General features: G+C 44.2%; 1 protein-coding gene across 1 annotated transcript; it reads right to left on the bottom strand.

Annotated features, from left to right (window-relative positions):
* Nucleotides 1-34,715: 34,715 nt before the first annotated feature.
* Utp6 (UTP6 small subunit processome component) lies at nt 34,716-64,293 on the bottom strand. The gene is made up of 19 exons (XM_052757846.1): nt 64,096-64,293; nt 62,859-62,943; nt 60,809-60,850; nt 60,353-60,445; nt 59,138-59,185; nt 58,346-58,409; nt 56,564-56,682; nt 53,935-54,012; nt 51,983-52,064; nt 51,181-51,262; nt 48,727-48,911; nt 46,271-46,350; nt 45,840-45,917; nt 42,524-42,703; nt 41,211-41,291; nt 40,941-41,050; nt 39,652-39,718; nt 37,585-37,657; nt 34,716-35,967 (listed from the first exon to the last, which is right to left on the bottom strand). Exons 1-19 carry the CDS (start codon nt 64,185-64,187, stop codon nt 35,813-35,815), a joined length of 1,794 nt encoding a protein of 597 aa, XP_052613806.1. The 5' UTR covers nt 64,188-64,293; the 3' UTR covers nt 34,716-35,812.
* Nucleotides 64,294-72,089: the final 7,796 nt, after the last annotated feature.

Genomic DNA, 72,089 nt, shown 5'->3' with positions numbered 1-72,089 from the left:
CCACAAAGGACTGGAAGGTTCATTCTTGAGTCAATGAGCCAATGGTCACCTATGAGCCAATCCTTCTGGCCCAGAGGAAAGAGGAGTCTAAAGACCCTGGCTAGGTCACTGCCAAGGAAGAGAAAAGGGCCCATTACCACAAGAAGAAACACTGAGCAGATGGACATGTCTACTCTAACAGGTAACCCTTGTCCTGATGCAACCCAGGACACAAGTCCCTTCCCCAGCATGATTTGCCCCCATGACTTCCACCTCCCAATGATGGATCCTGACTCTGGTGCTGCCCTGCCCCTCCCCAGCCCCAGAGAACCTATTCCAAGCCATAATCCAGTAGAGAAGCTCTAGAGCCCTTGGAAGGATGGTAATGTTTTTCTTCTATCATGATTCATGCAAACTTGGCTGAGGGCTTACGCAAAGATAAGAACGTGCTCAGAGCACAATGCTTGAGTCCTTCCAGAATGAAGCCGGGTCTCCATTTGACAGAACAGATTTAGTTTGCACAGCAAAAGGGAAACATCTCCTAGCTTTAAAGGTTAGGTTAACATGGGATTAGAACACAAATCTACAGGTGCTCCATCCTGGGAGACTTGAAAAATACAGTAAGCCACTCTTGGCAACAGAAAGTGAATTAGACACATTGTTGGTGGGGTTGTAAACCAGAATAAGCCTCTCCGAGAACAATTTACCATTGTATTTTTCAAATATGAAAAACAAAACAAAACAAAAATAACCCTGAGCCAGATAGTGCATACCTGTAATCCTGGAACTCAGGAATCTGAAGCAGGAAGATAGCAAGTTCAAGGCCAGCCTGGGCAACAGAATGAGACCCTGTTGAAAAAAAGGAGGGAGGGAGGGAGGGAGAGAGAGAAGGAAGGAAGGAATAGAGGGATGGAGGGAGGGAGGGAAGGAAGGAAAGAAGAAAACAAACTACTATTTTTTTATCCACAGATTTCATGACCAAGAATATTTTGTAAGCCAATAAAAAAATGGAAGACTCATGCAAAAATACGTTTACTATATTATTGATTATAGTGAAAATATATTAAAAACACAATAAGATGGCTAAATACATTGTGGTAAATGCAGTACACGGAATTTTTTAGTGATTAAAAATGATATTGGCTGGAGAGATGGTTCAGCGGGTAAAGGCACTTGCTGCCAAATCTGACAACTTGAATTCGATTGCCCAGACCCATCTGGAAGAAGGAAAGAATCAATTCCCACATGTTGTCTTTTAGCCTCCATACTTCATCCTGATAAGTAAATGAATATCATTTTTAAATGAGGTGGCATGGTGTCACACACCTTTAATCTCTGTTCTAAGAAGGTATAGTCAGGCACAATTCTATGAGTTTAAGTCCAGCCTGGTCTACATAGCTAGCTCCAGGCCAGGCAGGGCTACATAGTGAGACCCTATTTAAAAAATAAAAAATGGAGTTCCAGGACAGCCAGGACTGTTACACAGAGAAACCTCAAAAAATAATAATAATAAAAATAAATTGAAATGTTTGAAAGGCTACAAATAGGTTTTATGTGTATGCTTATAACTGTATGAACATCTACAGTATAGTGTTAAATGAAAAATGATAAATTTTAAACCATTTATTGCATCAGCTTTTTGTCTCTGTAACAAACTACTTGAGAGAATCAACTTAAAGGAGAAAATACTTACGTGGGTGGGTTCAGGGTTCCAGAAGTTTCCTTTCACGGTCACTTTGACCCACCATTGTGGTCTTGTGCTGAGGCAGAACATCATGACAGGGAACATATGACAAAGTTTCTTCCCTGGGGCAACCAGAAAGGGAGGGGAGAAGAAAGAAATGTGTGACAAGATCCATGTGGTGCGCACCTTTAGTCCCAGAGCTTGGAGGCACAAGCAGCCAGATCTTTGTGAGTTCAAGGCTGATCTGGTTTTCCCAGCAAGTTCCAGGCCAACCAGGACCACAAGTACAGAGTAAGACTCTGTCTTGAAAACAAACAAAGAAAAACACTTTCAAGGCATATCCTCACAGATAGACTATCTCTCACACCTTGCTCCTAGGAGTCCATTCAGTTATGAATGCCTCGGTGGGTTAAGCCCTGATGGGATGAACTCCCACAGTCCAGTCACTTTTCAAAGCCTTCTCTCTGAACTTTGCTGCACTACTACCTAAGCCCCTGACAATGAGGACATCTCAGATCCAAACTACGACATTTACAGAGTATTGTCACAATTATATGAAAGGAACTGTTTATATGAGAACAGGAGGGGGCGCTAGAGAGATGGCTCAGCAGTTAAGAGCACTTGTTGCTCTTCCAGAGGACCGGGGGTTCAATTCCCAGCATCCATGAGAGCTCACCATTGTCTGTAACTCCAGTTCCAAGGGATATGATGCCCTCTTCTGCAGGCACCAGGCACACACATGGTGCACAGACATACATGCAGGCAAAACATGAATACACATAAAATAAAAATAAATTTAAAGGTGTATGTGTCTGTTTTTTTTTAAATTAAACTTTTAGTTGGATGTAATGATACAAATTTAAAATCCTAGCATTTGAGAGGTGGAGACAGGGGGATGAAGAGTTCAAGACCAGTTGGCTATGTGAGGCACTGTCTCAGAAAACAAAAAACAACAACAAGCAAAAAACCTTTTAGCAAGGTATGGTAGTGCAGGCCTGTAATCCTATCCCTCAGGAAGCTGAATCAGGAGGGTTAGCATTGAGGAGAGCCCATGTTACATGACCTGTACCAGGTATCCTAGTTTCCTCTCTGCTGCTGTGAGAAAACACGGTGACCCAAAGCAACTTAAGGGAAGAAAGGATCTATTTGGCTTATACTTCCAGGTCAAAGTTCATCTTTCAGGGAAGTCAAAGCAAGAACCCAAGAAAAGACCTTGAAGCAGAAACCATGGAGCAATTCTGCCTGATGGCATGCTCCCACAGTCATACTTAGCTATACATATACACACAGCCCAGGACTACTGCCCGGGGAATGGTGCTACCCACAGTGGGCTGTGCCCTTCTACATCAATTAACAATGAAAAGACTATGCACAGACATGCCCACAGACCAATCTGACAAAGACAATTACTCAGTGGAGACTTTTTTCAGGTGATTCTAGGCTGTGTCAAGTTGGCAGTTTGTTGGAACTAGGGACACCAGGCTAGCCAAAACTATATGGCAAGACCTTGTCTCAAAAATATAAAATAGACTGTTAAAAATTATGTTAAGAAGCTGATAACGTGCTGGGCAGTGGTGGCACACACCTTGTTCCCAGCACTTGGGAGGCAGAGGCAGGTAGATTTCTGAGTCTGAGTCTACAGAGTGAGTTCCAGGACAGCCAGAGCTGTTACACAGGAAAACCCCTCTCTCAAAAAAAAAAAAACAAAACAAAATTATAATAAACTAAACTATAAGTGTTTGGGGCATAGCACAGAGGTAGGGTATAGTTCATAGCCCTGTATCCATCCCCAGTAATAGTAATTGTTGTTGTTGATAACTTATAACAGCCATCTTTATAGTCCAATTGCAAAGGGTAGAGATAGAGGAACACACAGTCAACATCAAGGTCTCACATTTTTTGGCTCCATGACTCTGCATGAACCAAGTCTGCTGTGGTTTCCTAATTCCTTTTTGCTTTTCTGCCTCAGCAACCGCCTCAGATGAGGATGACACTTAGCTCAAAAATCATCCCAAAGGAAACTGCATCACTAGCACCCAGTCCAGCTACAGCTGATGACAAGACTCGCCTGTCAACTGATACCCCCTTTTAGCAAGCAATTTCCCCAAATGAATCTGAAGCTATAAAAGGTGTTTGCACCCTCTGACTTCTTGAATCCTCGGAGGGCGGGAGCAATGTGAAATACGGGAGAAACATGCACAAAGGTCTTAATTAGGGGTGGAATGTAGCCATTAAAAAGTTATGATTACTAATAGCGTGTAACAGCATGGGGAAATGCTTCTGGCACGGTGCTGAGGAAAGAGAGGGAACACAAAGCCACAGGGATCCTGTAATTATGCCCGCCTGAGAAAATACACAGGAAAAGCCCTGGAAGGACCACTCAGGGGCTGGCCATGCTCCTGTTCAAGGAGTGGAATAGTGAGAGAGGTTTTTTTTCTTTTTCTCTGTCGCAAAGTGTATTCTAATGTGTTCATTTTTAAAATAATAAATTTAAAGCTAGAGAGATGGCTCACTGATTAAAAAGCATTTGTTGCTCTTGCAGAGGACCCAAGTTCTGTTCCCAGCACCCACAATGAGCGGCTCACAACCATCTGTAACTCCAGCCTCTGACCCCCGCAGGGCACCTGCACTCATGTGAACAAATCTACACACACACACACACACACACACACACACACACACACACACACACACACACACACACACTGAAAAATAAAAGTAAAACCAGGCATAGTGGCACTTGCCTTCATACCCAGCACAGGAGAGCCAGAGGCAAACTGATCTCTGTGAGTCTGGGGCCAGCTTGGTCTACATAGCAAGTTCCAAACCAGTCAAAATCACAGAGTATGACTCTTTCTAAAAAATAATAATCACCAGGTGGTGGTGGCACACGCCTTTAGTCCCAACACTTGGGAGGCAGAGGCAGGTGGATCTCTAAGTTTGAGGCCAGCCTGGTCTACAAAGCAAGTTCCAGGAGAGCCAGGGCTACACAAAGAAATCCTGTCTCAAAAAACCAATAATAATAATAATAATAAATCTTTTAAAATAATAACAGGAGCTGAAGAGATAGCTCAGAGATTAAGAGCACTGAGTTCAATTCTCAGCATCCACTTGTAACTTCAGTTCCAATGGATCTGACGCCCTCTTCTGGATTCCAGTGGGACCAGGCATGCACATGGCACACAGACATATATACAGGCAAAAACCCACACCCAAACATACAATAAAAATTTGTAATTAAAAAGTTAATAATGATAATAATATATTCATAAGTCTTTGAAAATAGGAAGTCTATCCATGGAGAATGATCCTATTTCCTTTTGGAAAAAATAAAGCCTTTGCATATGTCATTATTATCTATTGAGAAGCCATTTTACACTCTATATTTTATATTCTATATTTTAATTCAATGAACCGAATGAATCAGAAACCCTTATGACCATTTTGCAAGTAGGTGAAAGTGAGGTCCAGAGAAGTTTAAATGACATGCTGTGAGGTGACAGCATCAGGATCGAGACCCAGCTCTTTCCACAGCATCTCCATAACTATCCAAATCAATTCTGTGTCTCGTGTATGCCAGAAAGAATGCTAGCATTTTATATGCGCGTTCTCATGTAATAACACTGGCCCATTTAAATTGTGCCCTCACTGTTCAAATTAAGGTATCAGCAGTTAAAGGGTGCTGAGTCACCAGGACTAGATATACCAAAGTTGGAAAGTGGCTAAGTGGACAGTCTAAGCCAGGTCCATCTGTGTCCGTAGCCATAACCCTGCATGATCACCATGATAAGAAAAGCCCAGAAACTTGGAGATTGATACACAAGGTACAACCCCTGGTGCAGCCATCACCTAGAGGGGAGTGTCTTACAGGAAGGACACATGAGGAGGTGGGTTCCCAGGCTGCCCTGAGCTGGTCTGACTGGCTCTGTTGTCATTTCTGACCTGAGGCCTCAGGCTGGATAAGGTGGGGCTGAACACAGACGTTCATGTGGCCTGGGGCCAGCACAGATGTCATGCCCTCTTGCCAGCCCTGACAGTATGGTGTTAACCTGCCAAAATGTTTTTTTTTTTTTTTTTTTTTTTTTTTTTTTTTTTTTTTTTTTTTTTTTTTTTTTTTTGGTTTTTCGAGACAGGGTTTCTCTGTGTAGCTTTGCGCCTTTCCTGGAACTCACTTGGTAGTCCAGGCTGGCCTCGAACTCACAGAGATCCGCCTGGCTCTGCCTCCCGAGTGCTGGGATTAAAGGCGTGCGCCACCGCCGCCCGGCCACCAAAATGTTTTAAGAAACATTATTACAGCTTTCCTAAGGATCCTCAGAGTAGGAGGGGGAGCACACCATCTCTGCTGTGGTGGAAAATTTCCCCATCACCTGGTTTGGCATGAGAAAAACTATCTAACCTCTTGGACTGCCTCAAAGCCACACAGAAACTGGGTCCCAGAATCCAGAGCCAAGACTGGAGCTTAGTACCAGGACCCAGAACAAACAATACAAGCAAGGACTCAAACTCTCCCAGAAACAAGTCCAGGTCAACCTCGGGGTGACCAGAAAACAAGCAAGGCCTAAGGACAGCCAGAGGGTCCGAGATGTAGGACACAGACTAGGGAGCTCTGGGGACAGGGATTGGGAAGTCGCCTACACTGTTGGTTGTGGTTGAAGATGGACCCGTGCCTGTAGGAAAGTCAGTCACTGTCAGTCATGCCCTCATATGCAGCAGATCTGCTCTGCATAACACAGTAGACAAACTTCCACACAGGGGCCCAGGCTAGTCATAAAAATTAAAAATGCAGGCCAAGAGAGACAGCTCAGTGGTTAAGAGCACATACTGTTCCTGCAAAGGACCTGAGTTTGATTCCCAGCACCCACATCAGGTAGCTCACAACTGCCTGTAACTCCAGCTCTGGGTGGTCTGATATCCCTCTGACATGCCCCAATAAGTAATAATTAAAATTTTAAAACTAAAATACTAAATTTTTTTTAATTAAAAGTGCAAGTATCCTAAACAGTCATGAACATGAGAATGGGTTGTTTTTTTTTTAAATACTGTATTGGATTTGGAGGCTACTCCCTTGCAAGACACCTGATATGGGTATAGGAAACTGAACTCAGGTTCTCTGTAAGAGATCTTAACCACCCGTAACCCGGGCTTCAGGGAATCCAACATCTTCTTCTTGTCTCTGCAGACACCTGTATTCGTATATATATATACCCACACACAGATACACAAAAATACACATCATTTAAAATTCTTGAATCTTTCTTAATAGTAGATTCATACAACGGAATATTATGCAACACTACAAATCAGCTATAATTACAAGAATGGCTCTCATAAATATAATATTGAGTGGAAAGAGGAAATCACACTATAAGATTGACAATGTAACTGTATTTAATAAAAATTAAAAAACAAAACCCTCCGGACTAGGTAACTCTGACGTATTGGATCTGTGTCTGTGTAGGGAAACTGTAGAAGAGTGGATGGTACAGGGATCAGGATGGTAATCACCTGCAAGGGGTGAGGGGACAGGTGAAATGAGGGAGCAATTGGGGTTTCTAGTATCAGAAACATTAAGCTAGGTGCTGGGTATCCTGGACAATTTTTAGTATTTTTTAAGCTGATTCTGCACATTATATACACTTGCATGAATATGTGAAATCTTTCATATTAAAAAAAAATCCCTGTCAGGGGGCTGTTGCTTGTGACATGGAGGTGGCCCAGTACCTGGTAGCCTGCAGTGAATGGCCCAAGAAGAGACCACAACACAAGCTCTGTTGATCCAGTTAAAACAAGTGTGGAAGGCTGAGCATAGCTCAGTTGGTAGAACATTTGTTTGCCCAGCATGCAGGAAGACCCAGGTTTGCTTCTTAGCACCACATAAACCAGGTATCCCAGTGCATGCTTATAATCATAGCAGTTAGGAGGTGGAGGCAGGAAGATCAGGAGTTCAAAGCTGTCCTCAGGAATGTAAGGAGTTCAAAGCCAGGCTGGCCTCCATAAGACCTTGCCTTTAAAGAAGAGAGAGTGTGGTGGAGAAGATACAGACCTGAAGACATAAAGGCAAAGTTCAAATCCTATCTGCCAGAGCCAGTGGTGGCTGCATGACATGGCAAGTGGGTCAGCTGCTTGGGGTGACAGGACACCGGATGAGACAACTGGGTCAAGGTTTCAGAGGACTTTAGTCCATCCAGTGGGAAAAGCCAGCCCAATAACGGGCACCTTACAGTGTGTCTGATCAGCATTGACCAAGACTGTCAAGGGCAGCAACAAGAAAACCCCAAACCACCACCACCACAACAACAAATCACAAAGGGGAAATTTCCCAATGACTTCACATGTGGGAGGCACCTAGAACTGTCAGTTCCTGGAGTCAGACTGAGTCTCACTTATCAGGGGGTTGGGGGGTCAGGGAAATGAGTTTGTGATTAATGGGTACCAGAGTTTTAACTTGGGATGATGAAAAAGTTCTGGAGCTGCCTGGTGGCCATGGGCATACAACAATGTGAATGTAGTGAACGCCCCTGAACCGCACTTCCTAGGATGAAGAGTTCAAGCCCAACCTAGGTTGTGTATGTGTGTGTGTGTGTGTGTGTGTGTGTGTGTGTGTGTGTGTGTGTGTGTGTGTATGGAGAGGCAGCTCGTCGGTTAAGAGCACTGGCTGCTCTTCCAGAGGACCCTGGTTTGGTTTCCAGCACCCACATGGCAGCTCACAGTCATCTGTAACTCCAGTTCCTAAGGATCTGACAACCTCTTCTGGCTTCCACGGGCACTGCAAACACATGGTGCACAGACATACATGCAGACAATACATACACATAATTTTTTTTTTCATTTTAAAAGTCTATAAAACTGCCCAAGCCACCCAAAGAAGCCTAAAGAAATATAACAGTAATTGTAATAACAGGTCCTGCATGGGCTTTGGGGGCAGGAAAAGGTGAGCAGGGCTGCAGCTCAGTGGCAGAGCACTTGCCTAGCACACACAAGGCTCTGGGTTCAGACCTCCGCACTAAAGAGTGAAAAACAAAAGGGCACTGGGAACTCTAGCTTCATTCTTCTGCTGTGACAAACACCATAACCAAAGCAACTTAGGGGAGAAAGGACTCATCTGGGATACACTTCCAGGTCACGGTTCATCATTGAGAGAAATCAGAGCAGGGCCTCCCACAGGAGCCAGAAGCAGAAGCCATGGAGGAAATGTTGCTGGCAGGCTCGCTCACAGACTCAGGCTTAGCTAGTTTTCATCCTCTTCGTCCCCCTTCTCCTCCTGTTCTTCTTTGTTGTTTTGCGTTTTTTTGTTTCGGTTTTGGGTTTTTTTGTTTGTTTGTTTGTTTTGTTTTTTTGAGATAGAGTTTCTCTTTGTAGCCCTGACCATTCTGGAACTCCCTACGTAGACCAGGCTAGCCTCAAACTAACAGAGATGCTCCTACCTCTGCCTCCCGACTGCTAGAATTAAAGGTGTGCACCACACACCTAGCTAGCGAGCTCTCTTATATAGCCCTGGACCACTGCCTAGGGATTAATACTGCCCATACAGGGTTAGCTGTAGTAATAGTTTATGTATGCTCTAACAAACAAAGCTTGCCTGAAGATCAGAGGGCAAAGCCAGCGACTAGCTAGCCATGGAGGCCAGGCAGTGGTGGCACACACCTTTAATCCCAGCACTTGGGATCTCTTGCTTTTGCTCCCAGTACTTGGGAGGCACACACGCCTTTAATCCCAGCACTAGGGAGGAGGAAACAGGAAGTGATAAGGCTGGGCGGAGAAAGGAATATAAAGCGGGAAGAGAAGGGAGCTGAGGAGTTGGTGAGGTAAGAGGTGGCTGTGGCTTGATCCTTTGTCCCTCTGATCTTTCAGCATTTACCCTGATATCTGACTCCAGGTTTTTATTAATAAGACTCATTAAGATTCGTGCTACACTGAGTCCTCCTACATCAATTAACAATCAAGGCAATCTCCAACAGACATGTCAACAGGCCAATGGGACCTAGGCAATCCTTCAGTCAAATATTTCCTCTCAGATAAATCTAGGTTGTGTCAAGTTGACCATTAAAGCTGACTAGGACACTGAATAAAACATAAGGAAATCTAAACAAGCCATAGACTTTCACAAACCATGAAGTATCTGGACTGGCCCACCATACTCATTCATTGTAATAAATGAATATAGACATTCATTACAATAAATGTAGCAGATGAATGTAGGGCATGAATGACAAGAGAGACTCACTGGGTGCAGGGTATATGGAAATTCTGTGGCAGTTTCTCAGACTTTTCTAGGTTTTTCTTCTTTAGCCAGTGTATAAACATACATAACACTCAAGATTGAACCATTTTTAAGTGTAGAGGTCAATGATATTGAGTACATTCACACTAGCTACTCCATTTTCCTGAAAAATCTAAACTATGTTAAAATTACATACTTATATATTCCAAATGAAAGATAAATGGTATGGAAGGAAAGGAGGGAACGGGAGAGAGGAGGCAGGAGGAAAATGGAAAATAGGGCAATATTGGACAAAACACTGGCCAAGCCCTGAGCCTCTGCCTGGAGGACCTTCCTTCTGGATCCTAAGTACCAGACACACACACACACACACACACACACACACACACACACACACACACACACACTTTCCCCAGGGTGGATCTCACCCACAGACTTACCAGGTGTCCTAGTTACTATTCCATTGCTTTGAAGAAACACCATGATCAAGGCAACTTATAAAAGAAAGCATTTAATTGTGGGCTTGCTTAACACTTTCAGAGGGTGAATCCATGACCATCATGGCAGAAAGCAGGCAGGCAGGCAGGCATGGCACTGGAGCAGTAGCTTGGAGCTTATATCCTGATCCATAGGTTGGAGACAGAAAGAGGATGAGACTGAGCCTGGCAGGGGATTTTGAGACCCTAAAACCCATGTCCAGTGACCTCCAACAAGGCCACACCTCCTAATCCTTCCCCCAAATAGTTCTACCAACTAGGGACCAAGCATTCAAATATATAAGCCTATGGGGGCCATTCTCATTCAAATAATCTAAAATTCTTTTCCCAGTCTAGGCTGTTGTTCAGTGAGCATGCATGAGGCCCTGGCTTCAATCATCAGTGCCACATAAACCAAGCATGATAACACAAACACACCTGTCATCTCAACACCTGGGAAGTAGAAGGAGGAGTTCAAAGTCATCCTCAGCTATATAATGAGTCCTAGACCAACTTGAGCTATAGGACGGGGTGGGAGAAGAATAAGGAGGGGGTAGAAGAAGAAGGGAGGAGGAGAAGGAGAAAAGGTCTCTCATCTCCACATACAGATTCATAAACACTGTGTCTCACATTCTGCATAATGTCCCTTTCTTCTCCCTTCCCCCAGATCTTTGAGGAACTAATCAATTGCCCCTTTGAAATTTTTTGTTTAAATTTCTTTTTCTTTTGAGAGAGAGGTGTTTGTTACAGTGTACATGGAGATCAGAGAAAAACTTCCCAAATTGGTTCTCTCCTTCCATCAAGTAGGTCCAAGGACCAAACTCAACTTGTTAGGTTTGGTAGCAAGCACCATTACCCCCTGAGCCATCTTGCTGGCCCTAATCAACTACCTTTCATTTTAAATTTCTTTTAATTTGTTTTGTTTTATGTGTATGGTTGTTTTGCCTGCATGTATGTCTGTGCACCACATGTATTCCTGGTGCCCTTGGAGGCCAGAAGAGGGTGTTGGATCCCTCGGAACTAGGATTGCAGATGGCTGGGCACCATCATGTGGGTGCTGGGAATGGGACTCTGGCCCTCTAGAAGAACAGCCAGTGCTCTTAATCATGGAGCCATCTCTTCCAAACCATTTTAAATTTCTTACCTTTGACTTTCAACATCTGCCATGACCTCTGAACCAGACCCGTGGCATAGCAGATGGCAGCTCACTGAGGGAATACAGAAAGGCTGCCTCAGCTGGAATTTTTGCCTCATCAAGTCATGACTTCTACTAATGCAGAGACTGGGAAACCTCAGCCTGAAATCACAGAATCTTTGAGGTCACCCTAGACCCTGACCCTCAACTTGCCACCAACAATATGTCAAGGCTCTAGGGCTCAGGGCGTTTGTGTCAGACCGCAGCTCGCTGAAGGCAGGACTGGGTTGAGGACAGAGTGTCCTGGGTCCTGGTCCTCTCCATGTGGCATGTTGCTTTCCTACAAAGACAGGCAACAGAGTGATACTCTGGGAATAACTGGACGGGACGCTAGGACCCACTTTCTACAGAAACACTGGGTGAGATGTCTGAGTCCCTTACAACGACAAGAGAGATGGCCGAGGACTCAAACAGGTCACACAAGAGTGAAGCCAGAGCCTGGAGAAGATGCAGGAGCCAGATTGTTCCCAAGGCAATATGCCAACCCAGGTGACCTGAAGCTTTGCAACTGGAGGCCTCAGGGAGTGTGTGGAAGTGAAAACAGACCCCAACCTGGCCAAGACAGAGAGTCCATCAGATCTCCTACATAGCTGGGCTATTTTCTCAGTGGTGAGCTAAAAAAAAAAAAAAAAAAAAAACCTGTCCCCAAAAGAGCAAGGAAAATGGCCCAAGTCCAACTTCAAAAGTGGAGGAAAGAAAAACGTTTTTACCCTTATGTAGACCACAAGCTATCCATTATGTTTAATTTCATACATAAGTAGGCCAAAACCCTCAAGCCACTCAAATAAGGCTTTCAAGGAGAGGGAGTTAACTCTAAGAATATCTAAGACTGAATGAGGTCAGTGCTCCCAAAGAGCAACAGCAGAGGCTGACCTCTGACCTCGGTGAGTGTGCACATTCACGATACACATGCACACATACACCCCCACGTACACACACATATACACATATATACATGTTTTAAAAGACTGTCTAAGGCTTGGAATGCAATGAAATGGTACAACAGCAGAGCACTTGCCTAGCATGCACGAGGTCCGGTGCACACATCACACATCACACATCACACACACACACACACACACACACACACACACACACACACACACACACACACGAGGGAAGAGTATTGCAGGCAGCAGAAGGGTCCGAACCCAGGGTCATGCTGGCTAATACCAGGAACACAAGAAGGCCTCTGAATGTGGTAGAACAAAGCCAAAGAGAAAGTCAGTAGGGTCATATACAAGTCACAGCAGGCCAGGTTATGAGGCCTGGTGTGTGCTTGTAAAACCTGGACTTTCTCCATATGTCCCCGTCACTTTCTTCATGACAAAACACCATGATCAAGACAGCTTGTAGAAGAAAGAGTTTATTTTTGGCTTATGGCTCCAGAGGGCTAAGAGTCCATGGTGGCAGAGGGGAGGGATGGTATGGTAATCACGGTGGCAGAGGGAAGGCATGGCAATCACAGTGGCAGAGAGGAGGCATAGTAATCACGGTGGCAGAGGGAAGGCATGGCAATCACGGTGGCAGAGGGGGAACATGGCAATCACGGTAGCAGAGGGAAGGCATGGCAATCATGGTGGCAGAGGGGGAACATGGCAATCACGGTAGCAGAGGGAAGGCATGGCAATCATGGTGGCAGAGGGAAGGCATGGCAATCATGGTGGCAGAGGGAAGGCATGGCAATCATGGTGGCAGAGGGGGGTATGGTAATTATGGTGGCAGAGGGGGGGTATGGTAATCATGGTGGCAGAGGGGGGTATGGTAATCATGGTGGCAGAGGGGGGTATGGTAACCATGGTGCCAGAGGGGAGGCACGGCACAGCAATCATGGTGGCAGAGGGGATGCATGGCAATCATGGTGGCAGGAGCCTGAATCTCAGAGCTCATATCTAGAACCACAAGAAGCAGAGAAAGCAAACTGGAAATAGGTGAAGTCTTTATTCTGAAAGCCTGCTCCCAGTGACACACTTCTTCCAGCAAGGCTAAATAACCTAAACTTCCCCAGACAGCGCCACCAACTAAGGACCATGTATTCAAATGAGGGAGATTCGTGACGGCATTTCTCATCAAACCGCCACATTCTAGAATGGAAGTGTTTCAGTGGAGAAATAAGATGATCTGTCTTATAAAGGAAACAAGTCACCTTGGCTTCTGCTCTCAGAATATGTGAGTGGAAAGAGACCAGATAGAGCACTGTTCCACAGAGCCAGGTAAAAAACGATGGCAGCTCCAGCAAGGGCAGAAGGAGGAAGAATGAATCATATTTTGGGTGTGTTGGCATACACAGAGAATCCATTCCCAATGTTGGCTGAACGTGAGAAACTACCATGATGCCAGGGTTTTTAGCCTAAGAGACTGGCAGGAAAGAGATGCCATTGACTGAAATGGGGAACGGGCTTAGAAGAAGGGCACTGAGGTTTTGAAACTCAATGGGTCTGAGACATCTATGAGTCAGAAGGTTGTATCAAGTTCACAGATGTATGGAATCCAGCGGAACATTCCAACTGCAGACCCAAGCTTGGGATAGAGTCACATAGAGATAATGTATGATCCACACTGTCAGATGAGATCATAAGAGTGAGTGTGAAGAGAGCAGAGAACCAAGTCCTGAGCATGGAGACACATCCAACCGCCAGAGGTCAGAGGGAAGAGATAGGTGTGGTGGCTGGGAAGGAGCGGCCTGCAGGGGTGAAAGAAGGCCTGAGAACATGAGGCCCTGCAAGCCCAGCCAAGGAGATGTGTGGAGGAGGGTGTCCAAGTCTTTAACTGCTGGGGCTGGTCAGTGGGACAGGACTGAGCACCAGCCACTGATGAGAATAGCCTCATGTGGTGAATGAGGCTGGGACTTGTTTATATAGAGAAAACCACCATGGGCCAGGCGGTGGTGGCACACACTTTTAATCCCAGCACTCTGGTGGCAGAGACAGGCAAATCTCTGTGAGTTCGAGCCCAGCCTGGTCTATAGAGTGAGTTCCAAGACAGTCAGTGCTACACAGAGAAACCCTGTCTCAGAGGGAAAAAAATTAAAGGAGCCAAGGGTTAACACACACACACACACACACACACACACACACACACACACACACACACACACACCAGAGAGAGAGAGAGAGAGAGAGAGAGAGAGAGAGAAATCCCCACCTACCGAGAAGCTAAGATCAAAACTAGCCTGAAATACTGTATGTTGGCAAAGACATGGAGCAAAGTAAACTTTCACACACTCCCTGTGGGAGTGGGGATTGGTGCAACCTTTAGGAAAACCCTTTGACATTGAAACTAAAGGTGAATGTGCATAATCTGTGACCCATGACTCCATCCCTGAGTATGTGTCCCACAGCAAGCTGCCCATGTGTCACCAGAAGACATGAACTAGAGCTTTTGCAGGGTCAGCATGGCAGCCCCACACTGGAGATAACCCACCAGCACAGAGAATACAGTCGCATAGTGACGTAGAACCCAGCAAGGAAAGCGAGCAAACCACTGCTACATGCAACCACATAGATGAACCACCTGTCTATTACTGAGAGATTATAAAGTCATGAGCTGCAGACTCGATGGGAGAGCACTTGCCCAGCATGCACTGGGTCTTAGGTTCAATGCACAATATCACACACCAAATTTGTTTTAAAATAAGTCAGGCAGCTGGGTGGTGGTGGCAACACACACCTTTAATCCCAGCACTCAGGAGGCAGAGGCAGGTGGATCTCTGAGTTTGAGGACAGCCTGGTCTACATAGTGAGTTCCAGGACAGCCAGAGCTACACAGAGAAACCCTATCTCAAAAAAGCATAATAATAATAATTATTATTTTTTTTATATTAATAAGCCAGGCAGTGGTGGCACACACCTTTAATCCCAGCACTCAGGAGACAGAGGCAGGTGGATCTCTGAGTTCAAGGCCAGCCTGGTCTACAGAGCAAGTTCCAGGACAGCCAGAGCTACACAGAGAAACTCTGTCTCCAAGAACCAAAACCAAGACCAATAAACAAATAACAGTTAAAAAGAAATGGACTGCATAACCCATTTAAAGTTCAAACTCAGCCAGGCGGCCGGGCGATGGTGGTGCACGCCTTTAATCCCAGCACTCGAGAGGCAGAGGCAGGAGGATCTCTGTGAGTTCGAGGCCAGCCTGGGCTACAGAGTGAGTTCCAGGAAAGTCGCAAAGCTATACAGAGAAACCCTGTCTTGAAAAACCAAAAAAAAAAAAAAAAAAAAAAGTTCAATCTCATATAAAACTGTTACACATATCAACACCACCTCGTATAAACTGGGTATTGTGACACACGCCTATAATACTTATACCCAGGAGGCTGAAGCAGAAGGATTCAGAATTTGAGGCCAGTCTGGGCTACACATTGAGACTCTATCTCAAAAAACAAACAAGCAAAATGTACACTAAGATTCATAGCAGTGAAAAAAGAGGCCATGAATTTGAAAAAGAACAAGGAGAGGTACATGGGAGGTTTTGGAGGAAGGAAGGGAAAGGGGAAATGATGTAATTATATTATAATCTCAAAAATAATAAAGATTCATAGCAATGCTAGTCCCAATAGCCAAAAGGAGAAAGCACCCAAGTGTCCGTGAATGGATGAGAAAATGCTGTCCAGCCACACAATGGAACACTATTCAGCCATAACAAGGGATGCAGTGCTGAGACATTCTACAGCATGGATGGACCTCGAGAATACTAAGCTGAAAGAGGTCAGACACAAAAGGACACAAAAGGCCCTGCATTAAATAGAACTCCATTTATATGAAGCATTCAGAGTAGACAAGTCCACAGAGCTAAAGAGCAAATTCGTGGCTGCTACGGGCCGAGGTAAACGGAGCTGAAGAGCGAGTGCACGTTAATGGGCAGGCTTTTCCTTCTGAAGCGACGCCAGCAAGCTGAGGTTGGGGTGGTGGATGCTGGTTTGCCCAACTCTGTGAGTGTGCCGAGCGTCAGAGCTCCACATTTGAAAATGGCTGAGATGGTAAATAGTTTATGCTACATGTATTTTATAAGACGATGAAATGGATCTATGGCCTAATAAATCAGAACCACAGTTGCCTGGGGCAGAGAGAAGGGTGCAGAGTCCTGGGGTGGCAGCCATATTCTTTTTATAAAATCTTAGTGGTTGTGATGTGGACAGGTTCACTTTATGAAGTCACCGAGAAGACAAGACAAAAAGAGTAGCCGACTCTTGTTTTGACTTGTTTTCAGACAGTCTCCTCAGTTAGACTTGAACTCATGGCAATCCACCTGCCTCAGCTTCCCGAATGTTGGGATTATAGTTGTGAGGTACCACACCTAGCTGAGCACAGGCAATTCTTTTCTTTTAAAGACTTTCAGGTTTTTCTTTATGTGTCTGTGTCTCCCTGTATGTACGCCACATGTGTGGAGAAGCCTGCAGGAGCCAGAAGAGGGTGTCAGATCCCCTGAAGCTGGAGTTACAGGCAGCTGTGAGTTGCCCAGTATGGGAGCTGGGAATTGAACAAGGCCGCTCTGAAAGAGGAGCACACATTCTTAACCACCGAGCCTTCTCTCCAGCCTCCTGAGTACAATTTTTAAGGAGTTTTGCTTTTGCTGGGAAAGTGGGCAGTAGCTACAAAGACCATGGAATTGAGGGAAAGCTGTTTAAGATGGGAAATAAAATAGTATTTTTTAATTATTTATTTATGGTGCCATGGTCAGAGGACAACTTGTAAGAAATGGTTCTCAAGCCAGGCAGGGTGGTGTTCACCTTCAAACTCAGGACTTGGGAGGCAGAAGGCAGGCGGATCTCTGAGTTTAAGGCCAGCCTGGTCTACAAAGTGAGTTCCAGAGCAGCCAGGACTATACAGAGAAACCCTGTCTTGGAAAACCAAAATAATATTAATAATAATAATATTAATAATAATAATACTATAAAGAAATGATTCTTTCCTTCCACCATGTGGGTCCTGGGGCTCAAACTCAGGTCATCGAGCTTGACTATACAGGCTTGAATCTGATGTGTCATCTCACTGACCCTCTAACAGTATTTTTTTTTTTTTTTTTGGTTTTTTCTTTTTTTTTTTTTTTTTTTTTTTTTTTTTTTTTTTTTGGTTTTTCGAGACAGGGTTTCTCTGTGTAGCTTTGCGCCTTTCCTGGGACTCACTTGGTAGCCCAGGCTGGCCTCGAACTCACAGAGATCCGCCTGGCTCTGCCTCCCGAGTGCTGGGATTAAAGGCGTGCGCCACCACCGCCCGGCGCTCTAACAGTATTTTTATACACCTAAGAATGATGCACTAGAGGAGGGGCGAAGCGGGGAACAGAGGCACACAGCAGTCCTTCAACAACGGAGAAGAGCAGCCTCTACCACGGAAGGCCGAGTCTCACAGGCGCCTGTTTTGGGGAGTAGGGAGAGCAGTGGTTAGTCTTCAGAAGTGTATGTGGGCCTTATTACCAGGTTTCTTGTCCCCAAGTTTACTGATGCATGTCTTAGACTCCAAGAAAAGGGAAGTTTGTTGAGGGTCAAACATCTGGAGTGAAACCATGTCTCTAGCTCCAGCTGGACCACACCGAACCGCCCGTGAGCTCAAGGCCATCGCTCTACCCTCGAAAATTGTGCTTTCTCTCACTTGCCCTCAAACAACTCCTCGGACTTTTAGAAGTAGTTTTCTGAGTTCATAAGGATTCTGGGATCCAGTGGTCTGCTCTGTGGCTTTGTCAACACTCCCAATCTTATGAAGGACTTTGATTGCATGCAGTACTCAGTCTCCATCTTTCTAGGCTGGAGGATTCTCACTGAAGAGGCTGTCTCCATGGTAAAAGCCCTTCATTACTCTGGTATCTGGCCCTCTTCCAGTTCTATTACATCTTTCTTGGAATCCAAAGGCCGTAACAAAAGACTCCACACTCGCTTCCATTTTGAAAAGCCCTTTGCAAGGACAAGAGTCCATTTACATTCAAGATGATGGTCAGCCAAGCTCTGGTGTGCCCAAGGGCACACGAAGTGTCCTCAGTAGAAACTGACTGAGAATCCCAATTGTCATCACCTCTCTACCATACCTGCCTGTGTGCAGGCCTCCAGATGGGCACAGGGTGTCAGTCGAGACACATTTAGCAGTGAGGGATAAGGGGACTGTGTCCGATTGGCTTAGAGCCACCAGGAAGATGTCCAGAAGACTGGTTGATCAATGGGGGCTCAATGACGTCATCACAGTAGCACTTCTGTCTTGCCATGTGCAGGAGCTGTAGTGGAATGGATGGTGGTCCCCTAAAATTATGCCTACTGCCTAAACCCCAAAACCTGTGTGACTTTATTTTGAAAAAGGGTCTTTTCATATGTAATTAAGGATTTTGAGAGCATCCTGGATTACTCTAGTAGGCCCTAAATCCAACAGCAAGCATCCTTATAAGCAAAGCCAGACACAGGGGAAGTCCTACGATCTCACTGAGCAGCTGCAAGCAGAGGAAGGCTGGTGGTCCTCAGAAGCCCAGGCACACAGGGCCCAAACTCCCTCGAACCTTCTGGAGGGAAGGTTCCCTACGGGGCCTTCCAGAACTGAGTGTCTTAAGAGCAATTAGCTTTTTGGTAACATGGTTGGGCAAGCCTAGGCAAAGAATAGAAAGACCCAAAAACGTGGTTCTGAGAGTTAACTCAGTGCCAGAACCCTGTGCACTGCCCCTACGTCCAGGAGTGCACGTGGCTTTCCCCAAATGCTCGGGAGCTTTATGGAAAAGGTAAAGTCACCAAAGAAGGGAATGTGAGGGAGGTACCCAGAGTGTCTGTTCCAGGTGCCGCGTGCAAGAAAGATACCATTCGTGGGTATCTGCTGAGAGGAAAGAGAACATGAGGGGAAGAAAGGTAGGAGGAGGCCCAGAGGCATGACCTTCACAGGCTCCAAGTACAGGACTGCACAGTCCTGGGAAGCCACTGTACTCTGAGAGCACGCTTGTGAAGTGCCACCTTCCTGAAACAGGGGCTGTGCTTACAGTTCACCTGGTACCCCCAGCCTGACTTCTCACACAGGCAGCTTGCCCCCATTCCTGCTGTTCCTACCTTCTAGAGACAGTTCCAGCCTGCCGGCACACCTCCTGCTTCTATTACCTTCGTTGAGGTCACTGTCTCTCTAACTGGACAGTGGCCCCCAGCCTCAGCTTTCTCCCACTACTCTCCAGTAGGAACTAGAAGAATCTTCCAAAAGCGAGAATCCACCCGTACCACACTCCTGCTAAAGTCCTTCAAGCTTTCGGCATGACTTCAAGACCCCTTGCTACCTGGCTTCACCCCTCACTATGTACCCCAGTCCTCTCCAATTCACAAGCCCTCTCGCATTTAGGGGACTTCACACACATAGTTGGCCTAGACGATGCCTTGCCAACCACCATTTGCCTGACTAAGTCCTCAAGGACTTAGCTTAGAGGCTGTCTCAGTCCTTGGATGGGCTCCTTGACTTGCATCCCCCTCCTGGCTCCACCCCTCCCCACATACTCGGGTCCACTCCACTGTGTCCACTCCAACAGTTCCTCTATGGCTCTGCTATGTGTATCATCACCCTATCTGAATTCCTTTAAAACTGGAATGTGGCCCCTCACATTCATCCTGAGTCTACAGTGCACAGCAGGTGGTCAAGGATAACTGATGAACTTAGGAGATGGAAACAGAAGAATAAAGAACTCAAGATCAGCAGCAGCTAAAAGCAAGCTCAAGGCCAGTCCAGGCTACTGAGATCCTCTTTCAAAGAGCAACAACCAAACTTAATTAATATCAAACCTACACCAGATTCCCTTGTTTTAACTGAAATAAAATTCACCGTAGATTTTTTTTTTTTGACAAATCTAAATGTTTCCCACTTTAGAAAAATAAACACACAAGCCCCAAATTCGGAATCAGACATGAGTCGTCCCCTGTGTTCGTGACCTTGGCCAGCTGTTTTACTACCCAAGCCTCAGTTTCTCTTTCTATAAAGTGGGAATTGCCTACTTCCAGCCAGGCAATGGTGGTGCACGCCTTTAATCCCAGCACTCGGGAGGCAGAGGCACGTGGATCTCTGTGAGTTCGAAGACAGCCTGGTCTACAGAGCAAGTTCTAGGACAGCCATAAAGAAGCCCTGTCTTGAAAAACAAACCAAAACAAAAACACTACTTCCTGGACTGTAGCTCAGTTGGAAGAGGGCTTGTTTGGCATGCATGAAGCCTTGGGGTCCATCCCCATAAACAGTCTGTCATAGTTAGGTTTCTAGTGATGCTGAAGATTGACCAGAGTTTGTTAACAAGAAAGATGCCAGTTAGTAAGACGCTGGGGACTGCAGAGTCAACGTGCCTTTACTGCCACCTGCTGGACAAGCAGAATAAAGCCACAGGTAGTGATTGGGAAAGATTCAAGGGCCTGCCTGCAGTTGCCAAACATATGGCTCTCACTTTTACCTGCCACGTTTGTGCAACAGCTAATGAGAAGTTGTCAGAGTAGATTGCTTTGGAAATCAAGACTACCTCATCAGGAAAGAAAGGAACACGTCGCAACATTCAGAGAATGGGAAAGTGCATCCTTGGACAGCTTCTCTCAGATATGAAGGGAAGGCGGAGGGGGATACCTCCTTTAGAACCTATGGCCCCCATCAAGTACAAATCCTGTCCTCCTGTCCAATATATAAAGGAGGGTCTAGTCTGTCCAGAACCAGCCCAATAGGAACTGCTGGAAGCTGGAGGCCATTCTTTCCAAAGGGCTTGGCTTTGCAGCCAGACTTGCTAAGTCAACAGAGAGCCAGCCAGCCCTTGCCTTTCCGTTACACCCTGCAACCTGGTGGTTCTTCTTGGCTCGTCACACTTGCACACATTAGTGCACACTGACCACACACACCTCCAAATCCATCACTCTGTAATTTAGATGGGGCATCTGCTCTAGAACAGGGAGGCGGAATCCAGATGGACTATGACCAGGATCATTTTTTTTCTTCCTTTCTTCCTATTCCAACCATCCTGTATTAGCTGGAGCTAAGAATGCAAATTCTGGAAACCCAAGGGCAGTGCAGGACCAAGATATTGACTTAGCCAACGAACTTGCTTCTGTCTCCCAGGGAGGCAGGCTCAGATTTCTTCCTGCAGGCTGAGTCCAGCCAGTTACTTCTGAGAAGGGAAAAAGTTCTCGGGAAAGGCTCTGGCTGGCCCAGGCATACAGGCAGCTTGGGAAAACACCACCCTACAGAGCCTGCCAGGGGTTCCTGGGACTAGACCGCCATTCTAAAGTGGCACCAAACTAAGTTAGGAATGGGAGGAAGGAAGACACTCCCCGGATTTCTCAACACCGAGAAAGCCATAACTCAGAAGCAAGAATGTATTAAAGTATGAAAATGAGCCATCAGGATAGCTCACAGGGAGAGGCACTTGCACATAGGCCTGATGACCCTGATTAATCCCTGGATCCCATAAGGTGACAGGATAATGTGCTCCTGAGAATTGTCCTCTGACCTCCATACACGTGCCACTGACAGGCAGACAGACACACAGACACACAGATTAAAGATGGTGTTTGAAAGAAATGCCAAAATAAAACATTCTCAGGGCTAGACTGATGGCTCAGCAATTAAAGGCACGAGCTGTTCTTGCAAAGGACCCAGGTTCAGTTCTCAGCACACACACAGTGGCTCACAACCATCTGTAACTCCAGTTCCAAGGGATCAGACACCTTCTAGCCTCACAGGCACCAAGCACATATGTGGTTCACATGCATATGCACAGGCAAAACACTCACACACATTTTAAAAATATTAAAAATTAAAAAGAAAAACAATCAAAGTTTCTCATGCAGGTGTGGTGGCAGTCCCTGAGTCCCAGACAGACTCTACTCTGTCCAAAACAGAAATTTTTCTCATTTGTCCCTAATGGCCCTCTGCTCCTCAGTGGCTGGTCAGCTTTCGTCCTTCTCTATCCCTTCATCATCCCAGCCCAGCCCGGTTCACACTTGTGACAGAAGGTAGGCAGCAGTCACCATTGCCCTAGTCAGTGGTAAAGGCGCAGCTGGGGTGATCACAGGAACTCCCCTGCCCCACCCCACAACACGATTGCACAACAGCACTCATTCACACACCAGAAATGCCTTTTAGTCCCCTCCCCCTTGGCCTGTCCTTCTAAGACAGCTCCCTCCTCCTTAAGAGCTCCTGCTCAGGTTGAGCACCTGGTTCTCCCCCTCTGCTGCCACAGCCTGCCCTTGTGACCAGATCCACACCCACAACTCTCCACTCTCAGGAAACAAGCTCAACCTCAGAAAATGCTGAGACATCTACTAAAAATTCAGAAATCTCCGTTTCCACCTCCAGCACCTGCTCCCTCTCTCCTCCCTCCACCCCTCTCGGGTTCAGACACTTAGAATCACTGCCTGTTGACTGTTTAGCCTAGACAACAACAGCCAGAGAAGCGGGGATTGCCAACTTCCAGTATTTGAAAGAATATTAGGAGGACAGTCTGAGCTGGGCCACTACACCTCAACACAAAGAAGACTTTTCTAACTCACAGCACCAGCCGGCCATGATGGCTCCCTCCATGTCAGTAAAAGATCTAAGAGTGAAGCTGGCAGAGGAGATGCGCAGACAGCCTAGACCACACTGAGCAATATGCATACTCAAACTATAGAAAAAGAGAGACAGAGACAGAGACAGAAAGTTCTCTCTTGTCCACATTTCTCCCCGGGCATTTAGAAAACAATTTAAATATTCAATTAACTGCTATGATACTCAGGTTTCAGATCTGAAACCTTTTCTGAAGCTGGTAAGAAAAAAGCCCTTGGTTGTCAAGGAGGCCCAGGTGGCTTATTCTGATGGACCACAGACCTGCCAAAATGAGTCCCGCCCAAAGCCCCTCTGCAGGCTTCAGAATGCTGGGGGCCAAGAGGCCATAGGTTGTGTGTGTATGGATCTCCGTTAGAAGCTTACCACATGATCCTGGAGAAGTCTTGAACTCTCGGCTTTAAAGTGAGGTAAATTAGCCCCTGCCCACTATGTGTGCTAAATAAGCTTTTTCCCCTTACTAAAAGCAAGCTGGGTATGGTGATGCATGCCTTTAATCCCAGCACTTGGGAGGTAGAACCAGATGGATCTCTGTGAGTTCGAGGCCAGTCTAGTCTACAGAGCAAGATCAAGGACAGGCACCAAAACTACAAAGAGAAACCCTGTCACGAAAAAGCAAAAAAAAAAAAAAAAAAAAAATAGTGGCTAGTGGCTTCATGTAATTATAAGGATTAAAAGACTAAGTAGAAAATAGAATTTCATGCCACTTAAGGATTATATAATTGTTGCCTTAATTAATTTGCCATTTAGTTTCTCAGCCAACAGAAAGTCCTTGAAAACTAAGTAAATGTTCCATTTTCTCATTAGTAGAAATAGCTAGCAATCACCCACAAACTCACCAATGTCTGTTGGCTTCCAATCCCTGCTCAACAGTGCTAAATATACAGAAACAAAACTGGTTATTTTTCTTCCCCAGAGTAGTCTTGGTTCTCCAGTACTTCGGTCCTTAAAGTGTAAATCACGTTGGGTGCCTTTAATACCAGCACTCAGGAAGCAGACATAGGTGGATCTTCGTGAGTTCAAGGCCAGCCTTGTCTACATAGTGAGTTCAAGGCCAGCCAGAACTATATAGTAAGACCCCATTAAAAAAAATTAAAAAGTCCCAGTAGTAAAGCCTATAGGTACTCAGGTCCATGAATTCTCTGATCACAAAACAGACCCAAGAAAGCACCTAGCATTTTGAGCAGCAGGCAAGGGCCTCACTACCCAGGAGGCCAAGCACCCCTAAGTGACAAAGGCACTCCACAAACCAGTAGAAAGGCGACAAGAGAAGCAGCCTGCTTTAGCCCAGTTCCCAAGAAGTACCCCTTACTCTTCCCCTACGTAAAAACCTAGAGGCTGGTTGACCTCTGGTTCCTCCATAGCCTTTACTAGCCCAAATCCTAGGCACAGAGGATCCTGGCAGTATGGCTAAGAGCAGAAATACATGAAATCAATGGACCCTTTGGACCAGGCCGCCTGCAGAAGCCTGTGATGCTGGAGGCTTTTGCCATCCAGGCCTAGAAAGGAGCCGAGAAACTTTTGCTTCTGGAGCTGGTCCAAGCCTAGGTCATTGGAATAGCTGCAACCTTCAAGCAGCCCAAGATGGATGTCCCAATGATAGAAGGAAAGGAAGACTTAACCACCACAGACCCGTATCTCAGTTCCTGTGATGTTAATGTGCACACACCCACTAACTTCTAGCAGGCCTTCTATCCCAGGGACTCCCAGTACAGGATTTCTTGCACCCTACTTTTTTACCTTGGATGTATATAAATGTATTTACATATTCTCGTGTATGTACAGATATCTATCATGTATAGGTGGGTACCCACAGAGGCCAGAAGAGGGTGTCATCAGATTGCCCTAGAAGCAATTACAGGAGGTTGTAACTGTAGACAATGGAAACCAAACAGAAGAGGAGCCACTGCTCTCAACTTCCGAGCCATCTCTCCAGCCCATAGATCGGTCTATTTTAGAAAACCCTTGGGAGGCAGAGGCAGACGGTTCTCTGAGTTCGAGGCCAGCCTGGTCTACAGAGTTACAGGACAGCCAGGGCTATGCAGAGAAACCCAGTCTCAAAAAACAAAACAACAAGATGAAGAAAGAAAAAGCAACCCCCTTAAGCTGTGCTAGAACCAGAGCCATCACTGAGTTGGGGGCACCGTTACGTGTGGGTCCCTGCAGGCTTTACTGTAGGCAGAGAAAATGATTGAGGGAAAGGAAGAATGAAACTCAGATCAGTCTGACGTTGGTAACTGGTGCCAGGCCAAGACTTCTTGGAGTCTGACGTTAGCTCGTATATTTTTGCCATATTTAAACATAGCATAATTTTGGGGGGAAAAGTCTTTAGATAACCATTATCTCAGTCTTGTGAGTACAACAAAGGTTAAGACATGTTTGCATTGAAGCTCTTTATGAAGTACATACAGCTTCGCCCATAAGGTGGGTTCTTGTTGACTTAGAAGCCATGTTCAAGATAAGGGTCTAAGGAGAATGACTGAGGTAAACATAATGCCTGGTACTAAAATAGCATAGAAGTCACTTAGGCTGTTGTAAAGTATAAATGACATCTCTCACAAGGGTGAGTTTTATGACCTAGAAGGTTTTAGGGGGAAAGGGCCTTGGATAAGTAAAACATAAATCCTGAGAGATATGGGTAGAGCCTGGCTCATCAGACAGCAGAGGATCACCCAGTTGTAAACTACACCCATTCCCAGCATTCCAGAAGGAACAGGTTAAACATCTCTTTCCTTTGAAGGATGCCTGCGTGTTTAACTCTCCTGCTTCTCCTGTGCTTGTCTGTGTGCACAGCACTGTTTGCCCTCTACAGTTACTGTAAAGCTTGCCTGTGTGTGGAAGGAACCCTTTCATGCTGCGCTAAAGGTAAACACAGCAGTGGTCAGCAAAGGCTCCTGTCACCAGGCCTGCCAACAACTTCTGTCCCCATGATCCACGTGGTGGCAGGAGAATCAACCCCCACTGTTTGTCCTCACACCTCCACACACATACATGTACAAACAAGTAAAATGTAAAAAGTTACCAGTCAGTTCTGGAGAGAAGGTTCAGTGCTTAAGAATACACACTGCTCTTGCAAAGAACCTCGGTTCTAGGGATCAAACTCAGGTCATTAGGCTTGGTAGCAAGCACCTTTACCACTAAGCCATCTCACCAGCCCACTTCTTGTCCCCTGGGACCTCTTGGACCAATGCTCCTGGAGTAACACTTGTATTTTAGGCCACTAGACAAACACTGGTCCTACATACATTTTTTTCACTTTAGTTTAACTCCAACTTAGTTGAAAATGGATGCTAATTTTGTTATTCTTGTTGTTGTGAGTTGTTCTTTATGGCATTGGAGACTGAAACCAAGGCCTCAAGCATGCTGGGAAAGTGTTCTATCACTGACCCCGAGGCTTAAAGAAAATGCTAACTAGAGTTAGACCATAATGTGAAGTCAGTGCAGGATTACTCACGTTTCCTTGTCCAGAGCAAGGCCTGATCTGAAACATTTTTGGCGTGGGAGAGAAAGGGAGGATTCGAATTTTCCTATAGTGAAAGAATTTTCCATCCAAGTGCATCTTTATGAATCATGTATCTTACCAAAGAAAGGTGGCAAAGAGCTGACTCTTAAGCAGAGCAAGGTGGCGTGTGCCTGTAATCTCAGGGAAGAGGAGGCAGGAGAGTCAGGAGTTTAAGGCCATCCTCCACTACAAAGGGAATTTGAGGTCAATCTGGGTTGCATGAAACTATGTTTAAAAGAGGAAAAGAGAGAAGAAATTGGCTTTTTCCTTCTCCTTACTAGGTGAATGTTTATTTTCTTGAACACTCTGAACACTTACTGGCTTTCGTTTTAGATTTTGTTCTTTGCAGAAGGCACTACTTTCTCAGAGCAATCTTGTCAAACTTAACGAGATTGAAATCATCTAGGAAACAAACTATGGAACTGTCTATGAGGTCATTCCAAGTGTTCAATGGAGGAAGAAAGGTGGGACCACCCTCTGAGCTAGGGGCCCAGGCAAGATGGCTCAGTTGGCCAAGGTGTTTGTTGCCAAGCCTGACACTGGAGTTCAATCGCTGAGACCCACCTGGTAGGAGAGAACTGACTTCTCTGAGTTGTCCTCTGACCGCCACACATGCATGATAGCATGAGTGTGCACACACTCACAAAAAATTTAAGGAGAAAGCAAGTGTATACACCAGTATTCATCACTCGCTGCCTCCTCACTATAGGTACAATGTGACTGGCTGCCTCCCATTTCTTCCTCCATGCCTTTCCCATCTAGATGAGCTGTCCACAAAAAGCCTGTGCCAAAATAGTCTGCCACCTTTAAGCTGTCTTTTGTCATGTGTGTTGACAAAGCAAGGAGAAAAATAACTAGTACACTCAAAGTCTAAAATTTCCAGAAAAGGTCGGGCAGTGGTGGCACATGCCTTTAATCCCAGCACTTGGGAGGCAGAGGAAGATGGATCTCAGTGAGTTCAAGGCCAACTTGGTCCACAAAGCGAGTTCCAGGGCAACCAGGTCTGTTACACAGAGAAACCTGTCTCAAAAAAAAAAAGCCAAAACTATGTATGATATATTGATATTGATATGTCTTTTTTTAATGATTTATTTATTTATTTGCATTGGTACATCTGTTTAAGAGTGTTGAATTCCCTGGAAATGGAATTAGACAATTGTAAGCTACCATGTGGGTGCTGGGAATTGAACCCGAGTTCTCTGGAAGAGCATCCAGTGCTCTCAACTGCTGAGACATCTCTCCAGCCCTGATATTGATGTCTTATACATAATCAATAATCCCAGCCTGAGGCAAGAGGATTACTAGATCCAGAGGCCATCCTGGACTATATAGCAAGACCCTGTCTGTAAATAAATGATAAGCACATACACATATAAAGAAAAAACGCAGAAACAGAGGCAAAACACCAGTCGACTAGTCTCTTCCTTGAGTAGACAGCATGTTCTGTCAGCTCCCAGGTACCCAATTCCCCATCAATCTCCACAGTGAAGCCTTCCTTTTCTAAATGAGGGCCTCTCCCATGAGTAAGTGTGATTAGGGATGTTTTGGACCCCGCTGGCTAAGAAACTATCGAAGGAAGGTCTTAAAACTGATAAACCGCAGGTCTGCTCAGGCCCTTATTAAACTCTGGGCTGACTTCCCAAGAGCGCAGCCAAACAGCCTCCAGCACACTGGGTTATCCGAGCACTTACAAAAAGGTTTGCTGGATGCGTTCAGAAATACGGTTGGTCGTTTCTCTTTCAACAAGACATTTTGTCTCAAACAAGGCCATTAATTGTCAAGTCGTGGAGTCCACAAGGGGAGCCTCATACAGGTGACAATTCAGGGCCATTTACATGCCACTAAGCCAAAGGGTCTCTAGCAGGTGGTACAAGCTTGAATTTTGTTCTTCAGCTCTTCTCGTCGACCTCAAAGAGAATGTTAAAAGTGGATGCCGATGAAAGGGGAGTTAGGAGGTCAGAGGTGCAGGAAGAAGAGTAGGACATGTCCAGTCATAACAGGTAGCCCCAACCATTCTCCTGCCTTCTGGGAAGCTGGAATGCACACTGTTTAAAAGGCCTCACAATACTGGAAGAAAGCCTGGAGAAAGACAATGGATTTCCAAGCAGAGTCTTTAGTGGTGCCAGGGACCAGGGTGGGAAAGGAATCAGCCTAAAAAGGCATGGTGGTAAGGCTGTAGTAATCACACCAGCTCTAAGCAGCAAGACAGTCAAAACACAGAGTCTGGAGGCAGACTGGCTAGGTTCAAATCTGCTCTGCCAATTACTAAACATGGAACTGAGCTGTGACTTACTTAGCATTACAGGACCCAGCGCCTCCACTCCCAAATGCATACCCCAAAGGAACTAAAGACAGCATCAGACAAAACAAGGATGCTTGTAGCAGCCCAGTCACCAGCAGGAAGACACATTCCAGATGTCTGTCCATCGATGGATGAAGATCAACAAAATGTGGTACATCCAGTGATGGAAGTATTCACCCGCAGAAAGGAATGAAGTGCTGACATCTCCTGCAACATGAATGAACCTCAAAAATATGCTGAGCTGAAAGAAGCCAGGCACGAGAGACCATTTATCACATGATTCCATTTATAGTCAACTCACATTTTCCTACCCAGAATAGGTAAATGGATAGACAGAAAGCAGATGAATGACAGCAGGCTCAGGAGGGGTAAATGGAGGAACTACTGACATACAGAACTTGCTTCTGGAGCAATGAAATGTTCTGGAACCAGATGGTCATGATGGTTATAGAGTATTTCCCCCAAGACAGATGCCTCTGGAGTATACACCCCAAATAGTTAAGTAACAGATTGACATTACTCATCTTTTGCAACCATCGGAAAACTGTCTTTAGCTTACTCTGTGCCTCAGTTTCTTCATCTGTAAAATGGACATAGGTTGTTGTGAGAGTGTGTTTTAAGAAAAAAAGGGGGGGGGGGAAGTCCCCTAGCAATGAGTACCCGGCAAGAGTAAACCATATGCTTCAGAAGTTTCAACCAACGCCACTCATGAGAGCTTTCCTTAAGGTTAGAAACACTTTCAAGTCTGTCTGATGAACAGTTTGCCATGTGTGCCCACCAAGCGCATGAATGTGGCCAGGACTTCTCACTTTATTTAATTATAACTAACAAACTTACACAGGATTGGTGGCTACTGACTACTGAATTGGACAGTACAGTTTTAGGTCCTCCCACTCCACCCTCAGAACCCTAAGAGGTAGTTATTACCAGCCCCATATTAGAGATCAATGTGAAATGTCCCTCACAGGCTCATGTGTGAACACTTGGTCCCCAGGGGGCGGCACTATTTGGGAAGCTGGGGAGCCTTCAGATCGGAGGCACAGATGGAAGTGGGTCAGTGGAGTAGCACCCACAGGGCAATGCACAACTGCCCGTAGCTCCCCAGTTCCTGGAGAGCTGATGCCCTTGTGGTCTGTGGGCACCAGGCACGCACATGGTTCACATGCATACACATATGCAGGCACTCACAGGTACATATCAAAGTTTGAAACTTTCAACAGCATTCCACTACAAGATCAGCCCTATCACTTATACATATACACATCCATCTACCTGCTAAACGTATTTGTCTGCCTCTGCCTGCTCTGGGACCCAAACTCCAAGGCCATTTGCCCTGCGATTTCTCGTCTCCACTTTCAGGAGACCACCACCCTTTCACCACAGAAAAGAGCACATGCTGTCCTGCTCTGCCCTGACAAAATAGTCTCACCCAACTCTGCAACCCAGTCACTCCCTTTCCAAATCTCTTCATATTCTCTAGTAAGTGCCATCTTGGATCACCAGCCCAATTACTATGCATATGGACTGTGCCAGGCAAGGTGCTGGGTGCCAGATACAGCCTTAAGCATAGTTCTACTGCCAAGGAGCTCACTGCTAAAGCAGGGGCCGACACTGAACAAGGGCAGGTGAAGACTGTAATAACGGTCTTGGGAAAACCAGAGGCTGACTAGCACAACAGGAAAATAGGTTTCTGGAAACCCTGAATTAAAAGGGGCCTTTGGGTTCCTTTAAAATATAAAAGTTGGGCTGGAGAGATGGCTCAGTGGTTAAGAGCACTGACTGTTCTTCCAGAGGTCCTGAGTTCAATTCCCAGCAACCACATGGTGGCTCACAACCATCTGTAATGAGATCTGGTGCCCTCTTCTGGCCTGTAGGGACACATGCAGGCAGAATACTGTATACATAATAAATAAATAAATCTTTTTAAAAAAATAAAATAAAATATAAAAGTACACACATATGCGACCTGGTGTTCAGGGTGAGCGGGGCATCCCACCAACACATAGGCATCTTTAGGTGAGTCCCCTCTTCTGTTGCCCTTACCTGGCCCTCATCCAGGCTCCCCAGCTGCTGTCCTCAGCTCTGCCATCAGCTTCAACTCTCATTTACCAAGACACAGAGGAACCTCCAGCCTTGCTTGCCTTCCAAGTGCCCATCTACACCCATGGGCTTCCTGCCCTGAAGCCTCTTAGCAGGCTATTACCGGCCTCAGCTTGCCAGCCCACAGGCTTCCCCTGATCCATTGCACCTGGCCACACCTTCCCACTCCCCCACCCCCCACCCCATCCCATCCCACCTCCCCACCCCCCGGGCTGCAGGTGCTGGCAGAGCTCACTTCTGAGCTGGGGGAAGTATCCTGCAAGCTCCACAGCTGCTAGCCTGAGGCAGTCATGTGGTCGCCAGCACCTGACCACAGCTGCCTGAGATTCCAGGTGTGCTAAGGTTCCACACCCGGGAAGCTGCTTAGCCACAAGATTCCCAGGATCTGGCTGCCAGCTAAAGAATCTATTGCAAAGGTCTGTCCTCAGCAGTGTCTACTCTGGGTCAAGGGGAAAAGATTCCGGTCAGGAAGAAGCCTGGGCAGGGCAGCACTGACAGACCTCATGTGCTGACAGGACAAGTACTCCCCACTGTCCAGTGCTGGTTCAAACTTCTGGGGTATTGATGCTGGCAGCAACTACCTGTGTAGGGCTTAAGGCTGGATGACTAGCTGGGTCTGAAATGGCAAGTATCATCCCTACCCAATAAGTGCTGTGTTTCAGCTTCACCATCTGAATTCCCATCACGAAAATGGCCCGAGTATGCCTGATGGTATAAAAATGCCTCTGAATTTCCAACCACTTTTCACCCTATCATTTCACGGGTTTTTCTTTAATTCTAGGATGCAATTCAACTATAACTTATTCACAAATGGATGAGAACTCAGCAACCAGGTCCCCCACCCTGAGTTAAGGATGGTCTTTAGGGTTAATCCATTCAACACCAAAAGAGTTGGTCAAAAACTCCTACATTGTGTGGACCCTAAACATTCTGTCCTGTGACAGACTCTGACCAGAGCCTGCTCACTCTCCTTGTTGCCTCACAGCAAACAAGGTGGCACCTAGGACAGGCAGGACTTGGAGGGGAAAAGTCCAACTGCAGACAGCCTTCACTGATGCACTCCCTTCTGAAGACTCAGGAAGTCCCACCCCCAATATTATATAAGCAATCAAATAGTGCCGGGAGAGAGACTTCAGGAGTTGCCTGAGAGATGAGGAGAAACAGAGCTTTTATGGACTTCTCAGTGGTGCCTTTCAACCAACTGTGCTCCTGTAAGTAACCCTCATAAACTCACTGGTTCCCTAGGCTACACTTGGTATGGTCTACTGGAAGTGCTGATGTGTGGTGAATAGACAGTTGTTCACATGTCCCCAGGAAAAACCAGACAACTGTCCACTTCACCACTACCACCCCAGCCACCCCACCCTACTCCACCCCACCTTGCCCCTGCCCCTGGCACTACCTAAACTCTAGCTTTGCTCACCAAGGAACCTTCTCAGTCTTTTGGGACCTAAGTGAGTCTTTTCAACTTTATCTACCCCAGAGAATGTGTTTATAAACAACACAAGGCATTAAGGGAAGAAAACAGGGTAAAGCTGACACATAATAGTCAATGTTAGGGGGTTGGAGAAATGGCTCAGTGGTTAAGAGCACTGGCTGGTCTTCTAGAGGTCCTGAGTTCAATTCCCAGCAACTACATGGTGGCTCACAACCATCTATAATGGGATCTCTCTTCTGGTGTGCCTGAAGACAGGTAACTCATATACATAAAATAAATATTTAAAAAAATATTCAATGTCTGTTCTCCCCCCATATACTTTCCTATAAAGAAGGGAATGTGGCCAATTAATGTGTGTTCTGTTGTGCTGATCCACAACTCAGTTTCCTCAAATCTGACTGCCTCTGTCACTGTGCTCCCTATCAGAATCTCATGCAAGAGTGGAAATAAAAGGTCTATTATTGGTACTGAGTAATATGGTAACCATGGGCTATTTAAGCACTTAAGATGTAACAAGTGTGGCCCCTCATAGCTGCACAGACCTTTGATCACTTGGCGAGACAGAGGCAGGCAGATTTCTGTGAGTTTGAGGCCAGCTTGCTCCGGATGAGTTCCAGGCCAGCCAGGATTACAGTGAGACCCTGTATCAAAAAAAAAAAAAAAAAAAAAAAGTCAGGCGTTGGTGGCCCATGCCTTTAATCCCAGCACTCTCAAGACAGAAGCAGAAGGAGCTCTGTGATTTCAAGGCCAGCTTGGTCTACAGAGAGAGTTCCAGGACAGCCAAGGCTACACAGAAAAACCCTATCTCTGCTGTGGGATGTTCTGTATGGCAAATGTGCTGCTCTGATTGGTCAATAAATAAAACACTGATTGGCCATTGGCTAGGCAGGAAGTATAGGCGGGACAAGGAGGAGAATAAAGCTGGCAAGTGGAAGGCTGAGTCAGAGAGACACTGCCAGCCGCCATGATGACAAACAGCATGTGAAGATGCTGGTAAGCCATGAGCCATGTGGCAAGGTATAGATTAATGGAAATGGATTAATTTAAGCTGTAAGAACAGTTAGCAAGAAGCCTGCCACGGCCATACAGTTTGTAACCAATATAAGTCTCTGTGTTTACTTGGTCGGGTCTGAGTGGCTATGGGACTGGCAGGTGAGAGAGATTTGTCCTGACTGTGGGCCAGGCAGGAAAACTCTAGCTACATATCTCGAAGAAAAAAAAAAAAAAAAGAAAGAAAAGTAAACAGTGTGAATAAGAACTGGACTGCTTAATTTTAGATATAAACATAACTGTCGCTGAACTAGCGAGATGCATTTTCATGATATGCATAATCGGACTAGGTGACCCACCCAAAGGTACCCTTGCCCCTAAAATAGCCTACGATCATCCTCTTTGCTCTCTATCCTACAAGCAACATGTACCTCTTCCTAAAACACCACATAAATAGACTTAGAAAACTGAGCTTCGTGGGTCTAATTCCCAACACCTCACAACCACAGGTAATTCCAACACTTTCTTCTAGCCTCTAAGGACACCAGACAAGCAAATGGCACACAGACATACATGCAGGCAAAACGGCCGTACATGTAAAATTAAATTTTTAAAAAGCAAATGTCAACAAACAAAGGCTCAAAATAAAAATGTACTAAATACTCTAACCTACATAAGAATTCAATATATACTAAGGGTCATAGAATGAACCAAACAGAGAACCATCTGACTAGCTACTTAGTGCTACTTGAGTTGTCTTTGGCAAGAGACTTTAATACTGAGGGTGGAGAGTGTCGGAGTGTTTACCTAGCATGTGTGAGGCCCTAGGTCTGATATCAGTACTGGGGGGTAGGGGGGTGGGAAATCACACAAAAATTCTTCTGGGTATCAAAAACACCAAACAAAGGGAAGAGGAAGCATAAACTTATTTGTAAGACATGAAAGACAAACAAAAGACTAACACTCTCAATGCATTTTTAAAACACAAATTAGTAAGAAAAAGTAGTTTAAACAATGATTTATCTTCATCTACTACATGGAGAATTATAAACTGATGAAAATGAAATATGTAATACCTAGTGCAGACAAAGGTGTTGTCTCTTTCACATGCTGCTGGAAAGAGCAAACTAGCAAAACATCAGTATTCTCTGTCTTTCACCTAGATCCAGCAATTTCACTGTCAAATAAGTCCCCTAAGGAAGCACCCATGGATGTGACCAAAGATTGACAAGAATCCTCACCAACAGCATTTATAATTAAAACAAATAATAAATGACAAGGTCTAACCACAGGGGATTAATAAAGGAAGACAATGGAATGCTATGAATTCCTTAGGTGTTTTTTAAGTTCATTTAATAACATGAGGAATAACGTAACCTTAATGAAGGCTTAATATTAAGTAACTTGTTCTGAATACTTTCTCAGTGATATCAAAATGTTATGTTAAAGCCAGATCTAGTGATTCAGGCCTGTAATCTCAGCTACTTGAGAGGCTGAGGCAGAAGGATTGAATGTTCAAGGCCTGCTTAGACTTGAGTACTTTCAAGGCCAGCAAGAACTTAGTGAGACCAGCTCAAAACAGAAAGTAAGAGGGCTGAGGAGCTGTCTCCATGGTAAAGCACATGTGTCAAATGCATACAGATTTAGTTTCTACCCTTGGTATTAAAGAAGAGTGAAAGGATTGCTTCCAAACAATTTCTTCCCTCCTCCCCTCCACCCCTCCATCCCTCCCACTGAGGCACTTCCCCACTCCCTGGCCTGTCCTTTTGCTGCTGGGCCTCCTCTATACAAACACTTCTTGGCCTGTCAATCCTTGGAGTAAATAACTTTCTTCGTTACCTTAACCTTCTTAAAGGACAACTCCCCCCCATACCCAGCACCTCCTTCTCTGTTCCTCATCCAAGTCTCCCTTCGTTCCTGCATGTGAAGGAAGGCCTGATTTCTTGAATGATCTAGAAGTACAAATCCAACTTTGATACAGGGAATCAAGTCACTTAGGTTCAACCTCATTTGGATTACAGATGGCTTGCTTCTCCTCAGCACCGCCCTCGTCCTTCCTGTCTCCACAGGCATCATACAGGCTTTCACAACAAGGTGAAAACACACAAAACTATCCTTTCTCGTGCGTGTGCACTGGCTCCATCAGACCTAGTCTGGATTAGAGCTGTGTGTGCTTGTCCTGGAACAAGAAATGAAACTCAAGCGTACGATTTCCGTGTATTTTAGATTTAACAGGCAGCGGCAGTTCTCTTTTCTGGAACCAAAGATTAATGGTTCTTTAATTAAAATTAAAGTATGTTACAAAATCAATCGGCTACCCTGTCTGCCACTTCTCAACAGTTCATACAGTGACTCCTACTACAAACCGTCCTAGAGGCTTGCAATACAATTTCACCAAATTGGTAGTACTCTTTGCTAGTGGCCAGCCTGATGCATGGCATGTTTAGCTACAAACAGCTCTGCTGACTGTCCCTGCAGCATTTTCATGGCTCGCCAATAGATCTGCCCACAGTTCTCAGGTCTGCCGAAGGGGTGGCTCAATTCTTCTTTGATGTAATCCATCCAAAGATCTTGAAAAGGAAACAAAAAAATTACTGTAAACCTAATTAGAAAGCTGGGAAGGCTCTATTAGGCAAATTCAATTATTTAATACCAAGCCAATTAACAAGTTCTAAGAAACTGCCACATACACAATTAATGTAAGTAACAATTTAGAATATATGAATAAAATGAGGTACCATGTAATACTGATACATATAAGCATTGTGTAAGGTTTAAATAAAGTTAAGCCTGTCTATTGCCTCAAACGTTCATCATTTCTTTACAGTGAAAACTTTTAAACTCCTTTCTACTTTGTTGTTTTGGTTTTTCGAGACAGGGTTTCTCTGTGTAGTCCTGGTTATCCTGGACCTCACTCTGTAGACCAGGCTGGCCTGGACCTCACTCTGTAGACCAGGCTGGCCTAGAACTCAGACATCCTCCTGCCTCTCTCTCTTGAGTGCTGGCCTACTTTTTTTGATTTTTCAAGATCGGAGTCCTTGCTGTCCTGGAACTTGCTCTGTGGACCTGCCACTGCCTTCAGAGTGCTGGGATTGAAGGCGAACAGACACCGTCATCCAGGTTCCTTTCTACGCTTTAAAGGGCACGGTACACTGTTGTTATCTAGTCAGCGCCCCCCTGTGCCACAGCAGACTAGCCCCAGTATAACTGACTAAGCACTCACAGACCCTCCTTTCCACTGTGATAACTAGCCGTGACTACTGGCCTACACTAACATTTATACATACTTGTTTTGATTTCATCTGATTTAGTTTGATTTTTTGAGACAGGGTCTCATTCTGTAGTACAGGCTAGCCTGGAACTCACTACATAGCCTAGACTGGCCTCAAACTCCTGGCAATATTCCTGTCTCCACCTCTACAGCAGAGGATTATAGTTATGAACCATTACATCCCAGCACACATAATTTTTAAAGAGTTGTTTATTTTATATTGTGTGTGTGCATGCACACCTTCATGGCATGGCATACATGTGGAGATCAGAAGACAACTTGTGGAAGTCAGTCCTTTTTATCTACCGTGTGGGTTCAAGAGCTCCAACTCACGTCTTTATGCTTGGAAACAAGTGCCTTTAGCCATTGAGCCAGCTCACCAGCCCACATAAATTTCTTTTTATGAGACCCAAACCAAGGCTGGGCATGGTGGAGTATGTCTTTAATCCCAGCACTCAGGAGTCAGAGGCAGGCGAATCCCTGTTTGAGGCCAGCCTGGTCTACAGAGGGAGTTCCAGGACAGCCAGAGTTACACAGAGAAACCCTGTCTGGAAAAAACAAAAATAGAGAGAGACCAAAACCAAGCAAATCTTTGTCTGATCCAGAGTCCTTAAGAGAACTAGTGGATATGAGAACTGGCAAACTTCAAACATAAGTAAAATCCTATGCTACAGAGGTGGAGACAGGGGTATTGGCAGAAGTTTGAGGTCAGTCTAGGCTATGTAGTGGGTTCCAAGGTAGCCTAGACTACAGAGCAAGACCTTGTCTCAAAAACCACAAGAGAAGAAGGCAGGAAAAGCACTGTAGAACTGTTCTAAGAAGGGCCTGAGGTGCAAACCACAAACACTATTCTACCCACCTACCAGTCCAGAGACTGCACGAGCATCGCTCACACACACAACTGAAGCTTACTTACCAGAATCCGTAGACCCAAACTCTCTCAATGCCCTCTCGTAATATTCCCTCAGGTTTGCCATCTTGCAGGGTTCCTATAAAAACAACCAGGAGATCTGGCTTCATTGTCTAACCATAAATCCATCTCGACTGTATTTTAAGCAACTTCTGTTAGGTATCTAAAGGGGAAAGACCAAACCAGCCTAGTTCTCAGCTTATCCCAAAAGAGGAAGAACAAGACTTCAGAGACTGCTCAGCAGCCAAGGGCACCTGCCACCAAGCGTGACAGCCTGAGTTCAATCCCCAGCACCCACAAGGCAGAAGCCGAGAATCAACTCCCAAAGTTGTCCTCTGACTGTCACACTCACACTGTGGCACACAAAAAATAAGTATGACCAAGAAAAAAAAACACATTTACCAGAATGAAGTGAATGTCAACCAGGAAAGCACTTTGCCCTGCTGACGTAGGAAAAAGTCTAATTATATTCAGGGTGGAACCTGTGAGGTGTCACAGGAATAACACTTGAAACCCTTGAGGGGCCGAGTGGGATTTAAATGAAAAAATAGACAGTTCTATAACCTATGCTAGGATTTCCTCCTTTTGAGAATCTGTGCTCTGACACAGAGTTACGACCACTTTAACACCTTCCTTTCTCTTTTTTGAGACAAGATTTCATTATGTAGCCCAGGTTGGTACAGAGTTGATAGCAATCCTCTGAGTGCTGGGATTAAAGGCATGAGCTACCATACCTTGCTCTAAAACTCGTATACCACAATAACACATAAATATTAGTACATGATCTTCAAGTTCCTTAAGCCCTCTGGCTTTAAGTACTCCTTCACCTGGCAAGCACCTCAGCACCATTACAGGTAACAAAGTGTGGGCTGTCAGAACACAGTCCAGGAATGGAGTCAGGTGAGGAGAATTCTGAGTGCTTGTGAGAACACTCCAAGAAAACAAGACAGAGTCTTGTGACCTCAGTGTCTTCAAAAGCACAAAACTGTTCTTGGAATGTGTTTTCATGCTTTTCCCAGGTGCAGCAGGTAGGAACTGCTTGCTGCTGTTATTATTCAATTATCCTTTATGTGCCTCTATGGAAAGCATATTTTTTGCCATGTTGGCTTGTCCTTGAGACTGTATACAGTCTGAACTCATGAGAACTTTACTCATATGATCTGTCTTAACCTGAGTATAAATTGTCCGAGGCTCCAAGTAAGGTTGGCTACTGCATGAGACTTTAGTCCACCTCTCCCACATTCTCCCAGGTCCTCCCACCTCTAGAATGGTGACAGGCTATAACCTAACAGAATAGTGGGCACTACTTTTGTAGCTCTGGCTGTCCTTGAACTCTATGTAACTAAGGATGGCCTGGAACTCCTGATCCACCTGTCTCCACCTCCTAAGTGCTGAGACAGCAGGTGTTCACCACCACACCCAGTTTATGTGGCACTGGGAATCAAAGCCAGATCTCTGTGTATGCTAGTAAAGCACCCTACTACAGCACCTCTAGGCTCCAGCTCCACCTCTGCTATTAAATGTATTCCTTTGAATGCATTTTCACAGTAGATTAATATCATCTAAAGCTTTTTTTTTTTTTTTTTTTTAATTTTCCTTTTTTAGTTTTTCAAGACAGGGTATCTCTGTGTAGCCCTGGCTGTCCTGGAACTCACTCTATAGACCAGGCTGGCCTCACACTCAGAGATCCTGAGTGCTGGGATTAAAGACACACCACCCTGAGCCATGTATTATTTAACTGAGACTCTCCTACCTTTTCACTCTCCTCATAAGTTACAGTTAAAATCATCAGAAACAATAATTACGTGCTCATTCTACAGCCCAAGCCAAGAGGAGAACAGTGCACTGCGGAGGCCAGCAGCCGCGTCACCCAGCCTAGCAGGGAAGCTTCCTGTTCTCCAGAAGTACACCCTCTCTCGGCTTAATTACCATTCTTACCAGCTCTATGGAAAGAGGCTGAACCAAGGGACCAGGAGTTTGCACTCCACTCGAACTAAAGTTTAAATGAAAGATGCTGCCCTGAGTAATAACCACAGAGCCTTGTTTCCAGCAGGAAGGGCTCAGAATACTCACCTGCTCCTTTTCAAACTGTATCATTTTCCTGAAAAAATCAACTGAAAATGGACGGCTTTCCTGTAAACTAAAAAGAAGTGGGTGAATGTTAGTTCCCACAATGTCAGAAGCCTTTTATAAAAACTATATATTTTATATTTTATTTTATATTTATAAACTATATATATTATATTCTATAAACATGAATAACCAGGCTTTGCTTCCACAACAGGAAGTTTAACAGAGACTCTGCAGCAATCTCAGGCAAAACTGGGTTTGATGGAGTCACTCCCATGCCTCAACTTGGAGTGACTGACCCTTCACCACCCTTACACAATTTCCCATACACACATTTGTTGTTGCTCATTTGTTTGTTTTAATAACATGTTTCTCTATGCTGCCCTGTTTGGTTTCCATGTGCTAGGCTCAAATGATCTCCTGACTTAGTCTCCTGGGTTTACAGGCATGTTGTACACATGAGGCTCCACACATCTATTTTAAATAACTGCTGCTATGGAGATGCTTTCCTAAAGAAGAAGGAGACAGTTTAATGCTTAGCAACGGTATTGAAAACTGGGATTATAGTGCAGCATCAACTATATAAGAAACAAGTTGCCAGGTGATGGTGGCGCACGCCTGTAATCCCAGCATTGGGAGGCAGAGGCAGGTGGATCTCTGTGAGTTCGAGGCCAGCCTGGTCTACAGAGCTAGTCCAGGACAGGCTCCAAAGCTACAGAGAAACCCTGTCTCAAAAAACTGAGGGGGAAAAAAAAAAAAGAAAAGAAACAAGTACTAAAATAATGCAGTAGTCTAGAGATACAGCTCAGTGTACAGCCCTTGTCTAGGTGCAAGGCCCTGAGCTCAATCCCTACTGCCTTAAAAAGAAATGATTCGTGCCAGGCGGTGGTGGCACACACCTTTAATCCCAGAACTCAGAGACAAAGGCAAGCGGACCTCTGTGAGTTCGAAGTCAGCCTAGGCGACAGAGTGAATTCCAGGAAAGGCGCAAAGCTACACATAGAAACTCGGTTTCGAAAAACTAAAAAAGACAAAAAAAAAAAAAAAAAAAGAAATGATTTGCTAACAGAGCTGCTTGTACTAGTGACACAATTACAGTCATCAATGAGCTAACTGTCATTTCCCCTGTGTGTATGAATTGCTTTAACTGTGCAAAACAAGAAAGAGGAAGTTAAGTTTTGACAGTCCCTCTGATTACCACTCCAGATACTACTTTTAATCCACACAGGCTTAGTATGAAGGGCTGAGTGTGGGCAGGAAGACTAGAAACCACTGTGAGCACCTGGGAGTACCTTTTGAACACTGCTCTGGTCTTTTTGTAGCCACCGCTTCGATAAGCCCAATCCAGGTATTTCTCCTTCAGAGTTACTGAATTGGCACCTGTGACAGCTAAAATAGCTTTCTACAGTTAAAAGAAAAGAAACAAAGACAAGCTGTGTAAAGGAACTTAGTGACATCAAAACATGTTACCAAGACCCACCCCAAACCACTAAGTAAGTGGAGACTTGAGATATGAAACACCCACTCCCTGCACCACGAGGACCAGAAGAGGGAGCCTGTACCTTAAAGATTGCTTCAGTGTCCTCCTGGCTGTTAGCACTTTCACTCCACTCTGCCCAAGAAATCCACAAGGGCAGGCAAACCTGCTCACAAAAACAAACAGACAGCTGTTAGATCTCAGTTTCTCAGCACTGTGCTCTGAAAACTCATCACTATGAAGACGGTCACTGCAGCCCCCAGCCAAGTCACCCAGAGCAACACTTCGATAATTTAGTCCAATTCTGAGAGGATCCTGACCATAGCCATCGTTAGCAGTCATCGTTCAGTTAAACAAGTGAAGAAAAGCTACATCCAGTCAGCCCCACAGCAACCCAGGTCACTAGTCTGTGGTCTGGGAGCTACTTCACAAGAACTGATCTGGGGTGGCCTGCCTGATCTTCACTGTGAAGAGAGGGGCAGACAGCAGCCCTCTGCAGTACATTTTCCCAGTCACTAAAGAAAAGATTTACTCAGGCAGTGGTGGCGCACGCTTTTAATCCCAGCACTTGGGAGGCAGATCTCTGGAGTTTAAGGTCGGCCTGGTCTACAGAGCTAGCTCTACAACAGCCAAGGATACGTAAAGACATTCTGTCCTGAGGAGCCAAAAAAAAAAAGAAGAAAAAGAAAGATTTTCTACAAAGTAAGTTTAAAACATTAATGTTTAGATTTTTGTGATTTCGAGTTTATGATCAGATGTGAGAATATTCTATTAGTATTTCTCATTTGTAAGACATTTAAACAGAATGAGAAATCTTACATTAATAAACTTACAAATACAGAGTAGACATAGAAGTAATTTCTCCTCAATCCTCAAACTATTACCATTTAACAACAATTATTCCAGGGTCTGCTCTCTTTAGACAATATATTATAAATGAGCTTTCACTGAAACCTTAGAAGGTTTCCAGAGAGGGCTGGAGATCCAGCTCAGCTTAGGCCCACGAAGCCCTGGCTTCAGTCCCCAGCACTAGATAAAGCAGACATGGGGAAGCATGCCTGTAAGTCCCAGCACTCAGGAGGCAGAAGCAGAAGAGTCAAAGATCAAGGTTCTCCTTAGGCCAGCCTGGGCTACATGAGACCCCGTCTTTTAAGCAAAAAACAAAACAAACAAACCAACCAGTTTTCCAAAAAGAGTAAAATAAGGACTGAGAGTTGGCTCTGTGGTCAAGAACACTTGTGGTTACTAAGGACCCAACACTAACACCAACATGGAGGTGCAACACCTCCTTGGGCACCAGTCACACACACGAGACACAGACATACATGCAGGCAAAACACTCATACACATAAAATAATAAATAAAGAGAACGAAATATGAAAGACAGACTTCACGGACCTGGGGTTTGAGGTGTGCAAAGGCTTCTTCAAACTGCATCGCTACATCGGGGCTCTTTGACCCAATGAGCACCTGCAGCTTCATCTGCCACATTGTTGCAGAGTCCTTGAACAATTCCGTCCCATCTTCTGCCACCTGCAAAGCCTCTTTAAAGAGGTCCTGGCGCAGCAACAAGTCAATCTAACAAAGACAAAGTACACTGTAAAGCCCCACTGGAAAGCAAAATGATATATATGAATAGAGGCATATAAAGACTATTTATAACAATAATCTCAACAGTCTTCCCACTACACCTTTTACCATAGCTGCTAGAGGCACAAAGGGCAACTAGAATTCCTCCTCCTCCCTCTGCTCCTACCCATAGGACTATCAGAAAATCAGAGAGGAGGGCTGAGGAGAGAGATGGCTCAGCAGGGAATGTTCTTTCTCTCTTGGGATCCCACACTGAAAGGAAGAATCACCTCCCAAAAACACTCTCCTCATACATGTATCATGACACATATGTACACAGAGTAATGATATTCCTTTCATCAGAAAAGGGATGAAAAGCAGAGAGTCTAAGTAATTTAAGCTAGAACCCATACCCACTAACTAGAGCATAATAAAGGTAAAAATAGTATCTATAGATTCAAAAGGAAATGTATTCATTCAATGTACTTAACTGGTATAACTTTCTCAAAACGTAATTTGACACTATATAACAAGAATCATGGGGAGGGGGGAGCTGGACAGGTTAAGGTTCAGGGATTAAGAGCAGTAGCTGTTCTTCCAGAAGACCTGGGTTCAATTCCCAGTACCCACATTCGGCTCACAACAGTATATAGCCCAGTCTCAGGGGATCCAACACCCTCTTCTGGCTTCCTAAGGCACCAGGTACACATGTGATGTAAAGATGTACATGCAGGCAAAACACTCACACACATAAAAATAGTCTTTAAAACAAATATACAAAACAAAGAATCATGGAAGTGTTGTCTTAGATTTTACTTTAAAAAATAATGACCCCCCCCCAAAAAAAAGAAAGAAAATCTTATCTGTTCAAAATACTTGTATCCGCCGGGCGGTGGTGGCGCACGCTTTTAATCCCAGCACTCGGGAGGCAGAGCCAGGCGGATCTCTGTGAGTTCGAGGCCAGCCTGGGCTACCAAGTGAGTCCCAGGAAAGGCACAAAGCTACACAGAGAAACCCTGTCTCGAAAAACCAAAAAAAAAAAAATACTTGTATCCATACTAGTTTATTACAGGGGGAAAAAACTAGTATCAGTCTAATTTTACAATCTTGTGAAAAAAAAACAATGAATAGCAGTTTGTAACTAGTTTCTTCAGCAAGTACATTTACTATGCATCGTTAAAGGCCAAATTCAATACTGAGCAAATCAGACATTCCTCCCTGCCCACAGAGCTTCCAAGCTCACGAGCTCTGTGGCACACAGAAAAGGAACCACCTGCTACAGGAGTGCAGGGCAGAAGGACCAGCACTGTGTATGGCAGGGAGACTTCAGGAAAGGAAGCAGTCAAGCTCAGACTTAAGGAGAAACAGGAAGACAGGGAAACACAGAACCGGAAAAGTCAAGGCTCTCCAACCAGTTTGCACAGAGACGGCTTAGCATGAGAAGAAATTCATGTTTGGCATGACTGGAGGGTGGGATGCCAAAGAGAAGACTAAAGTAGATGTTTCTGGACATATAAGCAAAAATCAAAGTAAGAAGTTAGAATAAATTTTTTAAAAAAAGTTTGAATAACTTTACCCAAAAGACTATGAGATAATACAGAATAATCTTGTGATTTTTACATTTATTTGTGTGTTTAAGTTACACATGTGAGTTTGTATGAGTGTACACATGTGCATTTTGATATAGGTGTGTGTGTGTGCACGCACATAGAAGCCAGAGGTTGATTTGGGTGCTTTCTACAATTATTCTCTCTTTTTTTTGCATGTATCTATGTGTGTGATGTGTATATATGTATGTGCTCACATGTATGTGGGTACATATATACATGCTGGCGCACATGCATAGTGTACTTGTGCATATGGAGGTCCAAGGCTGATATTAGCTTCAACCATATCTCTCCACCTCATTCACTAAGGCAGGGTCTCACCTCACAGCTCTAAACCCAGAGCTCACCTCACAGCTAATCTAACTAGCCAGGTTCCTCTGGGCATCCTGTCTTCCCCTAAGCACACTAGAATTCCAGGCATGTACGTAGGTGCTGGGGATCCAAACCCTGGTTCCGACACTTGTACAGCAAGCACGTACCGGCCGAGCCATCTCCTGGCCCTCACCTCATGTTCTGAGACAGTGCTTCTCGCTGAACTGTGGCCCCTCTAAGCAGCTGCACTGGAGAGATGAGCTCCAGGGAGCCTGCCTGTCTCCGCCTCCCCAGCACTGGGGCCACAGCACCAACACTGCAGAGGTGAGCGGAGGAGGAGGGAGAGCAGAGGGAGGGGAGAAGGGGAGGGGAGGGGAGGGGAAGGGCCTGAGGAGGAGAAGGTGGGAGGAAGGACGATGGAAGGGAGGGACCCAGGAAGGACAGGGAGCAGAGGGAAGGAGAAGAGAGAGGTAGAGGAAGGGAGAGAAGCTGAATGGAAAGGACAGAAGAGAGAAGGGCTGGACGGAAGGCCCTGCAGTTAAGAGCAACAGTTTTTCTTCCAGAGGATCCGGGTTCAATTCTCAGCACCCACGTGTCGTAAACAACCATCTATAACTCCAGTTCCATGAGATCCAAAACCCTCTTCCAGCCTGCACATACATGTTATACATACATATGTGCAGGCAAAACACTCAAACACATAAAATAAAAAAGAAATCCTTCGCCGGTTAGTGGTGGTGCACTCAAGAGGCAGAGACAGGCAGATCTCTGAGTTCAGCCTGGTCTCCAGAGAGAGTTCCAGGACAGCCAGGACTGCTACACAGAGAAACCCTGTCTCAAAAAACAAAACAAAAAAATCCTAGCCGGGCGGTGGTGGCGCACGCCTTTAATCCCAGCACTCGGGAGGCAGAGCCAGGCGGATCTCTGTGAGTTCGAGGCCAGCCTGGTCTCCAAAGCGAGTTCCAGGAAAGGCGCAAAGCTACACAGAGAAACCCTGTCTCGAAAAACCAAAAAAAAAAAAAAAAAAAAAAAAAAAAAAAAAAAATCCTTTAAAAATGTGGGGACGGGGATGTGTAAGAGAAGAGAGGAGACATGTAAGGGAGGAAAGGAGAAAGGGGAGGGGATGCCGAGCAGGCTCTCTCTGACTTTCCTGTTCTGGTGTCCTCGATGTTAAATCAGAATGAAGCATAGGTAACGGGCAATGAATGTGCTTCCTATGGCCTTACCCACTGCTTGTAGTGGACTTCAGAAAGGAGCTTCAGTTCATGGGCCTTCCTGAATGCAAACATGGTTCTTTCCAGCCTCTGAAATCAGAAACATCTGGGGTCATTAAACAGAATCCAGCAGGGGTCTCTGGCCACTGATCTGGGCAAAGAGCTCTTGCACGTTTCTAAGAATTCAGAGATGGGGCTCAGTTCCGAATGGGTGTCACTCATGATGAGATGAGCTATGCCTCTGCACTTGGCACAGCCCAATCAGCAGAAAGCCCTCCTATCATATACCCAGAATGGGGCAAAGCAGACAGGTCGCCCACAGTGAAAAATCGAGTGGCTAAGTTTGAAATTCTGGAAGCTGGCCCAGACCCCAAAAGAACTCTGCCCCTGTCTAGTGGACACTTTCTAACCAACCACTGTAGTTATACAATGGAAATCCTTACCTGCCCTCTGAGGGGTACACTACTGGTCTTCTTAGAAAACCTTTCCAAGCAAAAGTTGATGTAACACTTCCACATAGCCTCTGGAAAAGTCAGATGACATCAATGAGCTCACCATCCTCTTAGTCCAAACATCTTCCTTTCAAAGGGAAACTGCTCTAGAAGAATGTTTAAGTCAACAGCTGAAAATGCCCCAGTGGTTCAGAGTACTTGCTGCTCTTCCAGAGGACCTGAGTTAGGATCCTAACATCCAAACTGGGTGGCTCACAACCACCTGTAACTCCAGCTCCAAGGGATCAGACCACCTCTTTTGGCTTCTGTGGACACCAGCACACGTGACATTATTCATTCACAGGGACCAAAATACATACGCATAAAATGAAAATAATAAAAATAAATTGTTTTTAAAAACAAAGTTTAGCCGGGCGGTGGTGGCGCACGCCTTTAATCCCAGCACTCGGGAGGCAGAGCCAGGCGGATCTCTGTGAGTTCGAGGCCAGCCTGGGCTACCAAGTGAGTTCTAGGAAAGGCGCAAAGCTACACAGAGAAACCCTGTCTCGAAAAACCAAAAAAAAAAAAAAAAAAAAAAAAAAAAAAAAACAAAGTTTAGCCGGGAGTTGGTGGTACATGCCTTTAATCCCAGCACTCGGGTGCACGCCTTTAATCCCAGCACTCGGGAGGCAGAGCCAGTAGGATCTCTGTGAGTTCGAGGCCAGCCTGGTCTACAAAGCAAGTTCCAGGAAAGGCGCAAAGCTACACAGAGAAACCCTGTCTCGAAAAACAAAAAACAAAAAACAAAACAACAAACAAAAAAGTTTAAGCCAGGCTTAGTGGCTCATTCCTTTAATCCCAGCACTCAGGAGGCAGAAGGCAGATGGATCTGTGAGTTCCAGGCCAGCCTGGTTTACAGAGCGAGTTCCAGGACAGTCAAGGATACACAAAGAAACCCTGTCTTGAAAAACAAAAAACAAAAAACAAAAACAAAAAGCAAAAGAAAAGTTTACATTAACCTAGCTAAAACAACAATGCTACTCCCATTATAGAGAATCAAACATCAGATATTGGGGAAAATCAACTGAGCAAGGACATAAACTCAAAATCCTTGACTAGGCTGGCTATCTCCACTGCCTTTATTTCCAATATTACCAAACAAGAATGTAATCTCTAAGGAAAGATACAAGATGAAGCCACATGTAGTGATTCACACCTTTAATCCCAGCAGACAGATCTCTGTGAGTTTGAGGCTGGCCTACCTGAGAAGTCCTGGGCCAGCCAGGGCTACATAGTGAGACCCTGTCTCCCCAACTAAAACACACACACACACACACACACACACACACACACACACACACACACACACACACAAAGAAAAAGAAAAAAAGAAAAAGAAAAAAGATACAGGATAATACTTAAACAATTATAATCTCTTGGGGTTCAGGGGTTGGCTTACTTGTTTTTGAGACAGGGTCTCATGCAGCCTAGAGTGGCCTCAAACTCACTATATAGCTAAGGATAACCTTGACCTTCAGATCTTCCCATCGTCACCTCCAAGGTGCATTATAAGTATGCGCCAGCATTTGCAGTTTGTTACAGTGCTGGAGATCAAACCCAGGGCTTCATGTGCTCTGTGACAGCACTTTCCAAATGAGCTACACCTCCATCCCTTGAGTATGGATGCCAAACAGATGAGCCTAAATACCTCTATTGCTGAAGAAGTCATAAAAACTCTAGCACACACCTATAATCCCAGCACACAGGAGGCAGAGGCAGGTGGGTCGGGAGTTCAAGGCCAGCCCGGGTTACATGAACTCTCATCATGAAAAACTCTAGTTTTTCATCATCACAGAGGGAGCAACCAGAAAGAGGCATATAGGGTTAATAATATAGCTCAGGTGATTGAATGTTTGTCTAGCATATGTGAGGCACCACACATACTGGTCCTGAAGTTCAAGGTCATCATGGCTTATATGATAGATTGAGGATAGCCTGGAATACATGAGATCTTGTCTCAAAAAAGAAAAGGGGGTATAAAGAGGCTAGCAAAACAGTTCAACAGATAAAGGCTCTTGACGCCAAGCCTGATGACCTCAGCCCACTTCCTAGGTAGTACCCACGTATCAGGAGAGAACCCACTCTAGTAAGTTGTCCTCTGACTACCAAATGTATGCTGTGGCATGCACTCACACACATATACACACACAATAAATAATACATGTAATTACCTTTTTAATTTAAGGGAAGAAAAAGAAAGCCAGGCACACTGTAAACTCCTCTACTGAGATTTTCTTCCTTTTTTTCTCTTCTAGTGGGGACAGAACTTGGGGCACATGCTTGCTGGGTAAGTACTCCACCACTGAGCTATATGCCTCAATAGGGAGACTTCCCATCCCAATTTAAGTGTTGACAATGAGAATGTCAGTTTCCCATTCACGGACTCTTACACCACAAGACAGACTCACCCGTAGGCAGGGTCTTCACAGCCTCTTCGTACACTGCACAGCACCGTTCCTCCCTTCGGCCCACTTCCACTGCTTTGGCTTGTTTCGATACAGGCTGCTCTTCACCTGGTTGAGACTGGATCTCTAATTCTCGCCGTGCCACATAATCCCAAGTGAATGGGTCATCGGTGTGCAGAGCTTGAAGGCTGAAAATGACAGCTCACTGGCACCTGTCCCATGATAAGAAACTAATTCCAGAATAACAAAGTTCTGATGGTCTACTATAAAGGACATGGGATACCCTTTTACAGCTGCACCACCACAACAGTAATTTCCTGATAGGCTTTCCAGAATAGCATAACATATAGACTTATCAATGGAACAGAGTTGTTATATATCAATTAGATTTCAGAATGTTTCAGGCATCATTTACAAATGTTAACTTTGAGCTGGACATGGTGGCACAAGCCTGTAATCCCAGCATTCAGAAGCCTGAGGCACAGTGATTCCCACAAATTCAAGGCCAGCCTGGGCTACATAGTGAGTTCCAGACCCTGCTTTAAATAAATAAATAAAAATAAATAGGAACATAACCCCAACAAATATTAACTTTAAAATTATAATAGCAGCCGGGCGGTGGTGGCGCACGCCTTTAATCCCAGCACTCGGGAGGCAGAGCCAGGTGGATCTCTGTGAGTTCGAGGCCAGCCTGGTCTCCAAAGCGAGTTCCAGGAAAGGCGCAAAGCTACACAGAGAAACCCTGTCTCAAAAAACCAAAAAAAAAAGCCGGGCGGTGGTGGCGCACGCCTTTAATCCCAGCACTCGGGAGGCAGAGCCAGGCGGATCTCTGTGAGTTCGAGGCCAGCCTGGTCTCCAAAGCGAGTTCCAGGAAAGGCACAAAGCTACCTACACAGAGAAACCCTGTCTCGAAAAACCAAAAAAAAAAAAAAAAAAAAAAAAAAAAAAACCAAAAAAAAAAAATTATAATAGCTTGGGGGCTGAAGAGATGGCTCAGTGGTTAAGAGCACCAGCTGCTCTTCTAGAGGTCCTGAGTTCAATTCCCAGCATGTATGTAGCAGCTCACAAGCATCTATAATTGTAGTCCTCATGAATTAATATGCCCTCTTCTGGTGTATAGACGAACACGCAGACAAAACACCCATACACATAAATTAATAAATCTTTAAAAAAAATTATAACAGCTCAAGTTGTGCAGTGGTGGTGCACACCTTTAATTCAAGCACCTGGAAGGCAGAGGTAAGTGGATCTCTGTGAGTTTCAGGCCAGCCTGGTCTATAAAGCTAGTTCCAGAATAGCCAGGAGTACAAAAAGAAACCTATCTCAAAATGAAAAAAAAAAAAAAAATCACGATAGCTCTCCAAATCAGATCAGTAGTTACCTTCGACCATAGAAGCTTAAAGAGCCTGGGCTCTTGAATTCTTCAAACAGAGGCAGAGAAAAAGCACAATCTAATCCTCTACCAAAACCCTGAAGACATCCAAAGAACAAACTGATGCATGTTCTACCTTATCTCCCATGACCCCAGAAATGGAACCTAAGAACGGAAGTACCTAATGTAATCACTATCAATGGTTTGAATGTGAAACACTCCTCCCAAAGGCCCATAGATTTGAACACGTGGCCTCTACTTTGAAGCACTGTTTAGGGAAGTTATGGAATCTTAAGAAAGTATAGCTTGTGGGAGAAAGGATATCACTGAAGGCAGGATATGTGGGTTTATAGCCATACTCCACATCCACTCACTCCACTTCCTGTGTGCAGGTAAAGATGTGATCCAGCCAGCTTCCTGCTCATATCAGCATGCCATGTATTGCCCACCATTATAGACTCTAGCCCTCTGCAACCATAAGCTAAAATAAACTCTTTCTTTTGTAAGTTGTTCTTGGTCATGGCATTTCATCACAGCACAAAAATTAACTAATACACACAAAATAATTTTTGTTTGTTTGTTTTTCGAGACAGGGTTTTTCTGTGTAGTTTTGGTGCCTGTCCTGGATCTCACTCTGTAGACCAGGCTGGCCTAGAACTAACAGAGATCTGCCTGGCTCTGCCTCCCGAGTGCTGGGCAAATAATTCTTAAATAGCAGAACCAGACACTACAGCTTAAATTATCAACATCACTAAGCTATAATGAGTTATGAATACAATTCTGATTTTGCAGAAAAGAAGAATGTGTATTGACATAAGCTTTTAGGATATGGTTTTTGTTATTTTGTTTTGTTTTTCGAGACAGGGTTTCTCTGTGTAGTTTTGGTGCCTGTCCTGGATCTCGATCTGTAGACCAGGCTGGCCTCAAATTCAGAGATCTACCTGCCTCTGCCTCCCAAGTGTTGGGACTAAAGGTGTGCACCACCACCGACAGGTATATATTCTTCTTCACTCCTCCCCAGACTCAAGTCTTTATTTATCACAAGACAGAAATAGACATGTTCACCTTACCACTGTTTTACTTACTCATCATAAATTTCTTTTTGCAGATCCTTGGCAAAATCAAATAGTTGTGCAATTGAAAGAAGTGATACATGAAATTCTGCACCTAAAATTTTAAAAAATCAAGGGAAGTTTGCTGGTATTTAAATTGTAAAGACAGACTTTACTCAAAAAGTACTGTTTTCTTTATGTGTTAGAGTTAGTCTTTGGAAGTTGTTGTCTTTTGCTCTGAACAGGGTTTCACTATATAGCCATGACTGGCCTCTACTCCTCCCTGAGTCCTAACGGTAGGGATGAAACCTAGGGTCTTCTGCATGCTAAGCAAGCACTCTATCACTGAGCTATAAGCCCCACCACAGACTGGCCTCCAACTCATGATCCTCCTGTCTCAGCAGGTGTTAGGTAGCACCATCTCAAGCTTTTTTTTTTTCCTGGTGCTGGGTTGAACCATGACCTCATGCATGATGTACCACTGAGCTATGCCCATAGTTAGCCTTCTTGTGGTGACTTTATTTTAAATGGAACAGAGAGGAAATATCATCCTATATCCCTACCACATAAACAAAGACATTATTAATGTTTTGAAATACTTCTAAATACTTCTAAGTTTCATAAACTTAAGGGCATAAGACAAAGATTAAATCATCTACTCTTTTTTAACTCCCCCAAGTCAGTTGACTACTCAATAAAACCTTATTGAAATGCCCGATGATAGCTCAGAAGGAAGCTTTTTCTGAAGGATACAGTACATTTTGCCTACAAGCTAATAGTCCTTCTCATCACAAAGAGAATGCCTAAAAAAAAAAAATATCCAGAGGATTCTTACCTTTAATCTTGCTTACAGAATTTTTGTAAATGATGCGTGCCAACTCGCCCTTAAGGATTTCTTCAGGATGCTCAAAATTCCCCTACAAAGTGTTACATCAACCATAATTGAAAAGACAGTACCAGGGAGTACAAACAAACAAACCCACCAGGATGGAAATTAACTATCCTAGACTACCAGTATAGGTAAAAGGAGAACACCAACTCCTACAAGTTGTCCTCTGACCACCACACACATACCTATGTGCCCACCCCCAACACACACACAAACAGATGAATGAAAGTATCTTACAGCTAGGCACAGCTTTAATCCCAGCACTCAGGAGGCAGGGGCAAGTGGGTCCCTATGAGTTCAAGGCCAGCCTGGTCAACATAAAAGAGATCTAGGCAGAGCCACATAATGAGACCCTGTCTCAAAAACAATTAAACAGCCGGGCGGTGGTGGCACACGCCTTTAATCCCAGCACTCGGGAGGCAGAGCCAGGTGGATCTCTGTGAGTTCGAGGCCAGCCTGGGCTACAGAGAGAGTTCCAGGAAAGGCGCAAAGCTACACAGAGAAACCCTGTCTCGAAAAACCATAAAAAAAAAAAAAAAAAACAATTAAACAAATGAAAAATAATAATTGTTTTTCCATTTTAACAAGGGCCAGTGAGATGGTTTCATGCATAAAGATCCTGCTGCCGAGTCTGATGACCTGAGCTGGATCTCTGAGATAAATAATGGAAGGGGAGAACCAACTCCTCTAGTCATCTCTGACCTCCACGGTGCACTGTGGACACAAATACATAAATGTAGTTTAAAAAGCAAATAAGGGCTGGTGAGACGGCTCAGCGAGTAAAGGTGCCTGCTGCCAACCTGACCCACCGGAGAGGGATTCCCAGGGCCCATTTGATGGAGGACAGAACCAACTCCTGCAAGTTGTCCTCTGACCTCCACATACTTATCATGACATGTGCCCCCCCCCCCCCGCTCCCCCCCCCCAAAACAGTATTTTCCAATGTAATTAAAAAGTAAAATAAGCCGGGCGGTGGTGGCGCACACCTTTAATCCCAGCACTCGGGAGGCAGAGCCAGGCGGATCTCTGTGAGTTCAAGGCCAGCCTGGTCTCCAAAGCGAATTCCAGGAAAGGCGCAGAGCTACACAGAGAAACCCTGTCTTGAAAAACCAAAAAAAAAAAAAAAAAAAAGTAAAATAAGGTAGAGAAGCAATTGAGAGACACACATCAATCTTTAGCTACCATATGTACATACACATGCACTCTTGTAGTCCCTCACAAACACATAAGCATATACCACACATGCATGCCTCACCTACACACAAAGTTCTGAGCTAGAAATACAGTAACAGTACAGCAAGTTCCTTTTTCTGTTTCTGTTTTGTTGTTTTATATTTTGAAGACAGGGTCTTGCTATGTAGGCCAAGATGGCCTGGAACTCATAATCCTCCAGGCTCAGATTCACAAATACTAAGATTACAGGTATGTCCCATAATACCAGTTCTAACATTCAAAGCTTATTCTTTAAAGTTATTCTGTCACATTTCAAATTATATAAAAAGGAAAAGAGCCTGAGAAGGTAGAGCACACCTGTAATCTCATCTCTTAGAAGGCTGAGGCAGGAGGACTAAGAGTTCCAGGTTTGAGCCAGCAAGATGGCTCAGTGGGAAAAAGGATCCATGTGGTAAAAAGAGGAAACCGACACCCTCAAGCTGTCCTCTGACCTCCACACAAGCACCATAACATACACACACACACACACACACACACACACACACACACACACACACACACACAAAATGTAATTCTAAAAATTCAAGTAAATTACAAATTACAAATTCATCTATAAGTGAAAAATGTGACATTAAATTGGAAAAAATACATATACCTCAAAAATTCTTCTTTTATTTGTAAGCAGGCTCAAAAGACTAACACTTGATAGTACATTAGGCTCTTACCATATCCATGGCAGCTTTATCAAATTCCTGCTTTTCCTTTCTCAGTTTCTCAGCATGCATCAGCTCCATCCTAAAGTACTACAAAAAGGAAATAATGACCTAGAAGCCCTTAAAGATGCTCTTTAAATTAAAAATATTCAAGATGCCTTCATCAGTATCAGATATAGAAAAACGGAGGACCATATTTTACGTTGGGATGAAACCAGCTGATATTGACAATGTGTGATGGAAGAGATTATTTTAAGAGATCATTTGACATGTAATCTAAGTGTATGAGTGAAAAGACTTAATGGAAGTTCCTGCAAGCATTTCATTTAATCTTATCCATATATAGTAAAAAGTATCCACAAAGGTTAAGTGGGTAACCGAGATTTCTATCCCATGTAGCAACAAAGAAGCAGAGCCATATGAGAATATGTTTACTAAACGAAAATTGTCATTTCTTTAGGGTGGTGGTTTGAATGAGAATGGCCCCCACAGGTTCATGCATTTGAATGCTTGGTCCGCAGTTGGTAGAACTGTTTGGGAAAGGTTAGAAGGTGTGTCCTTGTTAGAAGAGGTGTGTACTTAGTTAGGGTGGGTGTGGGAGCCCATTTTCAGGTTCCTCATGACTTTACCCAGCATGTCCGCATAGAGGATGATTAGGACCACGGGCCTGAGTGCAGGTATCTGAGATGGTCTGCACTTGGCTGTGCTGGGGGAGGAGGTCTTTTGCTCCACCCCCTGGCATCTCTATAAATACCCTGGAGCAGAGACAGTTGGGGCCCACTAGAAAAGGTTCCAGGCCCTCTCGAGGCTATCCTTTATTTTCTATCTATTTATCTCTGCAAGATTCTCCGCAATAAATCCTTCTATCTAATATTTCTGCTGCTCACACTCAAGAAAACTCTGGGGAGCTGTGGGGTTGGTGGGTAAACGTCCCACAGGTGGGTGGGCTTTGAGGTTTCAAAAGCATACGTCATTCCCAACTAGCGCTCTCTCTCTGCATCACACTTGTAGATCAAATGTAAGCTCTCAGATACTGCTCCAGCACCATGTATGCCTGCCTGTTGCCATGCTCCCTGCAATGATGGTCATGGATTTTAACCCTCTGGAACCATGAATCCCTAAACTAAATGTTTTCTTTTATAAATTCCTTTGGTCATGGTATTTTGTCAGGACAATAAAACAGTAACTGCAGGGTGCAGGGGCTCACGCCTTTGATCCCAGCACTTGAGAGACAGAGGGAGGTGAATCTCTGTGAACTGAAGGATAGCCTGGTCTATGTAGTGAGTTCAGGAATGACCAGGGTTCTGTAGAGACCCTACCTCAGAAAGGGAAGGGGAAGGGAAAAGAGAAGGGAAAGAGAAAGTAGTCATATTTGGGCAGGAGAGATGGCTCAACAGTTTAGAGTACTTGTTACAGAGGACCCAGCTTTGATCCTCAGCACCCATATGGCTGCTCACAACCGTCTCTAACTCCAGTTGCAGGGTATTTGATGCCGTATTCTGGTTTCCTCAGACACCACACATGAAAGTGGCACCCACACTTATATGCAGGAAAAACACTCATACACATAAAATAAAATAGTAGGGCATGGTGGCACACACTTTTAATTCTAGCACTTGGAAGGCAGAAGCAGGCTGATCTTTCTGAGTTTGAGACAAGCCTGGTCTACATAAAGAGTTCCAGGACAGCCAGGGCTACATATCTAGACTATTTCAAAAAAAGAAAGAAAAAAAATTAACTAAGAAATTTTAATGTCACTCTACTTTTTTTGGTCTTTTTAAATTTAATTATATTTTTTGTGTATGGGTGTTTTGCCTACACGTATCTCTGTGCACCACCTGGTGCTCTTGGAGGTAAGGAGAGCCAGATCCCCTGGAGTTACAGATGATTGTGAGCCAACAGATGGTGGTGGGAATAGAACCTAGATCCTCTGCAAAAGCAGCCAGTGCTGGTAACTGCTGAGTCATCTCTCCAGTTCCTCTACTTTGCTTTTAAAAGTGGCAACAAGCCGGGCGGTGGTGGCGCACGCCTTTAATCCCAGCACTCGGGAGGCAGAGGCCAGCCTGGCTACCAAGTGAGTTCCAGGAAAGGCGCAAAGCTACACAGAGAAACCCTGTCTCGAAAAACCAAAAAAAAAAAAAAAAAAAAAAAAAAAAAGTGGCAACAAAACAATGCTGCAAAGATGGCTCAGTGGTTAAGAGCACATGCTGTTCTGCCAGAGGACCAGGTTCAATTCCCAGCACCCACATGGCAGTTCACAACTGTCTGTAATTCCAAGATCTCTCTTACACAGACATACATGCAGGCAAAACACCAATACATATAAAATAAAAGTAAATTATTTTTTTTTAAAGTAGCAACAGGATTTTCACAAAACACAATTACCATGAGGGAGAAAAAAAAGGAAACAGAAGCAGAGAAGGAATAATTACATTTTAAGCAGTATTTGCTCTCTGTGTATCACAGAGATGTCTCTCATTCTAAGTGTCACAGATATCTCCCTCTCTAAGTATCACAGAGATGTCTCTCTCATTCTAAGTGTCATAGAGATATCTCTCTCATTCTAAGTATCACAGAGATATCTCCCTCTCTAAGTGTCACAGAGATATCGCTCTCTTATCCTATATGCCCAAATACTCACTTCTTGATAGAGTTTTGGACACTCAGGATGAAATCGTAGAGCCCGAAGAAATAACTGTCTGGCACTTTCTGAAGACAAGCGATCTTCCATTTCCCATTTGGCTGCCATAATCCACAAAGCTATAGAAAGAAAGAAAGAAAAATCAGACTTGATTTTTGTAAATTAATCAATACTCTACTTTTTTTTTTCCCCCCCCGCCCCGACCCCTCAATACTCTACTTTTAATACTTAATGAGTTATTGATTAATCTTACCAAAGGAAAAGGGAGTTTCTAATACTAAATTTGGCGACTCTATCTAAAGCTAGAAAAAGGGCTGGTAAGCTAGTTCATCAGCAAAGGTGCTTGTCATCAATCTAATGACCTGAGTTGGATCTCCAGGACCCACATAGTGGAGAAAAAGAACTAGTTCCCACAAATTTTCCCCTAAACTTTACATAATGTGCCAAGGCATACACATGCCCACACATATACACATATGGCTCACACATACACGAAATAAAGAAATGATGTACTTTTTTTTTTTTTTGGTTTTTCGAGACAGGGTTTCTCTGTGTAGTTTTGGTGCCTATACTGGATCTTGCTCTTGTAGACCAGGCTGGCCTCGAACTCACAGAGATCCGCCTGGCTCTGCCTCCTAAAAGTTTTTTTTTTTTTTTTTTTTGGTTTTTCGAGACAGGGTTTCTCTGTGTAGCTTTGCGACTTTCCTGGAACTCACTTGGTAGCCCAGACTGGCCTCGAACTCACAGAGATCCGCCTGGCTCTGCCTCCCAAGTGCTGGGATTAAAGGCGTGCGCCACCACCGCCCGGCTTAAAAGTTTTAATTAGAAAGAGAGGGCTGGGGAACAGCTCGGCAAGAGAACATTGCCTATAATGCACAAAGTCCCTGGGTTTGGCCACCAACTCTGCAAAAAGCAAGACTGCTTTTAGTAAAAGTGACCCCTGGTTGGTAATCACATCTGGACTTCCTTGGAGTCACAAACGGTGGTAAGCCATTGCTTTTAGCACTCTTGAGCATGTGACTCCTAAAACTGGACATGGATCTTTCCAGAATCTCCTGCACCCACAAGTTACCAAAGTAGTTCCCCTTCCCACTCATGTAGTCCCTCCAGAAACCTCAACTTAGGAATCACACTGACTTTTAGTCCTGCAAATTGCTAAGATCACTTGAGTCTTGTGTCATATAAACCTTTGGTTGAATCTAATACCGTGAGAACAATTACTAGAGCACCTGTGCTAGACAAGCGGATGCCCCTTACTCACCACTCACACGAGAATGTTTCTCTTATAAAACCCTAGTACAGACCAGGCAGTCGTGGCACACGCCTTTAAACCCAGCACAGGAGGCAGAGGCAGGTGGATCTCTGTGAGTTCGAGGCCAGCCTGGTCTACAGAGTGAGTTCCAGGACAGCTAGGGCTACAAAGAGAAACCTTGTCTTGGAGGAAAAAAAAATGAGTACACACTTTGTGCCAGCCAACCTTATAAATCTATGTTAATATTTTGTCCTTCTAACTTTTCGAATTGCTCAGAATCTACTGCCTCCAAATAAAATGTGTCCCACGGAACTATCAGCTAAAAAGATACACCATCCTTCCTGTCCACAACTGCAACAGCTGGCACAGCAACAAGATGGACAAAGCCAGCGGGATAAACTAAGACGCAGCAACTGTCTAAGCTCAAGCCCGCCGAACAATTTCCCAGGTTCATCGAGCACAGTAAATTCCAAGATGGCCTGAGTTTGAATAAATATGTAGAAAAAGAACTGTTGAAGATTTTGATATACCTGGTTTGTTTGAGTGAATGGCAAGCATGGCAGAGAATATCTTGCTAAGCTGAGCTTTGGTACCCTGTAAAAGAGGAGAAAACACTCTACTTCCTGCACAGAGAAATCACTGCTATTCATCTGTTAGCAATATATATTTCTTACTAACTATAAATCCAATGGTAAGGCCAGGTATGGTGGCTCACACCTTAAACTCAGAGCTCAGGAAGCAGAGGCAGATGGATCATTGTGAGCTGAAAATCAGCCGGGCCAGCTAGGACTACATAGTGAGACACGCATGCACACACTCAATAGAAAATATCTGCTACTGCTTGAGACATAACAACAAATAAAAACACACTCATGCTTTTTATACCTGAACCACTAAACACAACTTTCTAGCACTAATTTTTGTTTTGGTTTGGTTTGGTTTTTGGTTTTTGAGACAGGGTTTCTCTGTGTAGCAGCTCTGGCTCTCCTGGAACTAACTTTGTAGACCAAGCTGGCCTCAAACTCAGAGATGTACTTGCCTCTGCCTCCCGAGTGCTAGGATTAAAGGTGTGCACTACCACCGCCTGGCTCTAATTTTTTTTCTTAACTGAACAAATATGTATAAAAATGATTTTCTTTTCAACTGACTAAGAATCAACTGACTCAGAATCATTTACACGGTCAGATACACAAATGTGAGACTGAGGCTCAGCTCCTGTTTCCCTGGGTTCTTTCTCCAACTGTTATGCTTCTACCTCCTGAATGAAGCTTAAGATACAAATTGCAGAAAGGGAAGAAGAAGCTACACGTGGCTTTACTTACCCATTTCTTACAAAAAACTATATAGGATAGCCAAAGCTGAACATCATCCTGCAAGAAAAGCACAGGATAAGAAACTTGAATTTGATCTTTACATTGTATTAGTTCACTTCGTTGAAAGAGGCAAATTTCAAAAGATCCAATGTGCCACACGTTCTTCATTTATGAGCGTCTTCCTCACTGAAGCCTTGGACCTCTTAAACATGAGAATTCAATCTAACTCTCTACTCCTACCTACCATGTTCCAAGACAAAATCTACACTTACCTAATTTGTCCAGTGAAATTCTAAAAACTTCTCAAACCAGGTAAAGAAACACAAACTTTCCATTCTCATACATACTCGTGTGTGTGTGTGTGTGTGTGTGTATATATATATATATATATATATATATATATACACACACACACACACAATACATCATACACATATATATACACATATATATACACATATATATACACATCAAAATCTGAACATCAACTCATTGAGGTACCACCCATCTCTAAGCCATCATCCATCTCCCTGGTGATTTTCTTTACTGTCTTCTCTCTGATAGTGTTTCATGTATCCCAAGCTAGACAGACCTTCTTTTTCACAAATAAAATACCCTAGCCGGGCGGTGGTGGTGCACACCTTTAATCCCAGCACTTGGGAGGCAGAGCCAGGTGGATCTCTGAGAGTTCGAGGCCAGCCTGGGCTACAGAGTGAGTTCCAGGATAGGCAAAAACTACACAGAGAAACCTTGTCTCGAAAAAACAAAAAACCCAAAACACCCAAAAGTGTGCACCACCATGCCCAGCTCTCTTTTGATTGTCTTTTCTTTTTTTTTTAAGACAAGGTTTCTCTATATAACAGCCGTCCTGGAACTCACTCTGTAGACCAGGCTGGCCTCGAACTCAGAGATCCACCTGCCGAGTGCTGGGATTAAAGGCATGCATCACCACCACCTGACCCTTTTGATTTTCTAATCCCTAATAATGTATTAAATACAGTGTTCAGTGTCATCCTCACAGAATAACAATAAAATGATAAGATGAACTCTCTTAATGGTTTATGTGGCTCAAAACCTGTTTCAAGCAATGGCACCATTATGCAAATAAATATTGAGAACTAGAGAGGAACAGAGAGAACATGGCATTTGAGTAGCCAAACATCTAACTCATAATACGCATACTGTGTATCTTCACGTCTCTTCAAGTATGCACTCATCACTTACTTTCCACTTTGCCGAAGCACGACCGAAGACACCCTGTACCCGATGTACAATAGAATATTCAATCTCATCCTTCTTAAATGAATATTTAATTCTCTAAAAGGAACGAAAACAAAAACGAAGCCTCAGTTAATCACATTTATCCAAAATAGCAAATAGCATTCTCAGGTACTCACACTCAGTACTGACAAAAACAAAAAACAAACAAACAAAAAAACAAAACAGACAACTACAAGGATCCACTTTGGGCACAGCATAGGTTATCAACAATCACTGCCTCCACAACAGAAAAACCAACTTAAAAAATTAAACATCGCCAGGTGGTGCTGGCACACGCCTTTAATCCCAGCACTCGGTAGGCAGAGCCAGGCAGATCTCTGTGAGTTTGAGGCCAACCTGGTCTACAGAGCGAGATCCAAGACAGGCACCAAAACCAAAAAAAAAAAAAAATCAACTTACTGCTCTTCTTCTCTGGATCAGCTCCAAAAGATTAATTTCATACTATGTGGGAGTAAATACAAAGAGAAGCGTGAAAATTATAATCTTTTAAATACAGGATATTAATAAAAAAATTAAGAACATGAAATAAAAGATAATCTATCAACAGGCAGAATTTATAAATCTCTAGAATTCACTAAAAACTCATCTCCATAAAACTTAAAAATATATATATAGTAACGACAGGTTTGTAGGCAAGATTCAAAGACAGCACATTACTTATAAGCATGAGACCTGTAAGAGCTATAATATCAATTAACCCAACTTCCTGACTTAAATTTAACAGCATGTTCCAATTATCAGTCTAAACAAAAAAATCTAAGTCAAACATTGTGACACGTCTATACCTCAGAGGCTAAGACTGGAGGAGGGTCATGAGTTCAAGGTGCTAGGAGAGTAGGCCACGAGGCACAACACTTGCCAGTCAGTGTTGCAGCATACTCCATTAATCTCAGCACTCCAGAAGCAGACAGGTGGATCTCTGTAAGTTCAAGGCCGGCCAGCCAGGGCTACATCGTGAGACTCTATCTATAAAAAAAAGACTTGCCTGACATGCACAAGTGCCCCACACCTCCAGGTACAGTAATGCACATCTATAATCTCAGAATTTGGGAAGTGAAAGCAGGATTGCTTTTTTCTTTTATATTTTCTTTTCTAGTATTTTGAGATAGTGCTTCACGTAGCCCAAGCTGGCTTGGAGCTTACTAGGTAACCAAGAATGACCATGAATGAACATATGATTCTCCTGCCTCCAAGTGCTAGGATTACAAGGGTGCTAGGATTACACATGTAATTCCAGCCACCACATCCAGTCTTACACAGTGCCAGGGGTTGAACCCGGAGTTCTGTACATACTAGGCAAGCACTGTACCAACTGAGCTACTGCCCCAGCTTCAAGAAGCGCAATTTCAAGTTAAATTCCCAGTAGAGCCCCTACCAGACATGGTGACACATGCCTTTGTTTTGTTGTTTTTATGTGTATGGGTGTTTTATTCAAATAGATCTGTGTATGATGTATACTAAGTATCCCCAGAGGCCAGAAAAGGGCATTAGATCCCACCAGGACTACAGTTACAGACAGCTGTGAGCCACCATGTGGCTGGAAATCAAACCTGTGTCCTCTGGATAAGCACTCAGTGCTCTTAACCACTGGGCCATCTCTCTAGCCCCATGACACATGCTTTATCCTAATGCTCAAGAACATGAGATATTGCTGGGCGGTGGTGATACGTGCCTTTAATCCCGGCACTCAGAGGGACAGAGGCAGGTGGATCTCTGTGAGTTCCAGTCCAGTCTGGTCTACAGAGTAAGTTCCAGGACAGTCAGGGCCTCTATAGACACTGCACACTACATGATATACACATAAAAAATGTTTTTGTCTTTCTGGTTCTGAGTCCTTACATAGTAACTGTTCTCCCTCACGTGACAATTCATCCCATATGTCTAATTTTCCCATAGCTCCTTGTCCATTTAGAAGAAGGAAGAATCTTGGAGCTAAGCAAGCACTCTACAGACCTTCCAATCATCTGCTACTGTCAGATTCTCACTCCTCTATCCTGCCCACTCCTAAAAAGGCAAATTTCTTGCTAAAATCCTGATGCACAATGATGGCTCTGACCTACTGACCCAACAGGAGGAGAGGTCAGCTCGACAAGGACTAAGCCTTAGTTGGTAATGCCACGCCACACAATTACCTCTGATCCTAATAAAAATGTGTGCGCAATCACAGAATCCCGGAATTCTGGAGAAAACTACTGTAAGTTCATCATTGTCTGAGTTAAAATCTTGGGCTTGTTTGTTTGTTTGTTTGTTTGTGCATTAGTGTTTTGCCTGCATGTGTGTCTGTGTGAGGGAGTCAGGTCCCTGGAACTGGAGTTACAGGCAGGTGTGAGTGCTTGGAATTAAACCCAGGTCCTCTGGAAGAGCAGCCAGAGCTCTTAACTACTGAGCCGTCTCTCCAGCCCCCCGAGTTAAAATTTTTGAAGGGACTAAAAAGCTATGAATCACTCACTTGAACATAATTGATAAAGTCTTCCTTGAGAAGGGTCCTCCGCTGTATTTTGTACTCTAGATCAGAAGCTTTCTTGATGATAGCCCTGCAAAGGAAGCCAATTAAACTATAACACTTGAAAAGTTAAATTTGAACTTAAGATTTTTATTCTGGATATACTGAAAATACACATTTAACAAAACATCTAGTTCCTGAATACAATTATCTTCCATTTATTCTCTTTACACAATTACCTCTGTGCTGTTAAGAACATCCAGACATATCTTTAAACTTTCGGGAAAAATCACCTCAGTTGCCAGGATCACTGCCATTTCCACCAGCAAAGTAAATAATGCCAACACTTTATTACTTATACATATTATTAACATAGATTTCTTCTCCAAATTTAGGTTCCTTGGGGGCTTGTCAAAAAAATTTTTTTTCCTGCATTCCCCAGAATCAAACCCAGGCCCTTGTGCATGCTAAGCAAGAACTCTTAGCTGCAGCCTCAACCCTCAACGCTTAGGTTTTTATGATAACCAAATCTCTATGCTAAAATCTTGATTTCTATATTTTCAGTACGTGAATTCTTAAAAACCTAAACTGTCTCTATCTAAAAAGCTTTTCTACAAAACACTTAGGGGAGAAGACAGCCCATCCTTAGCTAAGGAGTGAATATACATGTGTTTTAGGAAAACTGAATACAGAATATACTCAGTAATATTTAAGAACGGAAGAGCCTATACTCACATTACTGTAATTCATCCGGAGTCATTGTAAAGTGAATTGTCACAGAGAATCATTGAAAGTAATTGATTTCTAACAAATGACCGAATGTCAACTATATGCCAGGTGCTGTGGCAAAGCTCTAAACAAGTCTATGAAACGGGTTATATGGTCTCCAATCTACAAGCTTCCATGGCGCTGTACTCGAATCTCTAAAGTTGTATACCCCAAGCTTTTAAACTACAACCAATTTCTTTAAAATTCTATTTGAATTATCCCGCCATTCCCATTGCCCAGTAGGTCCTTGATGGGCTGGAATCCTGGCTCTCTCACCTCTATGGCCCCAAGACCCTGACCACTGAATGACCGTCAGACAGACTGACAGACAGATCGCCTTGCAATGGGTTACGGCTGAATGCTGACCGTCATCAAATCCCGGCAACGTTAGGAAAAAACAAACTCGGAAAAGTCCCCCCACGCCTCCAGGTCCCCTCCGCCCGCCCCAGTCCTTCCTCTTCCCTGACCCTCTCACTTAATTTCCGCGCGACTGAAGAGTCCGATGCGCTCCAGCTGTTCCAACTCCGGGATTCGATCTTCTATGCGTTCCTGAATTATCTCCGCCATGAGGCTGGGACTTCACAAGCCGCCGGGCGGCCAACACGCGTACGAAGTACCCAGCTCTCACCCTTCAGGATCACTCTTACTGACTGACTGAACATGCTTTCTAGGTCCCGCCTTTTCCGCTTCCGCCATTGGGAAAGTCCTCCTCGCTATCGAAGCCGCTGTCGCCTCCCTGTGGTTGGACTGGAGAATAGCAGCGGGAACCCCTTCCGGTCTGGACTACAGCTCCTGAGTGGGCGGGGTTGGGCGGAGCTGGAGGCGGGGCCAAACCCTCGCGCCACGGAGACCGGAAAAAGCCCCGGGGGTTACCTGAAAGAGCCCGAAGTACGCTTTCTACTGGATGTCGTCTGTTTTTATCATTCTCCTATCCCAGGTCCTCACTTCCCATCACCGAGAACCTAAAAACTAAAATATGTAATCGAAGATGATATTGTTAAATATGCAAATTCGATATGGCTCTAAGACTGACCACCGGCCTTAGCATTCTGCGAGCTTCTGGAAAGCAGCTTGGTAACTTGGATTTTCACGTGCCAATTGAAGCCTCTGCATGGGAGGTTCGTTTTAAAATGGTGAGAAGTGTTTTCTTATTTAAATAATTAGGGCTATCATGCCACCAAGCTTGACCACCTGAGTTCAGTGGAAGTCGAGGACTGATTCCTGCAAGTTGTCATCTGACCTCAACATTCGCACACCATAAACACACACACACACACACACACACACACACACACACACACACACACGATTTTAAATTAAAAATAAATATCCTGATTTACGTAGACAAAATATTTCAAGATACTGGGTTCCGGTAAATATCAGAGTCTCATTTGTTTTAGAAAACAGGATTTTGATAGTGAAAAGTTTGAAAGTCGGTGAAATAAATCAATATTTACTTAGATCTTCCTTACAGCATTGCCCAAGCAAATTAACATTTCTAAGAGAACCATCCTGTAACTCACAGGGGAAGCAATATTGCTGGTATAATTACTACACCTAAAAACAAAAAAAACCTCCGTGGTTCAGTTCTCTTGAAGTCCTGGGAGAAGATAAAAAGCCAAAGCAGGGGTTCTTGTCAGACCTGTTATTACAACACTCACATCATTGCCTTGATCCCCTATGTGATTTATGAAAGGGAATAGACTTAGCAATTACCCAGTTCCACCCAGTCCTTTGCCTTCCTTTTCTTTGCGTTTCACTTCTTGCCCCACCGGTCTCAGAACAGACACAGAGGTTGATGTGGGCTTCAACATTTCTCAACCCTTTTAGGGCTAAGATCTGAGAATGGTAGGAATTCACGTGTGTAAATCAAAGATGCGATTTCTTTGTAATAGTAAAGTGGGACTGGTCAACAGCCAGAATGACCGCGAATAGCAAGTTCATTATGGACAGGGAGTCCCCAAACACTGAAGATTAGAGAAATGCCTCGCTTGTAATTAACAGATCAGCAAATAAATGTGCAAGGCATTTACAAACTTTAAGTACAAGGAAGTCAACGAGCTCTGGCAGATTGTAATCCTTCATTTTGAGGCAAATTTGACAGAGACCTTAACGAGCTAACTACAGTTCTTAAATCAACTATGCTCTTACTTGTTTTGAAATTTAGCTATTATAATTATCTTGTCCCTAAGAATCATTATAATAAAAATGGCAAAATCTTCTTTTCACTTCTGCATCTCATAATATGAGCTGTCTATGTGCCTAGAGTACTATGTGCACTGTGGTTAAGAGAACTTTCTGCTCTTGCAGAGGATCTGCCACACAGCAACTCACAATCATCTGTAACTCTAGTTCTAGAGTTCACCTTCTTCTGACTTCCTTGGGCATCAGACACATAAGTGGTGCACATGTACAGATATATGTAAAAATTCATAGACATAAAATAAAATGCATAAACCTTTATATGTCGATCCACCTAATCATATCACATAAATATTTTATTTATTTGGCCAACCCTGGTGGTATATACCTTTAATCCCAGTACATGGGAGGCAGAGACAGGTGGCCTCTTATTTGTTTGTTTGGGGTTTGGTTTTTTGTTTTGTTTTGTTTTTGTTTTTGTTTGGTTTGGTTTGGTTTTGGTTTTTGGTTTTGAAACAGGGTCAGCCCTCATGTCCTGGAACTCTCTGTAGACCAAGCTGACCTCAAACTCAGAAGTTCATCTGCCTCTGCCTCCCCAGTGCTTGGATTAAAAGCATGTGCCATCACACACAACTCTATTTTTTTATTTTTTATTTTTATTTTTGGAATATCAACCTAAAAGGGCTGAAAGCACCTGCTAAGGGCTGGAACATCTAGTTCAGTGGGATAGAGTTAGAATGCAGAAGGTCCTAAGTTCAATCCCCAGAACACCCCCTCCAAAAAAAAAAAAAAAGAAAGAAAAGAAAAATATTATCAACCTTCTTCTCTAAAGCATGTAAAACATTTACATGAATTTTGCATTCTATTTCATGTAGCTCAGTCTGGCCTCAAACTTGCTATTACAGCCAAAATGACCTTGAATTCCTAATCCTCCTGTCTCTATCTCCCAAGTGCTGGGATTCTGGGCCTGTGCCACTGAGCTTGGCTTTTTTTTATGCATTTTATTTTATGTCTATGAATTTTTACATATATCTGTACATGTGCACCACTGATGTGTCTGATGCCCAAGGAAGTCGGAAGAAGGTGAACTCTAGAACTAGAGTTACAGATGATTGTGAGTTGCTGTGTGGCAGATCCTCTGCAAGAGCAGAAAGTTCTCTTAACCACTGAGCCGTCTCTCCAGCCCCATGTGCTTGGCTTTTTAAGCGGTTGTTTTGCGTGCTTTAATCTTTTGTGTGTATGATGTGTGTTTATGTGTCTGAGTATGTGGAGCCACAGGACAGCTTCAGATGTTAGTCCCTGCCTTCCACCTTCTTGAGACAGGAACGCTTTTTATTGATGCCTGAACCAGGATAGCTGGCTCTTGCGGTTTCAGGGCTTCTCCTGTCCCCGCTTGTGTAGAACTGGGTGCTTTGGATGACTTCTAGGGACTCTGGTTTCTGGGGACTCAAACTCAGGTAGGTCCTCATGTTTACATGGCAAACACTTTACCCACAGAACCTGCTCCCAAGTCCAATGGTTATTTTAATCTAAATTTTCATGATCTATACCCCCACCCTGATTACCAAGAAAGAGTGATATCAGCCAGAAAGATGTATTCCGATCACCCATGGCCTTCAAGGAACAGTTGGTCTCCATTTTGGTGCTGATGAGCCAGTCTGGAAAACAGCAAACAGCCCTCAATTAAGGTCCTGAGACAATCTCATAAGGAGCCTACCAGAGGAACACTAACCAGAAGCTAAGATGTCTATTCTTGCCTTTAATGCACTTGAATGCAAACTTTAAAGTAAACTTGAACTTTTCCTTGGAGTGGTCACATTGTACATCTGAAGGCAGAGTTCATAGAGAGCTCAGTGGCTCAAAATAGCGGAGAAAGAAATGTCCCCCACCCCCACCCGTTATTATTTGATAAAGGAAAATACCTAATTTCAAACACAATGAGAGGCAAAGCACCTGGAATCCCATCCCCCTACTTCGTTCAAAGTCCCCCTGTCTGTCTCTCCCACACAGAGGGCCCTGACACTTCAAAGTCAGGCAGAAGTGATGGACACAGATGGGTCTTTGATGCCTGAGAACTTCAGAGCCTTCAGCTTGAGTCGAGAGTGGAGCATCTGCACTCTTCAAACCTTCCATGTTCTCTAGCACTGTAGACAGGCAAAGGCATCCAAGTTTGGGGTGACATGCGTTACATGCATTAAAATCTTTGGAACCAGTAACTTTTCATTTCTTTTTCTATTATTTATAGCTCCTTTTGCTCTACAAACTGCACTGGATAGTAAATTACTTCTGGCACCCAGCCTTGTCAGCTTGCCAGACTTCAACGGGAGCAAGTTTTTACAGCCCAGCTAATAAGCCCTCGCAATGAGGAGGTGGGCAGAATGGAAATAATGACACGGCTTTTAACTGCAGGAGCACAGAGTGACAACGCGACACTCTAGTAGACTCCACTTCTTAACGTTTTTTTTTTTCCTAATGAAATCGGCACTTTTTTTTTAGGCTACTGTGGTTCAAAACATGGGTAAATGGAAAGGGTTTCTTTTAACTGGAAAAAAATGAGTTTTGTGTGTCTTTCCTGTAGTTTAAGTTACTGGATGTTGTAAACTCAAAAATAATAAATAAAAGAAGAAGGAGCAGGTGAGAAAAGGAAGAGCAAGAATATGGCAGCTTGGGTAAACAACCTGACTATTGAAACTGACATTTTTCCAAAACCGTGTTCCAAAATGACTGGCTTCTAGACCTGACAATTGTCTGTGTGCAAATGCATTCTGCTAAAGCCGTGCCTGATTAGCTACAACCACTATTTTTTCCAATTTTCCCAACTACAGTCAAAAGTAAGTTCTAGCCTTTGAAATTTTTTTTGGACAAAACATTCAAATGAAAAAAAACTGGAAGTGAATATCATATTTGATTTTTATCATTGAAAGAACTTGAGCAGTAGTTTCCATTTCTCTAAACTTAATAGTACCATCTAATCCCATTCACAATTTACAAGTGCAAGGACAATTTTTTTGCCTTCATCTCATTCTGCTTCCCAATTAGACCTGGTCTGATTAGCCTCAATACCACAGGCTCAGTCAGAAAACATCGATGCAAAGAAGTTTGTGAAGTGTGTGTGTGTGTGTGTGTGTGTGTGTGTGTGTGTGTGTGTGTATTAAAATAATGTGGCCCTGCCCCCAAAATGTCAGCTTTCTAATAATTTCCCAACAATGTCATGCTATTTTATACCTCACTAAACAAATATATACTATTGTTTTAATGTCTGGAAGGCTCACTGTCTATTTGGCAAGCTTACTTCATAAAAAACAATTTTTATTAAAATTCAAAATTAAACTTGCTTTTTACACACCACCACTAAGCCTGGTCTACAGAGTGAATTCCAGGACAGCCAAGGCTACACAGAGAAACCCTGTCTCTAAAAACCAAAACGTTTGGGCAGTGTGGTGCATGCCTTTAATTCCAGCACTCAAGAGGCAGAGGCAGGTGAATCTCTGGAAGTTTGAGGCCAGCCTGGTCTACAGAGCAAGTTCCAGAAAGCCAGGGCTACACAAAGAAACCCTGTCTCAAAAAACCAAACCATAAAACAACACACCACCCCTGTTTTTGTCTTGTTTGGTTTGGTTTGGTTTGGTTTGGTTTTTCAAGACAGGGTTTCTCTATGTAACCCTGGCTGTCCTAGAACTCACTCTGTAGGCCAGATTAGCCTCAAACTCACAGAGATCCAACTTCCTCTGCCTCCCAAGTGCTAGGATTAAAGGTATGTGCCATCTGGCTTACCATCACTATTTTTTTTAATAATTAGGTATATTTATATAAAAAGCTGCTGCTTGCTAGGAGATTTTACCCAGGACTATGATTTCAAATGACATTGCTTATCATTGCTACCCAATTGAATTTTTGTATTTTTCAAATGTATATGTGTAGTATATGCATGTTTGTATCTGGGTGTGTATGTGAGTATGCAAGTACTGTGTGTGTGTGTGTGTGTGTGTGTGTGTGTGTGTGTGTGTGTGTGTGTGTAAGCTGAGGTTGACACAGGGAGTCTTCCGCCATCACTCTCCACCTTATACATTGAGGCAGGGTTTCCTGCTGAATCTGGAGTTTGCTTTGAAGATTTCCAGTCAATGCCTCCAGATGTGGGATTACTACTGGGCCACCAAATCCACCCAGCTTTTACGTGGGTTCTGAGAATCAAACGCTGCCCCTAAGGTTTGTATGTTCATGGTTTCAGGACAAATCTTTTACCTACTGAGCCATTTCCACAGTCCCCAACTGAGGTTTATTTTATTTTATGTTGAGACAGAGTCTGACAGTATAGTCTAGCTTATCCTCAAACTGGCCATCTCCCTGCCTCCACTTCCCAAGTGCTGGCATTACAAGTGTGTGCCATCATTCCTGCTCTCCCATATGTAAAAATGAAATGTCCTTTGTCTGCAGTTTCTAAAATGGTAGCCACTAACCTCATATGTCTATTGAGAGGCTAGAACAGCTGAGAAGCTGAATTTTCAAAAAATGATGGTTAATATTTCTTTAATTTGTTTTTGTTGTTGTTTTTCAAGACAGGGTTGTCAGGCTTGGCAGCAAGCACTTTTACCCACTGTCGTATATAATATGATTTAATATATAGCTATGTATACACATACAGAGAGACAGAGAGAGAGAGAGAAACCCAAGTTCCTAATGCTCTAATTCCAAAACTTGCTCTGGTGTCAAGGTGGAGGCACACACCTTGATTCCAGCACTTTGGAGACTAAGGTAGGAGCATCATTGGAGCTCATTAATTCAAGACCAGCTGGGGGCGCTATTGAGATGGCTGGGTGGGTAAAAGTGCTTGCTGCCAAGCCGACCACTTGAGTTCAATCCCTGAATCCCATGGAGGGAAAGGCGAGACCCATCTCCACACAGTTGTTCTCTGAGCGTGTCCTTCCACTTGTGCACTGGGTCGTGGTTTTGCACGCCTTTAATCCCAGCACTTGGGAGGTAGAGGCAGGCGGATCACAAGAAACCTTGTCTCAAAAGAACAAAAATAAATAAACGAAGAAGAAATAGAATGTGTAGAAAGGCAGGTGTGTAGCTCTGGGAGACCGCTTGCTTAGCATTCACGGGGCCTCGGGTCCAATCCCCCAACTCTAGAAGAAGAAGAAAAAAAGGTAAAAAGAAAATGATTTGGTGGAGATATATTATTTACAGTCAAAAAGAATCTATGAGAGATAGGACGCTGACAAAGGAAAGCTGATTTTTCTTGGTTTTGGAGACAGACTCTCACCTTGTAGCTCAGACTGTTCTGGTACCCACAGTGATCTCCTTCCTCAGCATCTCAAGTGCTGGGATGACAGGCGCGAGCCCCCGCGCCCACCCACCTGACAAGGGAAGTTGTAAGGAAGCAAAACACACAGTAGAAACTAGGAAGTGTAGGAAAGACGTCGACTAAAGGAGCAGGGGAAGAACAGAGCACCCGAGAGACGGTTGGAGAGTCGCCGAGTCACCCTGGAGTGAGGATGCACGAGCTTCTACAGCTGAGGTCCCGTTTTGACCTGTTGGAATCGTAGTCTCTGGAAGCTCCATGCCTTTGATGTCCTCTGTGTCATTTTACAATAGTGCCGAACTGCCAAATAAGGGAGCACCCCTGTTCTCCACCACTCTCCACCCCCCAAACAACACTGGAGCTTGGGCATAGCCGCTGCCACATACAGAATGAGGGCATTTATGTTCATACTTTCTGCCCAGGGATGCATCTGAGATGATCTTCCAAGCCCGGGGCAAATGGAGCCCGTGGAGCTTTGAACATCTTTTACAAAGCACAGGGCGACCTGCTGTCTTTGGAACCACTGAGTTTTTCCAGAGAAAGTACAAAGAGGATCATGAGCAAAGTTCAATTATATGTATGTATGAAAATGTCATCGTGAGGGACTGGAGTGATGACTCAGTGGTTAAGAGCACTGGCTGCTCTTCCAGAGGACCTGGGTTCAACTCCCAGCACCCACATGGTGGCTCACAGTTGGATGCCCTCTTCTGGTGTGTAGGCATGTGTGCAGACAAAGCACCTGTACACATAAAAATAAAGTTATTTTTAAAAAATGTCCGTGTATGGGTGTTTCGCCTGCATGTACACATGGGCACCGCAAGGGTTCAGTGCCCTTGGAGACCAGAAGAGAACAACAGATCTTGTGGAACAGGAGTTACAGTGCTTTGTCAACAATCATGTGGTGCCGGAAATCAAACCCAGGTCCTCTGGAAGGGCAACCAATGCTCTTCACCACTGAACCATCTCTCCAGCCCCTAAAGCTTTTTATATCATAGTTTTAAGCACAGGGGTTATCTTTGAAAATG

This window comes from Peromyscus californicus, unplaced genomic scaffold, assembly GCF_007827085.1.
Source record: "Peromyscus californicus insignis strain IS unplaced genomic scaffold, ASM782708v3 Scaffold_3__1_contigs__length_106647218, whole genome shotgun sequence".
Taxonomy (NCBI): Eukaryota; Metazoa; Chordata; class Mammalia; order Rodentia; family Cricetidae; genus Peromyscus; species Peromyscus californicus.
The sequence above is the reverse complement of the archived record's forward strand: the minus strand, read 5'-3'. Positions and strand labels throughout refer to the sequence as shown.

What these genes read in the sequence shown, in the direction of transcription:
- Utp6 (XM_052757846.1), bottom strand. Translation starts at nt 64,187, where the DNA reads ATGGCGGAGATAATTCAGGAACGCATAGAAGATCGAATCCCGGAGTTG. An exon ending in TTCAGTCGCGCGGAAATTAA is followed by an intron (nt 62,944 to 64,095) that starts GTGAGAGGGTCA and finishes CTTCCTTTGCAG; the next exon opens with GGCTATCATCAAGAAAGCTT. An exon ending in GTCCAAAACTCTATCAAGAA is followed by an intron (nt 54,013 to 56,563) that starts GTGAGTATTTGG and finishes TCCTTTTTGTAG; the next exon opens with TACTTTAGGATGGAGCTGAT.